The sequence below is a fragment of the Lissotriton helveticus genome, chromosome 12 (assembly GCF_964261635.1).
Source record: "Lissotriton helveticus chromosome 12, aLisHel1.1, whole genome shotgun sequence".
Classification (NCBI taxonomy): domain Eukaryota; kingdom Metazoa; phylum Chordata; class Amphibia; order Caudata; family Salamandridae; genus Lissotriton; species Lissotriton helveticus.
Window position 1 is genome coordinate 61,368,033 of NC_136073.1, and position 72,089 is coordinate 61,440,121.

Genomic DNA, 72,089 nt, shown 5'->3' on the forward strand with positions numbered 1-72,089 from the left:
TAACGGCCAGTTTCAAGAAATTTACTATCGATACATCTAGAAATTGCAGGGCAAGTAGTGCCGGGCGGCACCTGCGTAGGCCCATGATTTTTGAAATGGGTATAAGCCACTGCTTCCTCAAGTCCTGATAAAATCTACAAAACAGTATTGTGTGGATAGTGGATTCGGTTGAACTATCATCACGAGGGCAGGTTTGAGGGGCTTTTTCCCAGGTGTTCATCTTGGGGAAAATGACCAGATAGCGGAAGATGTTTAATCTTAGCCTGGTTAGCAAGAATCTTTCATAGCCCGAAAGTGCAAAGGTTAAGTATGGCTGGACCGTCATTGATGTTTGGATTTGTAGTGAGTGTTGCACGGTTACTTTGGAGACCTCACTAGACAGTCGTAAAGACTCGAGGTGGGACAAGCAAGCTTTTTTTAAACTGCTTCCTTGGTATTACTGCAATTGTTGAAGGAGAAATATAGTACTGCAGCATACCGAGGTCACAGAAAAATTGCCTGACGTACGCTTTCCCGGTGATTTTGTGTGCCTTGTCGAGTGAAATACAGTCCTCAATAAATTCCCTACAGAGAGATGTTTTGGTGGATGTCCATATGCGATGCCACAAAAGAAGGGGTTGGATCCTTATCAGATCTGTTATGTAAGTCAATCCCAATTCCAAGTGGCAAGCATAGGTCAAAGTATCCAGAGGGACAGCCAGAAGGAATCTTGTGAAAGTGTTTTCCACTCTTTGGGGTTTTACCAAGGTTGAGGAGGTACAAACGCCAGCCCCATATATTGCACTTGAAATACATTTTGCCCTGTAAATTTCAAGGAGTTCTACCGTGGGGCGCCTGCCTAGTTTATTTGCAAAGTTAACCAAGGCAGCTGTTGACCTCTTAAAAATAAGTTTCCGTGATTCAATTGCAATCTTCCAGGAGCATTTGTGATCGAATAGTACGCCCAAGTAAGGGTACGTGGTAGTACTCTCCAGTTTTTGATTTTCAATGTAGATGGACTTAATGTTCTTCGTCCTCGAACCTGCAGACATACCAAACGTCTTTTTGATGTTTATCTTTAGGTCAAGGTTGGCCATAAAGGCGTGATACTTTACGAGGGCACGCTGCAACTCCATTGGGGTTCGGGCTAAGATTAGTGTCGTCTGCGTAAAGTAAAATCGGTATTGGGCGCTTGTTTATAATGGGGAGGTCCTTGCATCCCGTGAGCATGGCTTTTTCTAGGCCATTGGTGTAGAGATTAAATAAAAACGGGGCTAGGACACAGCCTTGCCTTACCCACGTTCTACTCTAAATGCCTTTGTTAGCACCGAATCGAACTCTGGCTGTAGCATCGGAGTATAATTCTCGCAGAAATGTTAAAAGAGAAACCTCTATTCCCATATCTGGCAGAATGGTCCATAGCTTGTTATGAATGACGCAGTAAAATGCTGCTGATAGGTCAACATATGCCATATAGATGGGTCCTCCCTTTGCCTGGACATATTTACCAATTACCAGAGATAAATTAAGGGCTTTCTCTATTGTTCCCAAGCCCTCGCTGAACCCAAACTGCAAGTTGGCCGGCCACTTTACCCAGGGAGTCTAACAGGGAGATAGGCCGGTAGCGGGATGGTGATTGACGGTCCCCTTTTTTAAATATGGGGACAAGGATGGATTGGGACCATGAATCAATAAGGCCCTCGTCACAGGTTGCCTGGAGGACCCTAGTTAGAATTGGCAACCAGAGTTCCGTGTTAAAGTTCAAAAAGTCAATCGGAACCCCGTTGGGGCCCAGAGCTATACCGTTTTTACTCGCCATCAAGGCTAATTCCACCTCCCCATGAGTTATACAAATAGGCAATGGAAAAGAAATCGAATTTGACCCAGAAGGAAGTAGTTGAGTTGCGGATGAGGGTAAGCTGAGTATCCGCTCAAAATAATCAACCCACGACTGTTCATCAATCGCAACATCAAGACTGGGATTAGCCGTTGTGTTAGTTAAAAAAGGAGACTTCACAATCCTCCAGAAGGCGGCGCTGTCCCTTATAGAAAGAGGTATGTAATTGGGTCCAGAGCTCTTTTTTCAGCGTATTTTTCCTGCGTTTTAAGGTCTGTTTATAGTTATTTCTAAGGGCAGCTATTTCCTTGGGGGTTCTGACCTTTTTGTTTAATGCTACTTTTAATTTCTGGTAGGCTTTCGTACAAGCGCTATCGAACCATCCCTTCTTACTGGTTTTCCCAGATTTCATATTGACAAAAAGGGATTCCCTAATAGATGTTATTAATATTAAGAAATTAGTCATGATATCCTCACTGGTGGTGGCTAGATCGAGACATTTCTCGAGAACTGGTCTTAGATTTGTAACCAGATTGGTAGTAATGGCCAGGGGGTCCACCTTTTCAGTTTCAGACGTCTTTATTTCGAATATTCTTCATAAAAGGCAACAGATAAAATATATACAAAATGCAACATTAAAAATACAATTCATTCAAGATACAGTTCATTCATTTACAAGCTAAAATTCAATTAAATGGTATCGAAAAGACGTTCCAAAAGTCAAATAAAAATTTACAACACATTCATGATAACAAAATTAGATGGTAATTTCCTACATCAACCTCATTATTGACCCAGTATATAAGTGCCTAGGTGCCTAGCTCTGATGGTCCATGCCCATCCTAGAAATTAGGCCATGCCTATGGACACCCACTCTGCAGTATTAGATCTTAACACACTGAGAGCTTCCTCACACACCTGTAGATTTATCCTCCTGCAAATGGGCTTAAGCCACTTGCGACGGGGTGCGGAGTAAGCTGGACATGCAAAGAGGAGGTGGCCGATGGATTCCTTTTGCTCACTACACCAGGGACAGTACATGGTCGATTGGCTGCGCCATTTATTTGTAAACTCCCTTACTGGTAGCGTACCAACTCTAAATTGGTGATACAGTTTCCTATCAAGACTTTTAGTAATATTGTCCCAATAGGTCTCAGTATGGGGGTCCACCTTGTGGAGCAAAAAAAGACCAGTCAAATTCAGGGTCTGTGAGAGCAAGACAAGATCTTCTTTTACAGTGGCCCAATATAATAGTTTGAATTCTTTCTTCGACAGGAATACCTGGTTTCCCGGATCTGACCACTGTAGGTTGAGGCCCATTTTTTGAAGTATAGACTTCACTTCACTGAACCATGGTAGGTTTCCTGACCCTATTATCGGTCTCACATCCAGAATCTCATTAGCAAACATAGATAAGTCTGGAGTGGACCAGATACGTCTCCACTGGGCTACCATCCTATATCGAGCCTGATCTCTAATGGAATGACAGCCCATATCTAACATAAGGGGAAGTATCGGTGTTGATTGCGGGAGTCCTACCAAGCTACGGAGGAACTTATTTTGGATTTTAACTAGTGGAGCAAGATCTACATTACCCCATAAATCCGAGCCATAAAGAATGGCTGAGCTAATTTTTGCCTTATAGATCTTTATTGCTGGCAGGACTCGTTTAGTTTGCGAGCATCGCTGCTCTTTAACCAAGCAACCCGATAATCGGGCACATTTTAAACAAAGGGCCTCGATCTGCTCCTTCCAACGTAGCCTGTAGTCTATAACCACCCCTAAATAAGTCCATTCATTGTAACTTGACCCCGCAATGGTTTGTTCTTAGTTAGGACCATGAATTTGGTTTTGGATACATTGATTTCAAGGTCGTTAATTTTGCAGAACTCCACAAATTTATTTATTGCGGCCCTAAGTCCCACCTGTGTTTTTGACAAAATCAACGTATCATCGGCAAAAATTAGGAGTGGGAACCTTGTCCCGCCCAATACTGGCGCATAGGTCGGGGTATCTGTTAGGAACTGCACTACTTGGTTTATAAAGAGTAAAAACAAAGTTGGTGCCAAGACGCACCCTTGTCTTACACCACGAGTCACTGGGAAAGACTCCGTCACCTGCCCCTGACTACCCCATCTTACTCTGGCGAAGTTATTGTCATGCAGCCTAATAGTTAGCTCGAGAAGTTCAGGTGGCATTCCCATTCTTCTAAAGGCCGCCCACATCTTCTCTCTGGGGACCAAATCGAAGGCGGATTTGAGGTCCATGAACCCTGCATAGATAGTGCCCTGCCCTAGGTGCACTGTCTTCCAGTATATCAGAATAAATCTGAGCACTTGATCGACAGTGCTTGTACTTGGCCTGAAGCCAGCTTGCAACGGGGACAAGATGTTTTTCTCGTTCATCCAAGTCTGGATTCTACCCAAAAGCATCCTAGCTATAACTTTCTGCAGGGCATCTATAAGACTTATAGGACGATCGTTCCCAGGGAGGGACTTGTCGCCTTTTTTAAAGACTGGAAGGATTTCGGCCCCTTTCCAGGAGTCAGGTACCCTGGCTCCTCTGACGATGGCATTAGCCAATGTAGTAATATAAGGTGCCCAGTTATCCAAATCATGCTTAAAGAGATCCGCTGGGACACAGTCCATGCCAGGCGCTTTGCCTGCTTGGACCAACTTAATGCATTCACCGCCTCGATGTTATTAAAGACTAGTGGCCCACTAATAGCTTTCGATAAAGGTGGCCAGTCACTCTCCCCTACATCGTTACTTCCCGTCACCGTGCCGCAGAACGAATAGCCATTAAGTCTATCTAAGGTGAGGTTATTTTGGTTTAGGGTCGTCTTGATGTTAAGCCTCTCACCCGTCTTGGTGGTTTTTAAAGTAATGCTAATAGGGTAATGATCACTAATAATGATATCGTAGGTTTTACAATTTAACAAATCTTTTCCCGCCGTAGCAGAGATAAAGATAAAATCAATTGCACTTGGCCTGCCTCTGCCGTTAAAAGTAGGTATGACCGGTATGGGAGGGTTCACCAAATCATTAACAAGGACAAGTTCTATGCCGCAGAGAATTTCATTCAGACATTGCCCCACTGGGGTGTGTGGAAAGTGAGTTATCGGGTCACAGTGTTCATCCTCAACACCACATACTATGCTCGCACTCTGCTTGCAGAGTGTCTGATGAAAATCCCCGCCCCATATAATGGTTAACTCCTTCCGCACCTTAGCTGTTATTTCGTAGAGGAGACCATTTATTTCCTTTAAGGTTTTCATTAGATCAGCTATGGGAAGGTTATTATAGAAGTTCACAATGACCAGGGCTTTAGTGTTGCTATAGTGTAGAATGAGGATTTGAAAGTTTGTGTCCAGTTTAGAGGGGACTATACTTGTGAAATAGAGGGTGTTTGATACAAATATAGTTAGTCCACCCTTAGCTCTTCCAGAGGAGGAGGGTAGTGCTGGAGAGAAGAATGTTCTATATCCCTCAATATGTATCTCTGATTGGGCCCATGTTTTCTGTAGGCATAAAATGCTAAAGGTGAGAACTAAGTCTAACCAGACGCCGTTCGCCACCTTTGCACGGAGCCCTGCGATGTTCAAAAATAGTATCTTTATAGAAGGATCGTCTATGTTTATACATGACCAATAATCGGTCCTGTGCGTTCTTCATGATGAATAAGGTTACTGGTGATTGTGAAGGGTTGTTTATTTGTAGCATCGCTATGTTCCGCTTTATCATTTTTCCTACGGGGGGTGTATGGGGTGTCCGAAATATTTAAGGCTGGATCCCCAGGCTGAAGTCAGTACACCCTTTCCAGATTGGAGAGTTTATCATAGTAATTAAAAGTTGGAATGTTATATGTGGTTCCCCTAACCTCCTCCATGTCCGTGAGTGCAGATTCCATTTGGGTCCTAGCTATTTGTAATGAGGGAAGTTGGGGGTAGAAAAAGCTCAAATCCCTGGTAAGGATTTTACTCTCACCATACTGGGAGGGCCAGTTGCATATATGATGGACCACCCGTGTGTCCCTAAAGTTGATGACTATATAGTCCCCAGGGAGGTCCTTCCTCCTATGCCCCAACAAACTTAACCTTCTTGCAAATAGTATTTGCCCGGAAATATCGGACGGAAATGGCCTGTTCATATTCAGCCAATGGACGGCTTTATTTCTTAGTTCGAAAAAAGACTCCACTTTTCCTTGGGGCAGTTCCGGGACACCAAGAAGCACTACTGTGTATGGTAATGATTCTGGGGGTAAGTCAATACGTGTAAAAGACCTCTTTGGTCTAGACAGCGGGGTTGAAACTTTTGTTTCCCTGGTGTTATTCTGCTTAACCATATTTTCTGTAGTTGTTCCTCGGGTGCCCTCCCCCCTAGGGATCGTATGGGTTTCCTGCCTCCTCAAGACCCTCTCGGGTGGCCTACCCGTAGTCCCATTGGTCTTTGTTGTTTGAAAGTCTAGGGACCTGGAATCAGATGGGAAATACTTTTTGGGCTGGTTTGTTGGACTAAAGGGGATGGATGCTTTTCAGTGGGCATTGTAGTTACTCCAATCGCTGGGTGACCTAGGGTGGGCGTACTATTCTTCAACAATTGCTCCAAGATGTCTATTTTTTCACCTAGACGTTTTACCCGTTCCACAAGCGGTGCCATTAAAGATTTCATGAGGGTTTCAATTTTATCAAAAAGTCCATTACGGGAGGGGAAAGGTGAAAAAAGTGGGAAACTAGCAGGTTTTTCCGCGTTTACAATGAGGCCGTAGATCATTATTTGTATTGGATACCTCTACCGGGACACTGTTTTTAACATCATTCCCTTTTGTTACGTTATCTTTAGCTTTAGGAGGAGGTTTCTCTTGTTTGGAGCCCCCTGTAGACCCCTTAGATTTTTTAGATTGTTTGACCACTGGGCCTTGCATGTTAATATGTTTAGATTTATTTCTGGCCCTCTGCCCTCTTGTTGTTACCCGTGGGCTAAGGTTATTTACACGCTGAGATGAAGGAGAAGCCAGAATTGGGCTTAGTGGTGTGTCACACGAATCCCTAACTGTTAAATTCTCTAAGTGAGGAGGGGGGGGCAGGAGTAGTCTCATTTAAAAAAGAAATAGGGGTCATAGATAACCTGGGTGATGCAGGCAGGGACTTATCTGATAAATTGATCACGAGTGGGGTGACATTTTGAGTTGTTGGGAAATGGTGACCCCCCAGGTAGGGCAGCAAAAGAAGGTGCCATTATCGAATTTTGGGAATTAATCGTAAACGTTATGTTAGTGGGAGGCAAAGGGGGAAGTAAGCCGGGTGGAAGCGAAAGTCGGCGTTCAGTATGTTCTATGGCGTTAGCCACCACCACGATGGTTTTCTGGAGCATGCGGTCGATTGCTGTAAGGCTTGGTAGTTGGGGATTTTTTGGTACAGGAACTGGTGTAAGAGGATTATTCTTCCCCATATCTTACCCCTATCAATACAGGGTATGTGTGATTATAGTTTATATTAGGTCCAACAGTACACCAGATATAAAAGTAATGAGCCACCAACCGTTATGACATCAGAATGGCAAAGTAACAGGGTGACAAAAAACCAAGGGGGTTGTCCCGACCCGGCCTCTTCTGGCCGATAACTGCCAGAAACGGTCCTGCCCTTGTCCCGGGCTTCTCCCGGGCCGCACCCGCACGCTCCCGCGACGCGGGGGATGACGCGCAAATTTATGCTCCTCCAGACGTGTTGTCTTCTGTTTTGCGGCTTCCGGCCGCCAAGGCACCTGGGCAATGAAGTTCTCTATACCCGCGCTCTCCCCCCCCACGGAGGCCGCGCCTTGTTGGAATTGAGCTGCGGCGGCAGGGGGAGAACGGGTGCAGCGAGGTGACACAGCGGTCCCCTGTGAGTAAGCATTTAGGCCACAGCAATGCCCCCAGTCGGGTTCCCCCGAAGAAAAACTGTCCGGAAGCAGGAATCTCGGCACTGCACCGAAACTAAATTCTCTCATCTTTTCCAACATGACCTGTCTTTGATTGGTCTGCCCAATGACCAACTAAAAAAGCATAATCTTTTTTGGTATTAATAGCTGATCTGTGCTCACACAGTAGCTGTCTCAGTTCCCTGGCAGTTTCTCCTATATATCCCATGCTACACGGGCATAATGAGATGTATTATGTTTTTACTCCTACAGTTGTTGAAAGTTGAAATCACATATGACTCCATTGAGTTACTTCCTTGGTTGTCACACACAGCTCACATACACTGCAGCTACTGCACCTATTATTGCCTTTTGCTCTTTCTCCTGACAACGTACTCTGTGTTTCCATAGGCTCATGTCTGTAAGTGTAAACCAGAGAGTTCCGGAGATTTGTATTCTTTTTAAAGGCATATAGTGGTCTAGGGAGATTATTGCTTTCGCCATCATTTAAAATCTTCCAATTTTGATTAATTATGTTAAGTTTATTACTTACTGCAAAAAACTCACTCACCATAAGTATTTTCTCCTGGACTCCTTTTTTGTTGTTTTTGTTACTATCGAAGAGGCTCTCTATTATAAAATCTTGCAACACGACACAATGGTTCAGCACGCTCCACAAAAAACAATAATAAACAAATACATTTTTTTTAGAATCCGTTCAGTAGGGCTTTGAAAGTTTTTTTCTTTTTCTTCATACAAAACGTAGCCAACGCATTTCGTCCAGAAGGACTTCTTCAGGGCTACAAATAAGTATACAAAAATACATATTATACCTACTACTATTTACAAGTTAAAAAACACATACATAGATGCACAATAATTACAGATACAATCCTTGGTCTCTATGCAAGAATTAAAAAACATATTGTCTCCAAATACATTAACATAATTCACCTACTAACGGATTTTATTAACTAAAAAAGGAAGAAAAGACCATATCTTGGTGTGGATGAGGGGAAACAAGAGCATGACCTCAATATAAATAAGTAAGTTTCCTATACACAACACTTTTACATTCATGGTTGACCATTCTTTGTGGAAGAGCTACTCATATTTTAGATTTAGGCTTTCTGTTTGCTTACCAAGAAGTAGTGAGTCTGACTATGATGAATGTTCTTTCAATCTCTTCTTCCAACAATAAGGCGTTCATTGATGGCAGGACCTTATAATAAATATGGGTAAACATACAGTACGTCATTAATACACTGTGATCTATAAACTAATGATAGTTTGATAGCCAGTAATTTTTTGTATACCTTTAGGTTTGCATGTGGATTTTCTCCTATGTTAATAATGAATTTGTACAAAATGATAATTTTATTCTTGGAATGTATTATCCAACGATCCAGTAGATACCCGGGGATGGCCACCTAATGCAGAAAAAAAATATTCTCCTTTATTTATTTAGATCATTATAACCCATGCGGTCACTCCAATAGACTGGATTTAACACCCAACATACCTTGCTAATATTTATTGAATATCCTCCATATATTTGCTTCTATATTGACAAGAAAATGAGTTTTCACGATAAGGCCGAATTTTGCGTCCAGTCTCTGCGGCATATACGATCCCCCTTTATGTAAAATAAAACAATAAATGAACGTAAGCTAAACAGAGCTTCCCATGTTTATAAGAAAATATCTTCTGTATAATCTGTTGAGCTCCATAAAGGAGAAACTTGATAATGCTTTGAGTGGCAATAATGTAGAAAAATAGAATACCTATTATTGCAGAGCAAGGCTCTATTGATTATCATATCACATCTCCCCATACTTTTGTTAAGTCTTGGGGTTACATGCATGGTGGACAAATTGCTAAGCCACCCAACAACAATTCGATATGTCAAGGAGTCCTGTAATCAAATAGGGAAACCCCCAGATTTTACAGTCTCTTTGAGGCGGAGAAGAGAAGCAGATATCTTATATACATTCTTTTGAGTTCCAAATAAAGGAGAGGCTTAGTAATGCTTAAGGAACAGTAATGTTAGTGTGCGGCGGGTAGAATAGAGGTAAGAGGCGGCATCTCTTTAAGGATGTTTTTTCGGAAACTAATGGCCCGATACCATCCAGTGAGCAATCATGCAGTAAAAAAAAGAAGAGCCCTCTAAGGAACGTTCACTTTTTTGATATGATACAGAAAGAGAAGAGGTGGCACACGATTAAAAAAAATACAAAAACAGCTGATATCCTATGTAAAATCAAAATTACGAATCGAAACAGAATACATAACGGGCATAGTAATGTTCCACTAGTATCTTGAGAGGTTTAAGACAGTCAAAAGGGCCTCCTAAGAGGGAAGAGTTTTGTGAATGGATGGGGAGGGCTTGCTTGTCCTTGGGGTTCCTATTCAGGTTGATGTAAAAGCCCACTTTGGAGCTCCTTTCCCAGATGGCCAGGTCCACGCGCTGCCCGGGCCGCATAATGGCGGACGTGTCTACATGCAGGTCTGTCATAGCCAGTTTTGGGTCAGCCGCTCCCGTGAACTGGGCCTGGTATCGGTGCTGGAGCCGCAGGCGGTCCCAGTGCCGGCACCGCAGCAGGCCCTTCACCTCTTGGAAGAGGCAGAGTCTGAGGCCGGCCTCATTGGCCACGAAGGCCGCAATATTCTCCTCTCGCAGGTCCTTTGCACATCATCTGCTGGTAGTGCCTGGAGTCCAAGTACTCAAGCAGCCTCCGCGCCAGGGCCTCCAGCGCGCCAGGAGTCAGGCCGCAGCTGCAGGAATCCAAGAGCAGGCGGGCCACCTCCCAGGGCTTTCGGGGGGGCTGTCAGGCTGCTGACGCTCTCCAGCAGCTGGTCAGCACAGCGCTTCAGGGCCTCACGCTCTTGCTTGATGTCGCCCTTCGGGGCAGGTCGTCCTCCCGCAGGCGCCGGAGCAGCCGCTTGCCCGCCTTCTCCAGGAGGTTCCTGATGTAATCCTGTGCGCCCTGGTGGTGGGCATGCATCGGAGGGGGGGTTGCTGCAGGCATCCCGGGGTCCAGCAGGTTCAGTCTGAGAGCGCAACATGAAGCAACACGAAGCAGCACAACACTGAGCGTGAAGAAAGCAGGATCAGCTGTGCTTCTGCGGGCTCTTACACAGGCTGGGCCTCCCGGAGGCTGAACCATGGCTTCCCCTCTCCCTGGAATCATACCTTAATGGTTGACATCCATGCAGTGCCACAATCCCTGGCATGCCCCACGCAGTGCTCGGATATCCTCTGGAAGTTGTGACTCCACTAGTTATGTCTGCTGTCCAGAACGTTTAAGCCATTATCAGTATTCACCTGGGATGCCTGTAAACAGTTAGCAACAATTTCCTCACCTCATTCGATCTTCAAACCTTTGAGTTATAGCCTTGAATCACCCGGGGTGCCCGTAAATGCTTAACAACTCTTATTCCTTTTTTTTACGTGACTCAGCACTGATTTCCTTCCGTTTCCAGCTGACGTGCGAGTCATTATATCACAGCGCATTAGGAGTCAGTTATCCAATGCTGATTCCCAATCCTGCTTTTCATTAATAGTATATCGGAAAGTATCTTGCTTTCTGATACTCTGATCAAGGTCTTGAATTTACGAGTACTCAGCTACCGAACAACGTGTTTAGAACTGAATAAACTGTGACAAGAAGCCCCCACTCCACATTTTAACACATGGCTGTTACTGTTGGACCATATCTGGCCACCTTATGTATTGTACCTTATGCCCCCTGAAGAAGTAACTATTGGGTTAAAGTTCCTCTCCGAAACACGTGTTGGTGCTTGTCCTTCTGATATGACTTTTGAATTGTATATTTTGATATTTGTCGATATAAAAGTTGTTGTGTTGGTTGTGTTTTTGCCTAATAGTCTAGGTATGTTATGGTTGGTATGTATGTGATTTGTGGTCTCATTGTCAATTTTCTGTGTATGTTAAGTTTCAGTGGGGCTGTTTTACTTAATAGCTGTTTTATAAAGGTCTCATATAATGAATTGATGTATGACATTATTTATCCCTATAGATATATACAAAATATAGAAAGAGTTTTTTGAATAATAAAACATAAAAAAGAATTTGTGTGTGGGACAATGTTTTATTTAGGATGTACCACCATTAGCTAATTAACAAATAGGGAGAGGTTTAATGTCATTGTTTCTTATGCCCCCCCACCACGTCTGCCTATTACTTATTCTATTATAGGAATGGTACCAGTGGAGTGTGTCTGGAAGCCACACCCTGTAACGCCTGTGGTCTCAACTCCCCTTGCACCCTACTAGATGTGAGGGAATGCCGAATGGATCTCTGGCATGCTCTTTGACTTTATAATTAGACCCCTTGATGCATCTACCCATGCCCCCTCGCTTGTCCCTTGTTTCTCCCCCATAACGCGACTCAGATATTAATTCGCTTTTGCAAGAGCTTCTATTGCATGCCACCAGCACAATATCCTTTTGTGGTACTAAAATGAAATTAGGCAGCGTAGAGAACACAACAACGCCTCCTTAATAAGGAACTGCTCTTCCTGTTCCACCACCAGATGCCAAAGGATCCAGGCAGGCCCCTCCCCATGCTCCTTCTCTTACAATCCTCCTGGACAGCCACCCGTTCTCCCATTGCCTTGTAAATCGACCCTTACCCACCCCTTCCATAAGGTGCCACACGGGGGGGGGGACCACCTCCCTGCTGTCACACTTGCGTATTTCCTTTTTTTTTACAAGCCTAACTGGTCGGTAAATGAGCACTATATACGAGCATCAGTTCCGTCACACCAGGGCAAATTCATTTTTGTGGATCTCATTGGGAGATTAACTGCTTCCGTGCTCCTGTCGGCCAATGGGAGCACGCCCTCTCTGGTGCTGTGAACGATCATTGGCCGTCGCAGCCCCCCCACCCTTTAAAACGCCCGCAAATTATTAAACGCCTTAACTGCGGCGGAAATTCCACTGCGGTTAAGGCGTTCAATAATTTGCCCAGGATCATAGGATGTTGAGCCACGTCCAGAATCAAACCTGATTCCCCTAATCCAAAGTTTGCAGTACTGAGCATAAGGGCCACCTCTTTTCCCATAGTCTCCGCTATTGTCAGCTGTAATAACCTTGTGCTCACAGCCCCATTATCGTGGATGATCTAGCTCTAACCAGCGAACATCTCCCTGTATGTCGTCCCAGCAAGTTACTACTTCGCAACTCGTAAACTGAGCATCCAGCCGCCCCCCTCATGAGCGGTATCCCTGAACCAAACCTTTCTGTCCCCCCGATCTGAGACTGATTCCCAGTATTTTTAGGGGCCCCTCACCAGTGACTAAACCCGGCAAGCATCCAGTTGCCCCTGGCTTCACTCCCCCCCGCCCCCCACCCCCTGCCTCACCCGCAGGTCATTTGTTCTGGATCGGCAAAAGCTGAAACTGCTGTAGTTCAAAGGGCATCTGTCAGTGCCAAACCCTGGTCAAGTGACACATGGGAGGTTGCACTCGCACTCATTCCTGGGGGCCGGTATGGGACACGATTAATCGCAGCGGCCACAAGCTTCCACGCAGAGCTATGGGCACTGATCACATTATCCATACACTGCCCGCGTGTGGTGAATTCTCACTGTCCACATCTGTGGTACTCCTAGTACGGCCTGGCAAGCCTTCCTTGGTGGCCCCCGGACCTTGCAGGTATTGTTCTGGTGTAGTGTCAGCAAAACATGGCCGGTTGCAGCAGCGTGGACTCTGAGAGACTCTGCTCTATGGGGGCCGTGCTCCGCGTCCTGCATGGCTGAGTGGAAAGGTGGCTCAAACTGGGACTGGATTGAGCAGGTTGTGCGCTCTGCAGTGAACAGAGCCTTTGACCCGGGAGGTCAGCCGCAGCCTTTACACTGCTCCCAGTGAGGGTCTCACAGAGGGCACTTCTATATTTAAATTCTCCAGGCACTGCCAGCTCCACCCACCCCCGGCCCCACTGAATACAGTACAGTCACACCCTGCTGGTGCTGTGCCTTGCTCAGCGTGTAGGGCTGCAACCTTTCCTCGAGAAACTCTATTTGTTGCTGTTTTAATAGTCTGCAAAGGCCTGTTTGTGATACTAAACCGGACTGTTCACGAAACTTTATGTATTCCTCCGATATTTATAGGTTTCATTTTGCTTGACTTTGCTTGCGAGAAAGTGTCACTCATAGTTACAAGGTTACAAGGTTACAAACCACACCGTAATTTTGGCCCTCAAGAGAAAGTTTGTGAGTACCCAAGGTCTACATCATTCCACTTTCACCATCCAGGCCATTGATGACCGCACCCTTAACTGCCTAGGCGCTATCAGCGAACCGCGGGTTACATCATCACAGCTTCACTACTGAGCCTGCTGTGTGCTCGTCGCTCCCACAGATCAAGGAGCACACCCCACAACTGACCACCTAGTCACCCCCCCACTGCACGCAGATCAAGAAGCAAACCCCACAACTGACCCCCTTGTCACCCCCCCCCACTGCACGCAGATCAAGGAGCACACCACACAACTGACCACCTCTTCACACCCCCACCACCACTGCATAAGATGCTGTACGTGGCCCACCGAGGACATCATCACATGGACACCTTGTTCGCCTCTCTCTCTCCCCCACAACCCGACTCCAGCATTAATGCGCTTTCTTGACCACCCATTGTGTCACACCAGACCTACATATTCTCCCCTGTGGTACTCCGACAAGTTCACCCAATTTGCCCAGGCTCACACCATGTAGATCTGCGCTGAGCTCCAAACCCAATTCTCCTCCCGCTCCAAAGTGCTCCGAGCACATGGCCCTCTTCCAAACCACCGGACCTGTGCCCGCATGCCACCCCTAAGTGTCAATGATGAGTGGTGCCAACCACTAACTCAGGGTGCCTCTCCCCCTGAATTGCACGGTGTCGCAATCCCCCCCCTGCCTTCCGCCACCAGTTGCAAAGGGACGCCCAATGGATTCTGGGTAGCCCCCCAAGTCCTCCCTATCCCACAATCCTCCTCCTGGGCAGCTCCCCCTCTACTAATCCGCAACCCTCCACTGTGGCCCTTGGTTCGCAATATGGGAATATTTGCAAGACCGGGGACCTTAATGGAGGCCACCTCCCCCTCCAAGGAGCAGACCCCGGACAGTAATGGTTTGGGACAGAGAAATGGAGGCAGTGAAGGGACTGGACCAGGAGATCACAGGGCTGGGGCAGCTCAGTCAAGTTCAAGTTTCAAGTTTAGATTTATTGTTTGATTATTTAAAATCATTACAAAACCCCCCTAGAAAAATAGAATACAGCTCAGTCATAAATGTCATGTTTGGAATTCGGCAAGGAGGTAGGGGGTATTTAATCGGAGGCACCGGGCACAGGGCTCTCTTTCTTCTGAAATTTCTAGAAGAGAAGAGAGGTGTTGCTACAGAGGGGAGGGGGGGTTCGGGGAGCAGTGGGTTTGGGATGGCATGAAGTGTAGTGGAGCAGGGAGAAAGGGATGCCTGGTAGTGATGAGGGCACGGCACGCAGGGAGAGTAGCTGCGCGAATGGAAGTACCAGTGGATGGGTGGTGAGGGGGTTCGTTGCCTAGCATAGGCAGTGACAGGCAGGGCGGGTGGTGATGGTTGTCGGTCCTCTGCCCAAAAAAAAAATGCCCGGCACATCAACAAATATTCTCACATATGCTACTGATTGATGCAGCAAAAACCTTTCACCTACCCTTAAATCTTGTATATCGACTTAAGTTCTGCTTTTGACAACGTTGAGAGTGGCAGACTGTGTGGGATATTTGCACCATGGGGCATCCCACAGCCTATCTTAAACATTCTGTCACTTCCCCATACAGACACCTGGGTGCAGTTGAAACTAGGAGGCACCCACCTCTCATTTTGTTGTGGTGACTTTTGAGGACTGAAACAGGGTTGTGTGCTCACACCCACCCTGTTCAATCTATTGATGGCCGATCTCCCAAAGGCACTCAATGCCTGCAATTCTCACTCACTCAAGCAAGGTGGAAAAACATTGACCAATCTTATGTATGCAGACAACGTAGTTCTGCTTAGTCATACTTACGTTGGTCTACATCTATTAACGGAAATGCAGAATTGCGCCATAGAAAACAACTGAAAAATAAATCTGAGTAAGACTCCGTCAATAACAATAAACAACAAAAACAAACCTGCAGAGGAACTGGTTTTTGGGCGGCACTAAACTTGAACCAGCTCGCAAGTACCTAGGAGTTATAATCGACAAGGAAGGGTCATTTAAGCGCCAGACAGAGGAAATAAAGGGATGTTAGTATCTCTATCGATTGAAAACCTTGCAAATAAATTGATGGGGCCAACACTGAGCCCGCTTCTGAAGGTAGTCCAGGCTAAACTACTCCCCTCGATTACCTATGGCAGTGAGGCAATGAGGGGGAGAGAGGCCAAGGTTCTGGACAACACACTGGTCAAAGCATAGAGGACCATGTTCTGCCTCCCGCATTATACTTCACAGGCTCAAATAAGCCTGGATTGCGGTCTTTTACATCAAGTCTTTGACCAGGCACAGATCTTACATTATTTGCTAGCATAAGATCAGACGCACAACTACAAACACGTTAAATTTTCTGCAGTGGCACAACATCCAGCATAGGGAATCCTCCCAAGCGAAAAGCTACCTTCAGCTGGCCCTGGAAACCACCAGGCTCAAAGAACTCTGGGACACACAACTCTGCAATCTAACCTTTAAAAAACTGGTGTGGAAATTCATAAAACAAATTTCCTTGGTGGTGAACAAGGCAAGCTTCTCAAATAGATCTCATGCCTGGATGACCTTGAACTCCAAAAAATCACTTACCTCACAAGCATTCTTTAATCGGGGATACCACAAAGCCATAAAAATTAATTTTAGTCTCAGGATCATTGTGGGTGCTCAGCATCTTCCACCATGGATGAGGGCAACAGCACAAGACCTGTGTAGGCTGTGTAACACCAAGCAAGGAGATATTTTACCACTAATTTGTTAATGCAAGGATCTGTTATGTTATGTTATTTTATTTTATATAGCGCACAGATGCCACAGCCAAGTGGCGTCTCGGCGCTTTGGAGAGTGTGTAACACAACACAGTAGTGATGACCCAGAAAAAATGGGACTAAACTGTAGAAAATAGGAAGGTTTTTAGTGCCTTCCTAAAAGGGAGCAAGTCGGGGATGGAACGAAGAGGGGCAGGCAAAGAGTTCCAGAGAGCTGCCGCCAGCACTGAAAAAGACCGTCCACCCATTCTAGCTTTTTTGAAGCGTGGCACAATGGCAAGATTTAATCCAGCGGATCGAAGGGCTCTAAAGGGGACATAATGAAAGATAGTCTGCGAAAGAATAGGAGGGGAAGCTAATTTAAGAATTTTAAAAGTTAAGCAAAGAGCTTTAAACTTAATTCTTTGCCCCACAGGTAGCCAATGGAGATCTTGGATAGTTCGACGGGCAGAGACGAACTTCGGAAGGCCAACCAGCATCCTGGCCGCCGCATTTTGGACCCTCTGGAGGCGGGTTAACTCTGCCTGATTCAGGCCCAAAAACAGAGAGCTGGCATAGTCCAGTCTGGTAAGAACCAGAGCTTGGACTATAATCTGTCTGGTAACCGCATCAAAAAACTTGAAAATAGGTCGAAGACACTGCAGAGTACCAAAACATGTGCCAGCCACCCGTTTAGTGTGGGAAGTGAAAGAAAGTTTGTCATCAAGCCACACCCCGAGGTTTCTGACTTCAGCCACGGGAGTGGGAACAGGGCCTAGTTCCGATGGCCACCATTGATCTCCCCATAGCCCACTTTCCCTACCAAAAATAATAACCTCAGTCTTAGAGGCATTAAGTTGGAGTCGGTTGTTCGCCATCCAGCCTGCCACTGCTTTTAGAGCTGACTGAAAGGTGGAGCGTCCATGTTGGAATCACCATTGAGTGCCACCGCCAGCTGCGTGTCATCGGCGTATGACACCAAGGAAAGACCAAAACTATGGGCTACCTCCGCCAGCGGCTGAACATATAAATTAAATAAGGTCGGGCTAAGGGCCGATCCTTGGGGGACACCCTGAAGAATAGGGCGAGGAGCAGAGACAAAGGGTGGGGTAGATACTTTGAAGGTGCGATCCTTAAGAAAGGAACGGAACCACTCAAGTGCTACCTCTCCAACTCCTGCCTCCACCAGACGATGTAAAAGAATCTGGTGGGAAACCGTATCGAAGGCGGCACTGAGATCCAATAGGATCAGTGCCGCCGTCTGACCCTGGTCCAGCATCTTCCTAATGTGCTCCACCACAGCCAAGAGAGCAGTTTCAGTGCTGTGGCCCGCACGGAACCCATTCTGGGAATTATCCAATATCTTAGCTTCCTGCAGATGGGATGATAAAATGTAATTAGCATGAGCTTCTGCTAATTTAGCTGGCCAGGGGAGAAGGGAAATGGGTCGATAGTATTCTGGTTTAGTAGGGTCAAGGGCAGGTTTTTTAAGAATAGGAATAATAGTCGCCTGCTTCCAAGCAGTGGGAACACTGCCCGTGTTAAAGGACAGATCAATGAGACTATGCATGGCAGGATAGCAGCACTCAGCAAGTTCCCGGAATTGAGTGGGTCTCATTGGGTCATCTGGTGAACCGGATTTGACTTTTGTCGTCAGGGCTTTGAACTCATCCAGAGTAGGACTGGGAATGATCAAGAGTGGTTTAGAGATCCCTGATACAGGTGTATTCTCCCTGCTGGAAAACTGGGAGAATGACCTGTAGATGTCCTCCACCTTTTCGACAAAAAACGAGGCCAAATCCTCACAGTGTGCCACGGAGGCTTCAAGAGTAGTGGTGTCAGTCCTTTTGCTTGTAAGGTCCTTGCATACCCTAAAGATAACCTTGGTGGGGTTCGTGCTGTTCTTTATCTCCTGAGAGTAGAAGGCGGCCCTAGCTGAGCATATGGCCCGATGATACACTCTGATGCAGATCCTGTAGGCTGATTTGAGGTCAGCATCATAGGTTTTACGCCATGCACGTTCCGCTTTTTTACAGGAGGCTTTAAGTTTTTTAAGGGATTCATTGTACCAAGGACTAGAAGGACTAGATCTGGTCTTACTCCACCTGGCCGGTATAAGCATATCTAGTGAGTGATTTAGCCACTCACAGAAGCTATCATAGCCACGGGAGACTTCGGTGGGGGGTAGAGGATGATGTTTCATCAAAAGCTGATGAAAGTGCTCGAAGTTCAAGTTTCTCCAGGGGCGTCCAAAACTGGCAGGGGTGTTGTTTCTAGGGGAAAAAGTGATAGTGGGGATGAGAATTTCAATCAAATGATGATCAGTCCATGCCATAGGTCTAGGATGAAGCACTGAAATATTAGTAGCAAGATTCGTCACAAAGGGATCTAATAAGTGACCGCCTATGTGGGTCGGTAGTTGTATCATTTGAGTTAGTTGAAATGCTTCGAGATCAGCTAACAAGCTATGGACCGGATTAGAAAGTGGGGCATCCATGTGCAGGTTAAGATCACCAATGATCGTGAAATTAGCGGTTTTCAGGACTAGAGAAGAGACCACCTCCGGGAGGCTTTGACGAAAATAGCCATCAGGACCGGGGGGCCTGTAGATTAATAGTCCCGAAAAAGTAAAGTGGGGATTCACCGAGATGTTAAAATACGCACTCTCACATCCTGCTATGGTGATAGGTTTCCAGGCGCAGGGGTAGCAGGTTTTTACCGCAACTGCTATACCTCCGCCTCTAGCATTACGAGGAAGGGAGTGCATGGTGTATCCCACAGGGAGGGCTAAATTCATGACAGCCATGGATTGATCATACAGCCAGGTTTCGGTGAAAAAGAAAATATCCGGATTGTCATCAGTAATCAAGGAGAGAACTTCTTGAGAGTGACATGCCAGTGATCTGACATGCAAATGAAAAACTTTGAGGGCAGATTGAATAGCTGTGCCTACAACAGAGTTTGGTTTGTAGGCAGCTGGAGGCCTAGGTTGGAGACCCATAATAGGCAGAGGCTTAGGAAGTGTAAAAGAACACGTGGGACACTGAAAAGGCCCACTAAGAGGATCCAAGGTGCCATGATAGCAGTCTCTTACCTCGTGTCGCAATATACGCAAGTTCTCAGCAGATATCATCCTGTGGGGGCCAGATCTGCATCAGAAACAGCTACAGTTCCTAAAAAATACCCCTTAAGCAGAAAGGTGCCTGCACCAGGAGGCAAGCAGTGCTGGCCTGCCTAAACCCAGAAAACACACAACTGAATTGTAGACTGGTAAAATACCCCAAGCTAGCAGACCAAAAAACCCTAAATGCTGAAAATGTAAAATATCTAAAATAGGGACGAAGCTCTAGCGTTGCATGACAGCTTGCTGATGAGAAGTTTATATTTAGACCACACCAAGGACGGATCACTAACACTTTAGTGAATAAGCTTGTAAGAAGTACAAACAATTGAACAACATGCCCTTACGACACTGGTCTACGGGCAAGTCGAGCTGGAGTTAAAAATCAGTGACTGCACTGCACTTTACTCTGCGAACTAATGACATTGATCAATGCCATTACTATTAACAGATATTATTCTGTAACAGAGTACTCAAAAAGGTGGCAGTGGTTGATGAAATTACATTGAATATGTGTTTATATTTCTTTTTATTTATTTAAAGCTTGTATTGCATATTTACATAGATTAGAAGTCAGGCCTGACTTCTATAATTTAGGCCCCAACCTCCCTTGTGGGCAACCTCCATGCTTCATCATAAGCATTGATCACCTGCTTCCAGGTGCTGTTTCGTTAATTTGTATGAAAAAAGGAGAGGAGGCTCAACCGTCCTAGGGGGACTGAGAACTAAATTACAGTGGAAAGACTCCCCTAGAGCTTTATACACGTATACTACTATTCTTCCACCCATCAAATACACACCTCACATTCACTTTCTCATCATACTGGTAGAGCATTTGTTCTTCTTGAAAGGGGCCCCCTTAAGATTTAAAAAGTAGTCAACTAACCCCTCAGATTCAGATATAGCGTGTACAAATATACATTTTTATTTAAAATGAGAGAGATCAATATTTAAAAAACGAAATGAGCAGTTCTCCATCCAATGGAATTAGCCAATCAGCCCATTGTAATACACTAGTTAAAAACACAACACAGATATGCATCATATCCAAAGGCATACACATTGTATCATAAAAAAGACAACCTAAAAAATCAATTTGCATGAGGAAACCCTATAGACACAGATGTGAATTCTGTTGTCTGAATAGATCCAACAATGTTTCACTGAAGGGGGAAACCTGGTGAGAGCCCTGCTCTTATCCTTATTGTTCCTCCCTGTTTGATTCTTTAGAAAAAATAGCGTCCTCGAGTTTCAGTGGTTTTAAGAAAGAATAAATAACCACCTTCTTCAGGACTCAACTGCGGGAATTTACTCCTCCATCTAAAGACAATGTGTACACAAAATGTAATAATTTACCAAAAACATATATAAATATAAAACATTTGATAACAGTATTGCATATTATGACCGCCACCCAATAAGATAGCTCTTATATATTTGTCTTCTAGGTAATAGATAAGAGGGCAAAAGACAAGCTTTGTATTACTATTAATTACTGCATTATCCTAAATTTAGTATTCTCTGTATCCTTTTATTCACGTAATTTGTACAACAAATCCTATTCACTGTATCTCAATCCATAGGCATCTGAGAAATCTCCCCCAATGGCCCGGAAGGAAACCATACTCCTGTCCACTCTGGGGTGGTGTGGCTCACTGGTTAGAGGCGGCAGACCCGGAAGCAAAGAACGGCTCGGGACCAGGGTTCAATTCCTGATGCGGCAGGGTCGTGGACCAGGGTCAGCAGGCTCGACAATTCTCGCCTCGGTGCCTACTCTAACCAGGAATCACACTCGGCAACTCTGGGCATTAAGCTTGCCTCATCTCTACAACGGCCCCCCACAGACGCCGGGGATGCCTGGTTTCACCTTGGAGATACCCAGAAGGGACCATCTCACAGGGAAAGCCAGGACGGGTTCCCCAGCGGTCTCCAGCGCCGGGACGCTTACGGACAGCCGTGCGCTTTACAAGTCCAACACATTTACATTTACACTCTCATTCATACCACTGTCTCATCTAACTCCATATCTCTAAACTTCACTGACCATTTAATCTTTGATTAAATCTTTGATATCCTGTACTTCGGTCTCTGGGACGGAGCTGAGGCTGGTGTGAGAGCTGCAGGGAGCTTCATCCCCTCAACCTTACCTCCCACCCCCCTACAGGGGAAGAGCAGAGCTGAGGCTGGTGTGAGAGCTACAGGGAGCTTCAGACCCTCATCCTTCCCTCCCTCCCCCTTGCGCAGTGATAATGTGATAATGCACAAGCAGAGATGCTTTTAAATATTAAAACACTCCCTTTGGGGATAAGTCGCCTGGGAGGGGACAGTAACTCCTGTGACTGGAAAAAAACATTTCTTTCATGTAGATTTATTAATGTATACATGTCAGCCGACCCCATGTGCAGACCCCTCCTCCCCCACAACCCCCCTGCCTGACCTCAAGTTGACCGCCTCAATTGGTCTCTCCATGATGCTCTAGCACTCCTGGACAAAAGATCTGGTCATCGACCTGATCTTAACCACATTCCTCACCTGACCTGGATCCTGCTCTCCCTCCAGGACATGCTCGCTCTGAACTTTCACTCGACTGTGGAGACCCTGCTATTTTACCGATGCCCGGTGGAGCTACCTGTTAGCTGAAGAGGAGACAGGCTGTGGATCCTCCCTTGGCCGTCACCTACCAAGCCGGATATTGGGCAGACGTTCCTTCGTCTGTCGTACCCCCCTTCTACCTCTTCACCCTACCCTCTTCCCCCTCTATGGTCCCTTCTTTTTGCCTTCTATCCTTTTAATGTGTTTCTGTTGAGACCTAGCTATTTGACCGATGCCCGGTGGAGCTACCTGATAGCTGAAGAGGAGATGGGCTGCGGATTCCCCCTCGGCCGTCACCTACCCAGCCGGACCTTGGGAAGACTTTCCCCTCATCTCTCAGTCGTATTTATTCCCTACCCCTTTTTCCCTTCCCTTTCCTGTCAGGTAGATATACCCCCAAGCACTTTAGAAAAGACCACCTTCTTGTTCTGGTTCAAAATATAAAAAGAAAGAAAATCACAAGGGTGTCCAATGTGAACCCTGCACATGTTTTTATATATCATTTACAATCAAATCTCTTTAAATCACAGAAGATTGTGTGTTCGCCTTACCTCTCTTGTGGCTTTATGTAGACCTCTGGCGATTTCTTCAATGAGGTTTATGGAGAAGGGTAGAAATAGTGCACAACTTCCAGAAGACCCTCTTGTATACAATCTTCCTGTTAAAGCCTCATGGCGGTCAGATCAAAACACGCACTGGAAAAATAAATCTGTGGGTTGTTTTAGAGTATACAATGGTTTTAATTTAATAACGGATACTCAAATACGTAACTAGAGGGTCGGAGAGTATAGCGTCTCATAGTTAAATACACACTGGAAAAATAAACCTGTGCTTTGTTTTAAAGAATACACTGGTTTCATGGTTGCTCCCACTTTAATGTTATTTAGGATAATACAACCTGAACGGCTTATGAAAGAGTCCGAGGGAATATCTTTTTGTCGCTATTTTTAAAGAAAACCTCTCAATGTTAACCCGTAGGCTTGACTTCAAGTATCGCGGGGGATCCAATATCACTCGATTTGTTATGGGGTGTATCGGCTCATGTTACATATCCCATCCCCGTTTTTCTACAAATAACTGCCTCTCCATATAATCCGGGGGGGGGAGACTTTTCAAGTTCTTACCTTGGATACCATCAAACCACGAAGGAGTACGGATATATTTCTAAGGGCCTAAGTTATAGCCCGCTTTCATTTAAAGGCCTGTCGCCATCGGCATTTACCCAGCATGCCTTTCCTCCAATGCTCATGTTTGGCAGCCTTCTTGAGAGAGTACCCAGGTCTCTACTATCTCAAATAGTGTGCATCTTTGTAATTGAGTCTCTAAGGCATACTAATCTAATGTACATGCGCAATCTATGTATTAGTAATGTATGTTGAGTAATTTGTATATTAATAATCAATGTCATACTCTCCAATATTAGCGATTTAATAAACAATTATCTATTCCTTAGGAAATTTGACCTATGTTGGATTTGAAAACATTGTTTCCAAAACAATTAAAGCCCCATTGCGAGTAGGTCAAATGTGTTACACCGACCCTCTTGACGGTAGTCAATGATTCAGAATGGGACAGCTCGTCCCCAGTATCTTTAAAGGAGTCTAGTGTAAACTAAATCGAGATCATTTTATCCCACTCCTCACTACTGTTAATACCATTTTTACAGTATCGAATTTGATCATGTACCATTGTTCCTGAAGTTTTCTCCAGATAGCACTATTGCCTCCCCTTTTAAATTCTCTAGTCTTTTTCAACATGACCCATCTTGGATCGATCGCCTTATGCTTCATCTCTGCCCAATGACCAACTAAAGGAGCATTATCTTTTTTGGTATTAATAGCTGATCTGTGCTCACACAGCCGCTGTCTCAGTTCCCTGCCAGTTTCTCCTATATATCCCATGCCACACCAGCACTTAATGAGACATATTATGTTTTTACTCCTACAGTTGTTCAAAGTTGAAATCACATGTGTGACTCCATTGAGTTACTTCCTTGGTTGTCACATACAGCTCACATACACTGCAGCTACCGCACCTATTATTGCCTTTTGCTCTTTCTCCTGACAACGTACTCTGTTTCCATAGGCTCATCTCTGTAACTGTAAACCAGAGAGTTCCAGAGATTTTTATTCTTTTTAAAGGTTTATAGTGGTCTTGGGAGATTATTGCTTTGGCCATCATTTAAGATCTTCCAATTTTGATTAATTATGTTGAGTTTATTACTTACTGCAGAAAACAGACTCATCAGAACTATTTTCTCCTGTACTCCTTTTTTGTTGTTTTTGTTACTATCTAAGAGGCTCTCTCTATTATAAAACCTTGCCCTTTTGAAGGATCTATTTGATTTTCCTGGGGTAGCCTTTTTCCTTAAATTTGTTCTTTAAATTGACAGCAGGCTCATAAAAATCTTCTAAAGACGTACAATTCCTATGAAGGCATAGGAATTCGCCAAATGGTATATTGTCCTTTTGACTCTTCGGATGGTAGCTCTCATAGTGGAGTAGCGTGTTCCTATCACTGGGTTTGGTAAAAAGTTCTACAGCCAGGTGTCCATCTACATGTTTAATTCGGATGTCTAAAAAATTAATACTATTCTGGCTGTAGTTGGCGGTGAATTTCAAGTTCTTATCACTGAGATTTAACCATTCAAGAAATTGAACGATGTCATGTCTTTAGACCACTTGAAATGGGAGCCATGGATGGCCTATCTGAAGAAGTCTTTTGCAGAACTGGGTCGCCCGGAACTCTTCATATCCCCCTCGGGTATTAAGAAACAGGATATTGACATAGTTAAGAAGCAGTTCATGATTAGGGCAAGAGCGGGGCGCGAGGAAAGGGAACTGCAGAAGCCAGCTGTGAGAAAACATTATGTCAGTAAACTCCATTGCACTTGAACCCTACCTTAGTTTTGTCACTAGGCCATTCCATAGGTTCCTCCTGACAAAGTTCAGATTTAATCTGATTCATTTTTATCTGGGTAGCTTTAAAACATGGGATAAACCAGTGTTAGCCCCCCCCTGTACCTGCGATAACTTTTCGGTCCAAGATACCTTGCATTTTGTCATGTTTTGTGGGGGTTTTCAGAGCCTAGAAAAAAACATTTGTTACCTGTTTTAAAGGAGGCAGGTTTCTCCCAGGTGAGACCAGCCTTGCTTTACCTTCAATCATTGAGTAACATTCGTATCACATTTTGCATGGCAAATTTTTTAGTGGCGGCGGCCAGAACCAAATCACGTAAGACCGTATTGGGCCTTTCCTAATGAGTTTTATTTTTATAAATTTTTAAATATTGAAAACTTTTCTACATAGCCCAAACAAGAATCTTATCAAATGTATTTGATTTGTATGATACTGTACAATAGATTTGTATCTGTATATAAATGTTTTTATCTCTTTGTATGATTTTTTAACTAAATCGAATAAAGATTTCTTGACTGACTGACTGGCATTCAAGAAATTCTTTAAGCTGTTCAAGGGGGCCGCGCCATATAAAAAAGATAACTTCTATGAATCTGACCCACTTGTGGGCATTTTCATAAAACGGCGAGATTTTGTTGTATATATGTCTCTCCTTGAATGCCCCCATGTAGGTGAAGGCCAGACTGTGCACAGGTGGCCCCCATGCTGGTACCTTTCAATTGGATATGCAAGTCATCCTTGAATAGAAATATGATGTTTAGTAGGACCATAGAGATACAGTTGACAATACATTCCTTGTTGGCACCTACTATCGCAGCATTTTCTAAAGTCCTTTTCACTTCCTCTATGGTATCTCGTTGTGGTATATTGATATACAGTGCCTCAATGTAGAGGATCACCATATACTATTAACATTAAATTCAAGGCCTTCGATCCTAGTAATCATGTCCGAAGTGTCCTTTACATATGACTTTTGTTTTTGGACAAGAGGTTTTATAAAAACATCAGCATATTTGCTGAGGGGCTCCAGAAGGGAGTCTATGGATGCCACTATTGGCCTAAGAGCGGGATTTGTTAAAATGTTATGGACTTTGGGTAGTCCATAAATCGCAGGGATCTTGGGATTTCTATTATTAAGAAATTGGTATTCATCTAAATTGATCTATTCCTCATTTTTAGCATGTTCAATGAGCGATTCAACCTCTGTTTTAATCTCTCTAATCTGGACCAAGAAACTAGTTGATAGTGTTCTTTGTTACAGAGAAGTTCTAAAGCCCCATTCTCTGTATCAAATATAACTACCCCTCCCCTTTTATCCGCTGGCTTTGTTATCCTGTTGCCTTGGGACAACAAATCCATGGCCTGTTTCTGGGCTTTAGACATGTTATGGGTATAATGAGGCTGCTCTTTTCAAATGTCCTCTATTTCCATTCTGATAACTGCCTCAAATATTTTTTCCAACCATGCCGAGACTAGGGGTAAAGGTGGATTTAGGGCGTAGACCCGAGTCTATTGCCCTTTCTTGAAATGGTCTATCCTCAAAGAACATTCGTAATCTTTATTTTTCTAAAGAAGGCATGCAGATCTCTTTCCAAGATAAATGTATTAATCCCTATGGCAGGGACAAAACTAAAGCCTTTCCTAAGTACCTCCACTTCTATTCTACTCCGTTCTCTTTTGGACAGATTAATTATGGGGGTCTGTTCTATCGCATTATTTCTTGCTGCTTGTTCTGAGGTACTCTTGTGGTTGTTCCTCAAATACTCTTGGGGTTCCTGGTTTTGTCCATTCTAACCTCTCATTGGTGTCCCCCTGCTTCTGTTTGAGTATCCCCTTTGGGGCCTCTGTTGTCTTTGTCCTAAAAAAAAGCCCATCAATCTTTTTCTGATCCCTGTCTAGGTCCCTCTTTCCTATTTTGGTATTCTACTTCACCACTACTATCTGAGGTATCAGAGAAATTGACATGTTTTGGGTGCCTATAGTTAAACAATCTGTCCCTCTGGTCCCGGCCCGAGCCCCCTTCCTTGATGTAAAGCCCAATTTGGTGCTCCTTTCCCCAATGGCCAGGTCCACGCACTGCCCGGGCCACATGGTGGTGGATACGTTTACTTCCGGGTCTGTCATAGTCAGTTCTGGGTCAGCCGCTCCCGTGAACTGGGCCTGGTATCGGTACTGGAACCGCAGGCAGACCCAGTGACTTCACCTTTTGGAAGAGGCAGAGTCTGAGGCCGGCCTCGTCGGCCACGCAGGCCGCCATATTCTCCTCTTGCAGGACGGCGCTCTGCACATCATCTGCTGGTAGTGCCTGGAGTCCAAGAACTCAAGCAGCCTCTGCGCCAGGATCTCCAGCGCATCGGGGGGCAGACTGCAGTTGAGCAGGTGGGCCACCTCCCGGGGCTCTCGGGGGGCTGTCAGGCTGATGACGCCCTCCTACAGCTGCTCAGCGCAGCGCTTCAGGGCCTCACGCTCCGGCTTGATGTCGCCCTTCGTGGGCAGGTCGTCCTCCTGCAGGTGCCGGAGCAGCAACTCACAGGCTTCCTTCAGGAGGTTCCTTTGCGCCCTGGTGGTGGGCAGGCATCGGAGGGGGGCTTTGCTGCAGCCATTCCGGGGTCCAGCAGGCTCAGTCTGAGAGCACAACAAGAAGCAACATGAAACAGCACGACACAGAGCCTGAAGAACACAGAATCCGCTCTGGCATAGGCTGGGCCTTTATGTACCCGTAGAGCGAGATCACGTGTGCTTCCGCGGGCTCGGACAGAGGCTGCTGGGCCTTTATGTACCCGTAGAGCGAGATCACCTGTGCTTCCGCGGGCTCGGACAGAGGCTGTTGGACCTTTATGTACTTGTAGAGAGAGATCCCCTGCTACCAGGTGCTGTTTTGTTAATAATTTGTCCTTCTACGAGCTGGTAGCAGAGGCGGTTCTCCTCCGTGGTGAAGCCCCCCGGCCCGCTGATTGTCTCGGCGCCTAGGTTGGCCCTTAGCGTGTCCCTGGAGGGCTTGCTTGTCTTTGGCATTCCTCTTCAGGTTGATGTAAAAGCCCACTTTGGAGCTCCGTTACCCGATGGTCAGGTCCACGCGCTGCCCGGGCTGTGTGGCGGCAGATGCGTCTACTTCCAGGTCTGTCATAGCCAGTTCCGGGTCAGCCATAGCCAGTTACTGGTGAGCCGCTCCCGTGAACTGGGCCTGGTATCCACGCTGGAGCCGCAGGTGGTCCCATTGCCGGCACTGCAGCAGGCCCTTCACCTCTGGGAAGAAGCCGAGGCTGAGGCTGGCCTCATCGTCCAGAAAGGCCACCATGTTCCCCTCTCGCAGGACGGCCCTCTGCACCACACGCATCAGCTGCTGGTAGTGTCTGGAGTCCAAGGACTCAAGCAGCCTCCACACCAGGGCCTCCAGCGCGCCGGGGGACAGCAAGCTGCAGCTGCAGGAGTTAAAGACCAATTCCCGGAGCTCCCGGGGGGCTGTCAGGCTGCTGACGCCCTCCAGCAGCTACACAGTGCTTCCGGGCTTCATGATTCGGCTTGATGTCACCCTTCATGGGCAGGTCGTCCTCCGCAAGGCGCCAGAGCAGCCGCTCACTGACCTCCTCCAGGAGGTTCCTGATGTAAACCTGTGCGCCCTGGTGGTGGGTGGGCATTGGAGGGGGGCGTCGCTGCAGCCATCCCGTGGTCCAGCAGGCTCAGTCTGAGAGCGCAACACCTAGCTGCAAGACACGGAGCCTGAAGAAAGCAGGTTCAGCTGTGCTTCCGCGGACTCTGGCACAGGCTGGGTCTTTATCTACCTGTAGAGCGGGATCACCTGTGCTTCCACGGGCTCTGGCACAGGCTGGGCCTTTATCTACCTGTAGAGCGAGATCACCTGTTCCAGGTGCTGTTTTGGTAATAATTTGTCCATCTCGTCCCGACCAGAGCCCCCTTTCCGAGCTCGTCTGGGATGTAGAAGACGAGCTGGTAGCAGAGGTGGTTCTCCTCCATGGTGGGAAGCCCCCCCAGCGCGCTGATCCTCTCGGCGCAGAGGATGGCCCTCCGGGTGTCCCTGAAGGGCTTATTTGTCCTTGAGGTTCCTCTTCAGGTTGATGTAAAGCCCACTTTGGAGCTCCTTTCCCCAATGGCCAGGTCCACGCGCTGGCCGGGCCGTGTGGTGGTGGACACGTCTACTTCCGGGTCTGTCGTAGCCAGTTCCGGGTCAGCCGCTCCCATGAACTGGGCCTGGTATCCGCACTGGAGCCGCAGGTGGTCCCAGTGCTGTCACCGCAGCAGGCCCTTCACCTCTTGGAAGACAGCTTTCTGCACCACGCGCATCAGCTGCTGGTAGTGCCTGGAGTCCAAGGACTTAAGCAGCCTCGGCGCCAGGGTCTCCAGTGTGCCGGGGGGCAGCAGATTGCAGCCGCAGGAGTCAACAATTAGGCGGGCCACCTCTCGGGGGCTGTCAGGCTGCTGAAGCCCTCTAGCAGCTGATCAACACAACGCTTCAGGGCCTCACGCTGTTGCTTGATGTCTCCCGTCGCAGGCAGGTTGTCCTCCCGCAGGCGCCGGAGCAGCCGCTCGCCGGCTTTCTCCAGGAGGTTCCTGATGTAATCCTGTGCGCCCTGGTGGTGGGCAGGCATCGGGTGGGGGGGTTGCTGAAGGCATCCCGTGGTCCAGCAGGCTGTTTGAGAGCGCAACATGAAGCAACACGAAGCAGCACAACACTGAGCGTGAAGAAAGCAGGATCAACTGTGCTTCTGCGGGTTCTTACACAGGCTGGGCCTCCCGGAGGCTGAACCATGGCTTCCCATCTCCCTGGACGCATACCTTAATGGTTGACATCCATGCAGTTCCGCAATCCCTGGCAGGCCCCACACAGTGCTTGGATATCCTCTTGAAGTTGTGACTCCACTCGTTATCTCTAATGTCCAGAACGTTTAAGCCATTATCAGTATTCACCTGGGATGCCTGTAAACAGTTAGCAACAATTACCTCGCCTCGTTCGATCTTCAAACCTTTGAGCTATGGCCTTGACTCACCCGGGTTGCCCGTAAATGCGTAACTCTTATTCCTTTTTTAAGTGACCCAGCACTGATTTCCTCCCTTTTCCAGCCGACGTGTGAGCCATTATATCACCGGGGGTTTGGAGTCAGTTATCGATTGCTGATTCCCAGTCCTGTTTTTCATTATTAGTATATCGGACAGTATCTGTCTTTCTGATATTCTGATCAAGGTCTTGAATTTACGAGTCCTCAGCTACCGAAAAACATGTTTAAAACTGAATAAACTGTAACAAGAAGCCCCCCACTCCACATTCTAACATATGGCCGTTACTGTTGGACAATATCTGGCCACCATATGTATTGTACCTTCGGCGCCCTGAAGAAGGAACTATTGGGATAAAGTTCCACTCCAAAACTCGAGTTGGCGCTTGTTCTTCTGATATGACTTTTGAATTGTACATTTTGATATTTGTCTATATAAAAGTTGCTGTGTTGGTTGTGTTTTTGTCTAATAGTCTAGGTATGTTATGGTTGGTATGTGATTTGTGTTGTCTCCTTGTCAATTTTCCGTGTATGTTAAGTTTCAGTGGGGCTGTTTTACTTGATGGCTGTTTTATAAAGGTCTCATGTAATGAATTGATATATGAAATTATTTATCCGTATAGATATATAAAAAATATAGAAAACGTTTTTTGAATAATAAAACATAAAAAAGAATTTGTGTGGGACAATGTTTTATTTAGGATGTACCACCATTAGCTAATTAACAAATAGGAAGAGGTTTAATGTCATTGTTTCTAATGCCCCCCACCCCCGTCTGCCTATTACTTATGCTATTATAGGAATAGTACCAGCGGATTGTGTCTGGAAGCCACACCCTGTAATGCCTGTGGTCTGAACTCCCCTTGCACCCTACTAGATGTGAGGGAATGCCGAATGGATCTCTGGCATGCTCTTTGACTTTATAATTAGACCCCTTGCCGCATCTACCCATGCCCCCCCTCGCTTTTACCACTCGTGTCCCTTGTTTCTCCCCCATAACCCGACTCGAATATTAATGCGCTTTTGTATGAGCTTCTATTGCATGCCACCAGCACAATATCCTTTTGTGGTACTAAAATGAGATTAGGCAGTGTAGAGAAAACAACAACGCCACCTTAATAAGGAACTGCTCTTCCTCTTCCCCCGCTAGATGCAAAAGGATCCAGGCAGGCCCGTCCCCATTCTCCTTCTCTTACCATCCTCCTGGGCAGCCACCCGTTCTCCCATCGCCTTGTAAATCGACCCTTAACCACCCCTTCCATAAGGTGCCACACTAAGACGGGGGGAGGCTGGACGGCCTCTTCCCTGCTGTCACACTTAAGTATTTTTTAATTTTTTTTACAAGCCTAACTCAATGGTAAAGGAGCGCTATATATGAGCATCAGTTGCATCACACCCGGGCAAATTCATTTTTGTGGATCTCATTGGGAGATTAACCCCTGCCGTGCTGCCGACGGGAGCACTCCCTCCTTGGTGCTGCGAGCGACCGTTGGCCGTTGCAGCCCCGCCCACCCCTTAGAACGCCCGCACCACGGCGGAATTGCCACCGTGGTTAAGGTGTTCAATAATTTGCCCTGGATCATAGGATGTTGAGCCACGCCCAGAATCGAACCTGATTGCCCTAATCCAAAGTTTGCAGCACTGAGCATAAGGGCCACCCCTCTTTTCCCGTAGTCTCCGCTATCGTCTGCTGGAATAACCTTGTGCTCCCAGCCCCATTACCGTGGCTGATCTAGCTCTAACCAGCGATTATTTCCCTGTATGCCGTCTCAGCAAGTTACTACTTCGCAACTCATAAACTGAGCATCTAGCTGCCCCCCTCATGAGCGGTATCCCTGCACCAAACCCTTCTGTCCCCCTGATCGAAGACTGATTCCCAGTCTTTTTAAGGGCCCCTCACCGGTGTCTCACCCAGCAAGCAATCAGTTGCCCCTGGCTTCACTCCCCCCTGCCCAACGCCAGGTCATTTGTTCTGGATCGGCGAAAGCTGAAACTGCTATAGTTCAAAGGGCATCTATCAGTGCCAAACCCTGGTCATGTGACACATGGGAGGTTGCACCCGCACTCATTCCTGGGGGCCGCTATGGGATGCGATTAATTGCAGCGGCCACGAGCTTCAAAGCAGAGCTATGGGCACTGATCACATCATCCTTACACTGCGCGTGCGTGGTGCATTCGCACTGTCCATATCTGTGGTACTCCTAGTACGGTCTGGCAAGCCTTCCTTGGTGGCCTGCGGACCTCGCAGGGATTGTTCTGGTGTAGTGTCAGAAAACACGGCCGGTTACAGCAGCGTGGACTCTGAGAGACTCTGCTCTATGGGGGCAGTGCTCCGCGTGCTGCATTGCCGAGTGGAAAGGAGGCTCAAACTGGGACTGGAGTGTCCCTGCTCGTGCTGTGCCTTGCTCAGCATGTAAGGCTGCAACCTTAACACGAGAAACTCTATTTGTTCCTATTTTAATAGTCTGCAAAGGCCGGTTTTTGATACAAAACAGGACTGTTAATGAAATCTTATCTATTCCTCCGATATTTATAGATCTCATTTTGCTTGACTTTGCTTGCGAGAAAGTGTCACTCATAGTTACAAGGTTACAGTACCACTTTGATTTGTTTTAAAAAGATTTTGATTTTTTCTCTAGTCCCGCCCCCCCTGACCCTGCCCCAACTAACCCCACCCCCACTAACCCCACCCCCACTGGTGCGGCCCTCAGCCACAAACCACACCGTAATTTTGGCCCTCAAGAGAAAGTTTGTGAGTCCCCATGGTCTACATCTTCCACTTTCACCTCCCAGGCCATTGATGACCGCACCCTTACCTTGCCTAGGCGCTATAGGCAAACCGCGGTTGACCTCACAGCTTCACTCCTGAGTCTGCTGTGTGCTCGCCGCTGCCCGCAGATCAAGGAGCACACCCCACAACTGAGCACCTCGTCACCCCCCCATTGCATGCAATTCAAGGAGCATACTCCACAACTGAGCACCTCGTCACCCCCCTACTACACACAGATCAAGCACACCCCACAACAGAGTACCTAGTCACCCCCCCACTGCATACAGATCAAGGAGCACACCCCACAACTGAGCTCATCAACCCCGCACTGCACAAGATGCTGCCCGCAGATCAAGGAGCACACCCCTCAACTGAGCACCTCGTCACCCCCCCACTGCACGCAGATCAAGGAGCTCATCCCACAACTGATCACCTAGTCACCCCGCCCCACTGCATGCAGATCAAGGAGCACACCCCACAACTGAGCATCTAGTCACCCTCCCCACTGCACACCGATCAAGGAGCACACCCCACAACTGACCATCTAGTCAACCCCAGACCGCACGCAGATCAAGGAGCACACCCCACAACTGACCACCTCGACACCTCCCCCACTGCACGCAGATCAAAGAGCACACCCCACAACTGACCACCTCTTCACACCCCCATCACCACTGCACAAGACACTGTACGTGGCCCACTGAGGACATCATCACATGGACACCTTGTGCGCCTCTCTCTCCCCCACAACTCGACTCCGGCATTAATGCGCTTTCTTGACCACCCATTGGGTCACACCAGGACTGCATATTCTCCCCTGTGGTACTCCGACAAGTTCACCCAATCTGCCTAGGCTCACACCATGTAGATCTGCGCTGAGCTCCAAACCCAATTCTCCTCCCGCTCCAAAGTCTGCCGCTCCGAGCACATGGCCCTCTTCCAAACCGCCGGACTGGTGCCCGCATGCCACCCCAAGTGACGATGAGTGGTGCCAACCACTAACTCAGGGTGCCACGCCCCCTGCAGTGCAAGGTGTCTCAATCCCCCCCCTGCCTGCCCCCACCAGTTGCAAGGGGACGCCCAATGGATACTGGGCAGCCCCCCCTGTCCTCCCTATCCCTCAATCCTCCTCATGGGCAGCTCTCCCTCTACTAATTTGCAACCCTGCACTGTGCCCCTTGGTTCAAACCCACTCACCTCCCCTAAGGGAGGGGGAATACTGGCTGGACCGGAGACCTTAGTGGATGCCACCTCCCCCCCCCCCACCCAAGGAGCAGACCCTGGACAGTAACAGTTTGGTACAGAGAAATGGAGGCAGGGAAGGGACCGGACCAGGAGATCACAGGGCTGGGACAGCTCAGTCATAAAGGTTAGGTTTAGAATTCGGCAGGAAGATAGGGGGTATTTAATCGGAGGCACAGGGCACTCTTTCTTCTGGGATTTCTAGAAGAGAAGAGAGGCGTTGCTACAAAGGGAAGGGGGGGTTCGGGGAGCAGTGAGTCTGGGACGGCATGAAGTGCAGTGGAGCAGGGAGAAAGGGATAACCTGGTAGTGCTGAGGGCACGGCAGGCAGAAAGGGTAGCTGCGCGAATGGAAGTACCAGTGGATGGGTGGCAGGGGGGTTCATTGCCTTGCATAGGCAGTGACAGGCAGTGGGGGGTGGTGATGGTTGTTGGTCCTCTGCCCAAAAAAGTGGTTGCTGGTCTGGCTCCAAGAGGATTCGGGGGGACACTTACGCCCATGGTTTATGGTTTGAGGCCTGGTCTTTGTGCCTCAGCCTTCATCCTTCTAAGGTCGGTGGGATGGGTTAAGGTTCCTGTCAGCCACGCATCTGGCGGGGCCTCAGGAGGCAAGGGCGGGGGGTCCGGCGATGGCTAGGGAAGGGCGAAAGCGTGTGAGAGGGTGCAGGGAGGGCCTAGGGTTGTTTGCACAGACCCAGGAAGGTTGGGGGCAGGGGTAACAATTGTGAACAGAGAGGCTCTCAAATGGGTGGTGGCTCCCTTGAGAGGTTGCGGGTTGCGAATGGGGGCTCTGGAGCACAAGGTTATTAAAGCTGGCAATAGTAGGCAATATGGGAAGCAGGGGGAGGCGACGGGCCTGTATCTGCGGTGCGGTGATCATGTGAGGAGGTTTTGGGTGAATGGGAGAGAAGGTGTGGAGACTTTGTTGGCAGTGAGAGAGGGGGTTGCAGCGTGTGGCTGCGCTAGGTTCTGGGCAATGCATGGTCCAGACAGTGGAGTTCTGTACACGCGGGCTGTGGGAATGGGCAGGCTTCGAAACGGATGCTGCATGGAGGGAGGGCACAGGGTGTGCAACAAGGCAGGTATGGTGAGAGAGCCAGAATGACCCCTTATGTGTGGGGCTAGGTGGCCCACTTTGCACCATGATGTTTCAGAGTATGTCGCGGGAACACTGTTTTACGTTGTGGGGGTCTGTTTGTGGTGGGGTGAGGGGCAACGGTGTCGGCCCTCTGCTCAAGAAGTGATTGCCGTTTTGGCTCCAACCCATATGGTAGGGGGTTCGGGGAGCAGCTTGTCATTGGATGGCGGTTCGAGGCCCGGTCTTCAAGCCTATGGATTGCCACCTCTGTGACCAGGGAGAAGTCACTTTTACACCGATTATGTATTTGCCCGGCCTTACGAAATCTAAGGATGATCCTCCTGAGGCCAACCTTAAGAGAAACACAAGTCCGGACCTGCAGGGCAGCTGTGATGAAATGCCACAATGGGTCTTCGATACAACTTTCCTGCTAAAAGATAAAATTTCTGACATTTGCGGTTCAAGAGCTCGAAAAAAAGGCAGCAGTAAAACATGTACTGGGACATATGGACACTTTGCAGCCGGACCCAGATCCTCCTTGATGCGCTTCACAGCCTACTCCCCTCCCTTTCCTCTGTTATTCCAAGACACTGCAAGCACTTTATTTGAGACACGGGGACAGACACATTTAGTCAAATATAAGCCCTAACATGTGCTGCATCCCTTGTTATAATAGCCATTTGCTGGCCCCAGTGGAGTGTACATTACCAGGCTGACCAGTTTCACATTTGCACATCAGTTCGAACATTTTTTTTTTTTTTACAGACTTTTATATAGCGCGAACTAGACTCGAACCGAATCGGGTATCAGAGCGCTTTACATAGCACCAGTTACGTTACATGAGGGCACACATTCATTTTAGGCACGGGGAGACTAAGTAATTTGCCCAGAATGACAGGAGGTTTTGGCGTCGTTGCGGAGACTTGAACCCAGATCCCCAGGTCCGAGGTTGAGCGCCCTAGCCATTAGGCCACATCTTCTCGTCATTGCATTGCAGAGTTTATATGTGGGATATGCAATAGGCCGGTACATTTTGTGGGTCATTTGTGCATCCCTACCCACGAAGTCACAAAAGCTTTTTGGAATGAGATCACACATTTATGTCCATCCTTTGAGTGTCCTCTGTTCTCATCCTCTATTTCCAACATAATGGTAGAACTTAGCTGACAACGGATGATAATTTGTACAGCAGACGTCCTAACCTCATATATTATACACTCACTTATATCGGTGAATACAGTAGGAGAGGAGGCAAGCAGAATGCAACATTTGACTAGGATCCCACATTGTGGGTAAGTTGAGAAGCTTTAATGGTTGTCGCCTACACTGGAAAAGCATTGTGCTTTTCAGCCAAGAGATTTGAAACTTTCACTTCCTGAAGATTCACCTTAGCAGCCCATACATCTATCCACCACAAAAGGACACAACTATCATCAGTGCGAGCCTCATCCACACCAATTTGAAAGATTTTTTTCATTGATATTTTTCAAGAGCGTTTTGATATCATTGAATTACAATCCAGTTGTGTCTAGGACACTACACAAGACACTATAAACTATTTTATTTCCATTCTGCACTCACTTGGCATACATTTAGTCATCCTTTCACTAGCCACCATGGTGTGATCTGGTATGTGGTTAAATGCAATATGTAGGCATATTGTGATGCAGTGATGTAAAACACATACAGTGGAGATTCAAGGCACATTTAATGAGCTTGAGCATTCAGGTACATTATTATTGGGTTTACTTACCATGGCCCCGTACCTGCCCACTGTATAGTCCCTGACCAGATGTCACAGCCAACCTTGTAGCAAAAGTCAATGTGGGTCTTGTAATCTGGGAGGACATCATTGGACCTATATTAAGTGTGTTTCCAACTTTACTTTTCTGCTGCCACATGTGAGGCACTCCATTTCAGGCACAAAGGATGAGCACAAGCAGTGTGTGCACTACCGTTACAGAAGTTGTAGCACTAAATATCATTTATGATCCCACATTCAACTTATAATGGCCCCACTGCCTAGAAGCAGCATCTATTAAATTGACACAACAATAAATCCTGAAGGAAGGTCCACTATTGTATTTTGATAATTGTTAAAAAAAACATGCCATCCGATGATAACATATATAACCAGCTGGGTGGCCTGGATAATTTCATGTATAGAAAAAACATTCCAAGTTGGACAGGGGGTGCATTCTCAGTACTCCTGTGAATTGTCTCACTTCTTGTTCATCATTGTTTAGTTAACATTGGGTTTCTTGATTTAGTCTACAAAAACAATTACAATATGCTGGGGACTCCTTTTTGACTTGTTTTGGCACTCGTTTCCAGGATTGAGTTTACAGCTCTGGAACTGTTGTTGGAATACATGTAATGTTCTCAAATCACAATGGTATGATGAGCCAAGATATATTATATTTTGTTTTTTGCTATTCACAGATGGAATTTTTAAAGGACGTTTACCTTTAGCAAATTACAATAGTGGTAAAGCTAGTTTTTCCTCTCCGGTTACATTTGAGATTCGGGCCCTATATGTCCCTCTGTTTTCTGATTATTTTCTATGCATTTTGGCCATCTCCCGACCAGTTTGACTTACGAGTTAGTGAGGGTGATATGCCTTGCTCTGGATGTTTCCTCCCAGAAGATGCAGCGACCTCTGCTACTGTGGTTGTTTGTACTGTGGCTGAATGTGTCTATGGGTGAGAAGAGAGAAAAGTCAAGAAATCGAAAATGTCTTGTAAGACATTTCCTCATATCTTCTGCATGATAACAGTATTGTAAAGTACTGCCACAGGTGATGCAGGTAGGAGCATTGGGGCGTTGGGGATGTTATAGTGTATCAGCGTAGGAAATAGACACGGAATATGGGAATGAAATGTTTTAAAATGATGGTTCTCTCACCTCTGCAAGGTGTTACTTTTTGGATAATTTGTATTTATTTTCCCTAATCCGTTGTCTCTGGATTTTCCTCTGCACCACACTGCCCACCCCCTTACTTCCTTGACTGACCCTTCCATGTCTGGATAAGTAGAAAGGACACTTTGTCAATTGCTACTTAACCCCTTTGAGGCGGATGACGAGCTCAGCTCCTCATGAGTTACGCCTCTCGTACGCTCATGACGAGCTGAGCTCGTCATGCACCGCTGGTTTTTTACAAATGCAGCGCAGCGCGGAAATCTGCACCGCACGCATGCGGTTAACAGTGTTCTATATATACAGCAGCAGTACTGGGCCCATGTTTTAAATAGTGTGAAAAGAATTTGTAATTTCTAGGACAGTCGTTTTATATACTTTGTCATCCCATTTACCTGGCACCACGTTGTGGACAACACTCACAGGCAGCCCATGGAGCATGAGGGGGTGGATTGTAGAGAGGACATCTTCCCCAAGCGGGGTGAGACAGAGGCGAGTTCCAGATTGTGGGACAGGGAGAGTCCTGTTCAACTCACTCCTGGAGTACTTTTCCTTCAGCCTCGCCTTTTCATCCTGCCACTTCTTCTTGATGCCAATGACTGTGCATACATCTTCCCCAATGCTGAGACAGCAGTGGCTAAATGCTGCCATAGAGCTGCCTTCTGTGTGCCACTGGTGCACTAAGGTGGGAGACCATATAGGCTTTTGTGGTGCCTCGCAATTAACTCTACAATCATGGTGGTCTCCTCAGTTGTGAAGTTCTTATTCCTCCTCATTTTGTACATTTTCCAGTAGTGAAGAACAGCAAATGAAAACAGGAGCTCTCTGTGACCAAACCTGTTACTTGAATGTGTGCTGCGTTTGTGGTTTGTGGTGCTTGTTTTGCAGTTAGTGATAATTGATGGTTAAATTGTTAAGAATGTTGCCAGTTGTGTCCATGCCCTCCTTGTGTACAGCTCTGTGGACAGCCGTTAGTTGAAGTTGGCGCTATATATAAAAGCACATAAGTACTCATAAAAGCAGATTCTCTGACTATATTTTTATATAAATATTTAAAAGATCAGGGAGGTCTCCTTACAAATCCAATTAGGGACAAGTAGCAATGACCAGTATTAAGAAAAAGTCCCTATGTTTCCAAACCTGGAAAGGCATGTACAGTGCAAACTTACAAAACTCACAAACCCATTAATGCCATAAACATATTGCTAATAAACCACAATAATAAAAAAATATGATAAAAAAACAATTTAAAATGGTATTTGAAAAAGTGTACAATTTATTCAATATTAAAAACAGTACATTCGTACACAATTAAAGTGCCATAAGATACAATAAAATTGTGTCAATACACATAAAGAACAGTTAAAAATACAAAGTTGTCGACGCAGCGTTTCGGTTTGGTTATAACACCTTCATCAGGACAAAGTTCTTATAAAGAAATAGAATTCTTTCAGCCTCAATTAATCAATTTGAGGTTTTCTTTTTGTATTAATTCGCGTCACCTTCCGGAGGAAATCGTTAATTTCGTTCAAGCCGCTCAGTCAGCCTCCCTCTTTGGAGCCTCCTCATCTTGCCGCTCGCCCGGCCACTGCAGCAGCACCCTGACTCCCTGACCCACGATAACTGCACTCAGTGCCCCCCCCCGACATGGTGAAGATAGAGCAGGTTCTGGTGTTGGAGCTGCAGCACGAGCTGAAATTCTGAGGTCCGTTTACAGATGCTGTCACCACAACCGTGAAGCTCACAAACCCTCTTGACATCAATGTATGCAGCTCCTCACAGGTACTGTGTTCGGCCGAACAGTGGCATAATCGATAGAGGAGCCTCTGTCAATGTATTAGTGATGCTACAGCCTTTCAATTATGATCCAAGGAGAAAAGAAAAACACAAGTTCATGGTGCAGTCCTTGGTTGTACCGTCGGATACGTCAGATATGAAAGCAATTGGAAAGCGGCAAAACCAGACGATCTAATGGATTAAAAACTTCGATGTGTCTTTGAGCTTCCTCCAGAGAACAAGAAGCTTCATGGTGTTGAAGTAAATAAAATCACATCTACAGCTGCAGTGAAGACCGAATCTTTGGTCATGTCCAAATCAGTAAGCTCGGATTTGGATGACACTGAATATAAAAAAATCACAGATAATTAAAGAAGGCTGCAACTTGAAGTGCAGAGGTTACTAGAGGAAAATAGGCATTTTAAGGATGACGAAGGACTACGGATGAGAAGGGCACTTCAGACAAGTCACACTATCTACTCCACCAGTCATGTAATGTAATGTAATTGTGCTTTTCTATAGCGCAGCTATCACTCCAGGGAGCATCTTGGCGCTGTAGCCCATAGCCAGATGGAAACAGGCCGGAAAACTACTCAAGCATCGGGCCCTGCATACATATACCAAGGCTTTGCACGCGGTGTCCGTAAGATTAAAAATCCAGGTTTTCAAAGCTTTCCTAAATAGGTTCTCAGCGGGGATTTTCCGCAATTGCGGCGGGAGCTTGTTCCACGACCTGGAAACTCACTCCAAGAGATTTCCCTCCCTTCGTGACAAGCCTAAATTTGGGAATCAACAACAGATTCATATTTGAAGACCTAAGGTTACGGGATGGCACGTAACGTCTGAAGCGATTCAAAAAGTATTTTGGCCCTCGCTGATGGTATGCCCTGAATGTGATAACTAGTATTTTAAACAGGATGCGCTTATGAATTGGCAACCAGTGGAGGGCCTTAAGCGCCGCCGAGGCGGACGACTTCCTCGGCCAGCCCAGGACTAGGCGGGCGGCTGCATGTTGGACCTTCTGCAGCCTGGGCAGGACTGATTTATTTAATCCTGCATACAGGCTGTTGCAGTAGTCCAGTCGAGATGATATAAGTGCAACCGCCACCGTTTTCCTGGCTGCGAGTGGAAGAAAATAAAAAAAAATCCTTAGGCCTCTAATGATGTTAAAGCAGGTGCCGGCCACCGCCTGTTGTTTAAATGACAATGACTCATCGAACTTGATACCCAAGTTACGGGCCGTGTCAATGGTGTTAGGAGGGACTTCTGCATCTGGCGGCCACCATAGTTTGGGGGAGAACAGATTTTGCTGTCCAAAAGGCATGATTTCGGTTTTGCCCGAATTGCACTTGAGATGGTTATTCCTCATCCAGTTAAAGGTGGCTGCGAGGCAGTTTCTAAGATTTTCTTCTGCTCCCGACACCTCGCCATCCAGTACTAGGATGAGCTGAGTATCATCAGCGTACGATATAGTGCTGATCTGAAAGGATGAGATCAGTTCGATCAGGGGGACCATGTACAGATTGAAAAGTACGGGGCTCAAGCTGGAGCCCTGCCCCTGTCGTCGTCGCTTTCTCCTCCGAACAAAACTCTCCAAATACCGTGACTTGCCGCCTATGACTGAGGACGTTTTTCAGCCACTTAAGTACACCTCCTGCTATCCCTGATGTTACTAGGCGGCCAATCAATATGGAGTGTGAGACCATATCGAAGGCCGCCGATAGATCTAGTAAAATCAGTACAGCCTGCTTCCCCTGGTCCATGGCGGTACTCAGGGTCTCCACAGTAAACAACAAGGCGGACTCAGTAGAGTGCATAGCCCTAAACCCGGACTGGATAGGGTGCAGGATATCATTATCCTCGAGGAACCTTGTAAGTTGTTTATTTACAACTGCTTCCGTCAGTTTGAATAATACTGGAAGCAGCGAGATGGGGCGGAGATTGGAAAGTGTAGGATCTGCCATGATCAAGGTGAAGGACTGAACACACAACTGCTCGCTCTTGTGATGTTGTTCTTTATTATTGGTGTAAATATAGGAAAGGTAGACTTGTAGAGGCAACATGCAGTGGATTGTAAATTGGATTGATGGAAAAGAAATTGTACAGTGAGTGATTTACCAAAAATAATGTTCTTGATTAAATGACCCGGGAAATCATGATTAATACTGTAATGTCATATTGTTAATGTCATTTAAAACATTTTTAGACCTTGGAACATGTTGCTGGATTTTCCTCTTTTAATAAAAATTTAAAGAAATGATTCTTGTCTGCAGGAGCTGGTCCACTTCAGAACACTTGTAACCAGACAGTGCAGGCGTGGTTAATAACTTCTGGCAAAAAAATTGCACATTAATGATACCACCATGCCATCCATAAGTTTTAAAGTCTGTCAGTATCTTCGATAAGTTGAACAAGTAACCAATTTCTTGAACTTCAAACATAAGCCTTGTGTCTCGAAGAACTTGTGTGTGTGGCTGTCAAATGTGCTAGTCAGTCGTGGTAAGAGATTTTTTTTGACTGTGCACTCTGTTGTTGGGATTGAGGTCAGTGTTTCATCCTCTTAAAGGGACAGAGCTTCATTACCATTGGTTGCATTTAGTCAAATTGAAACTGTTATTTAGAGATGTTTAATGCAGGTTTATCTTATTTAATGTATTTAATCTCGTGTACCCCTTACTGTTCCAAGTTCTTGACTAATAGAATGGCATGATAAGTAACATGTTCCCGAAACTGGTAGATAATACAACATATATGCTGCTGAAGAGCTACTGGATGTTTCTACCCCTTTGGTTGTCTTGGGCACTACATAACTATTAATGCATCTTGGAGCATCTGTGAAAATAGCGATCAGGATTTCTTTTTTTATATAAATAAACAAACATTTTATCTGGGATTAGAAATTATTAGTAGAAGACTAGCTTGTTGCCGTAAAGACCAATCCTCTTTGACCATGTAACATCCTTGAAGCATACAAATACTAATCAAAGCTTCCCAAAAAAATAGTTCAAGCCATGAATGGCTGTCTCGTATCGCTCAATCATTTTTGCTTAAGTTCTGTAGAGTACAGACTCAACATTGCCCCCACATTAGTTAGTCTGTATTACAAACAACACAAATCAAACTGATATCTTCCTCTGAATGCTTACATTCTAAGTAATGTTGGACTAGAGGAGCTCCATGTTGTGGAATTCTTGACTTAGCCAATTGGGTGAACTGGCCAATTTAGAACAATTCACATGGGATTTGCACACAAAGTTTTTAATATTACAATTTGGAAAAATTACTTTGAACATGTCTTTTTACCTCTGTCAATGAATTTAGTGTCTTTTGTAATGTTCCATGACTGGCGGGAGTCCTAGCATTCCTCTCAAACCTTTTCTGGTTTCTTCTGAACATGCCACTTTCACCAGATGTTGACGTAAATTGTTTGCTCTATAGAATGAAAAACTGGGTTTCTGAATATTAAGAAGTAATAAGATATTCCAATTTCATAATATATTTTGTTTTTATTGGCTTTACGGTTGTATGTCAAAACACACGTCAGTGGGTCGGTGTCCGGGTGTATTTTAGGACTCAATAATGACTCTGGGGGTGAACCAAGGCCTTTTTATGGTATTTTTAACAAACTTTGGGGTATCCTTGATTCATTTCCTTTTTTTACCACAATCTCAGAATTTTCAAAGTAGTCTTCTCTATTAGTACAGTTTCTCCTGAATCTGAGAAACTGTCCATGTGATAGATTCTCTTTGAGGGACCTTGGGTGGTTACTAGAAAATGGAGCAGAGTGTTAAGGTCATTGGATTTTGTACAGACAGACTTTCAGGTGCTCTCCCTGTTTCTGTATGACTAAGTCTAAGAAGTTAGTTTTTGTGTGTCATAAGTAAAAGTAAAGTTTAAGTCTGATGTCCTGGAACTGAGCCACCCATGGATTTCATTGTCTTGCCAAGTCGCCTGCCAATATCAATATATCAATATACCGGAACCACTTCTGTATATATATCTGGCTTATATGGGTTGGTATTATATTGTGTGTTTTTCTTTGGCTTATAATGCAAATAAAGAAACTTCTTTAAAGCATACCTTTGGATTGATGGCGCTATTATTCTGAGAAGAGTGCACAGTCGCTTTGCTGTATTGGGAGGAATATTGACAACCGGACCGCCTCTGATCTAGAGGTGGACCGTGGCAGTAAGGGTCCCGGCTTTTTCTCAGAGGATGTGGAAAATGCGTGGTATTATAAACGCACTTATTCTTAAAGTAGTCCATTAACAAGTTAGTTATTTCTGGGGCAAAATAGCAGCCTATGGCAAAACCTTTAATTTGTAGCTGTAGATTCCAGTTAAGTGAGAAAGTTATACTTTAAATACAGGGTTGCCAAGGAACAAAATAATTGTGAGGACTGCATGGGGTTTGAGTCTAGAGTCTAATAATTCTCTTAATACCAACAGTGCTTTATCTTTGCGGACATTGGTATAGAGAGACTCTATGTCAAAAGTCACAAGGTATTGTCTCGTATTATCAAATCAAAGTTCTTCAATTTTACTAATCACGTCCATAGCGTCTAATATACCCTTTAGGCTTAGAAACAAATGGTTTAGGAAACACATTCATATATTTTGCCAGTGGTTCTAAAAGTGAACATCAGGCAGAAATAATCAAACGTCCAGGAGTCCAGAAGGGATTTTTATGAATCTTAGTTAGAACTTACATTTTCGAATTCTACATTCTTTGTTATTGAGATGTGAATTCCTTTTTACATACCCATCCCTCTTCCAGGGCTCTTGATGTAAAATCGTGAATTTTGGTTCTAATTTCATGGTATGTAATGTATTCAATTGTCGCAAAACCTCTTCGTCATACAGAGGGAGCTGTGTCATTAAACCAGCCAACAAGGGACGAGGTGAATTGTCACATAACGATTGAATCATTCATGGCCAAGTTGCAGATGGCAATAGATTCAGCTTTGGAGCAGTTCTGTTTGCAGAATAGTTTTCTCATTCAATTGGTCTACCTCCTGAAAAATAGTGCCTTCAAAGCTAATGATTTCTGGTGGCATACTGGACAAAATGCAGATTTGGTTTTTAGGGACTCACATTGGTTTCTTTATCCACAGCGGCATCGGAATCAAATAAGTCTTCCCCCCAATGCCCCCCCCCCCCAGTACCGGTGTTGCTCCTCCTGTGGCTGTGCCAGGGGACTTGAGTTGGATGGTCGAGGGTCAACCTGACATGTCCGCTCGCATCTTGCTACAGGTGTGTCTGGAGATACGCTCGATGCGAGCGGACCTAGTTCGATTTATGGACAACCTCGGCACCCACGTCCAGTCCCTGAACACAGCCATTTCATCTCTTATCTCCAAAATGACTTCCCATACCACCATCAATGTGTCCCCCTGTCTGTTGCCCCATACTGTTTCCCCCCCATACTCCTCGTGTGTCACATTCCCGTGTGGTGCCTGTTCCTGCATCAGCCAGCCGTGTGGATGTGTCCGACCCTGAGGATCTAGACATTGTGGTCCTGGAGGATGACCAGAAACACACGACTTTTGCACTGAAACATTGTTCTGGACGAAAATGTATTTTTCCCCTTGTGAATAGACTGGTTTCCATGATGCTCCCGGACGTATATTTGTTTTGCCCCACCCCAATCCAAGTTCCCTTCTCCTTCTGCATTAAGATCATAATTTGTTTTCCTTTCTCCCTTCCAAACAGACGGTTAGTTTTTGTTCCTACGTAAATCTTTGAGGAATTCTACTATGTTTAACTAGTTTGACTTCATTTTGAATGTCTGTGTCCAAATATAGACACATATTTAGTGAGTCATATGCTATGTAAATAACAACGTGTTGCTATGATGTGTTACACTTGTACCTGTTTCACACACAAACACATGCCTACATCGTTCGACAGGACATGATACACAACAGGATATTACTTTTGTAGATATTTATTGTCAAAATACTTCTAAGGAGCCCAAGTCAAATTGGCCATGTGAATGTCACTGGCGATCATGTTTGCGTTTCCGCAATAGTGGGGGTGATGAATGCGGTGAGGGGTGAGGTTGAGGTTGTCGCCTTAATGTCTGTGGGTGTTATCCAGGCTGATCAAGAGGTGCAGGTGCCGATGGTGTCTGCACATTTGGTGTCTGTGGCTGGACAAGGGCTGGTTGTTCAGGTGGTTGAAGTGACTGTGCAGAGGTTGGTGGTGTTTGTGCAGGTGGTGGGAGTGACAGTCCAGAGGTTGGTCGTGTTTTGGCAGGTGGTGGGAGAGACAGTCCAGAGGTTGGTTGTGTTTGGGCAGGTAGTGGGGGTGGTCCGAGTGACTGTCCATAGGTTGGTGATGTTGGTGCAGGTGGTGGGGGTGGGGGTGGTGGTCAGTGACTGTCCAGAGGTTGGTGGTGTTTGTGGAGGTGGTGGTTGTGCCTGTTCAGGCTGCGAGTGTGTTTGTGTACCTTGGCTGTGGAGCTGTGCAGTTGGTGGTTTTTTATTATTTATTTTTTTTGTAGAAAAAACAGGGGTCCCTGTAAAATTAGATAAAACCCTCACAGGGAAATAACTTACTTAGAAAAAGATTTTGCACCGGGTTCAGTGCACATATAGAACACGTAACGCACTCCTATATATGGACCATATTAAGAAACCGAATACTGCATGACATATATATATATTGAAAAATATTTTCTTTTTATTTTTTTACTTCATTAGTTATACGATCAAAAATATATTTTGTCAAGTCAAACAAGTACATACATACATAGATATCATAAAAATACATTCATTTGATAAGAATAATTCATAAATACATAAGTCAATGAAAACATATTTCAACCACCAGACAATGTATTGTGTCTCCCCACCCCAAAAGAGAAAAAAGGGTTGGGAGACAAGACCTGGAATAAAATAACCCTAAAGAATATAGTTGACCCGTCACAAACGTAAGTAAACATATGTGTCTAATCTTGAAAGCACTGGTTGCAGATGTAAAAAACCAACGCTTTTCGGCAAAAGCCTTCCTCAGGGCATATACTTCATACCAGTGGTTAACTAAAAATAAAAAATACAATACATATTAATTGTGGAACAAAATAATTGTGCTATATACAAAGATTCAAACACACCACCCAATGGGTAGTCATTTATCCTGATTAAAATTCATTGGGATCTGCAACCCGACAGGAAACAGAGTCTCAGGCACATTCCAAGCGTTCCATTACTCATACATTCACAAAATAGCAGTCATATATATTTCATCTTTGCTTATCTCCTGCTAGTCACATGCAGTTGATTTTTCCAGAAACCAGCTATTGTTTTTGATATGTTTTAACCCGAAACTAAAGGATTGTATATCTATAGGAACACCTAATATGTTTTATTAAATAATAGTGGGGTTCCTTAAGTACAATGTTCTTACCAGGTTAAATAAGTATCCAGAGATCACAAAAATATGCCTATTCCAGATGTATAACTGATTATGATTGAAGCTAGTCACCGTTACTATAGGAAAACAAATATCACTACGGTGATTAACCGAATTTCAGTTGTTACTTAGATGCACATCAATGTTCGATGTATTACCTAGGGCACCTCAACTTTGTCCCAATAACTTAATTTTTAATATTTAATAACACTAACCTTCTTACTATCTGTTATAATTACCATGCTTTAGTCATGTGGAGGTTGCAATAAGATTATGATATAACAGATAATTTCCCATATATTGATTCAATACGAAGGTCAGGTACACACTATCCTTTCTAGAGAGAAAGAGATGGAAAAAAAGATGAGGAGGGACACACACACAGGGAGAGAAGGATACAAGAATCAAAAATTAAAATGGTCCTATTTATACATTTATACAACTAAACTTAACTCTATTAGCCCCCACGACTTAAGACTAATGTTCTTCCCAAGGGTAGAGTCCCTCTATATATGAAAGGAACGGTTGATAGCCAAGAGGATCCAGGGAGGCCGCATTCACTAATCTCTTACAAATTTATCCAGGCCGTAGTCCGATACTGATCTAACAAATATTAAAAATCAGAACACAGAGAAAATAACCCTGATTGAGTATCCAATGGATGTAGTGACTCACACCTACAGCAAATCAACTGAAGTTGCATGAACAAATTCAAAATCCACGTCCTTACCTATATTAATCTGGCTTATTGAAAAAGACCCGAACGAGATTCTCAAATATAGTAGTCTTTCATCTTGTCAGGATCACCAACGGTTAGCGATCTAACAAATATAAAACACAAAACACAGGGAATTACCCTGGTTACGTATTGTAATGGCGGCCGAAATTTAAAACTCAATATTGCATCGAACGCAATAATGGGTGAGATATCCAGAGCCGTGTTCTTACCTATGATTGTCTGACTTCTCGAATAATTCAGCAGCGCGCCATCATGATGCGGTAGCTTCCTTAACAGAGGCGCAGTAACCAAACACTGTGTTTTAAATAGTTTGACCTGCCATACGATTGTGACAAGCTCCACCCATTTTAGTGTAATGTCGAGCTTTGCTCGATCTAGCCATCTAATAGCTCTATGGTGTTTTTGGTGGATTGTAACCTGATCAATGATTCGTCTGTTTCAAAAGGTCCCTGAAAGTACTGGATATAATAGGACACCACATTGATGACCTCACAAAGGGTACACCCACATCATTACGTACTCCAATCATACAGAAATCGACGAGCGTCCAAATTCAAAAGGCATAGTTATACGCCCGCCATATTAGAGTGGAGCAGTGTCAATGCTGTATCCCTTATAAGCGTCTGACACGGGCGTAATTAAAACCCGTGGATTATACAAGTTATAAGTACCGCAATCATATCGTGTGTCCCGTGTTGAACTTACGAAAATAAGGGAAAAGGAAAAAATGTTCTCTAGGAAAATCCGAATTAAGCATTTACTAATTTTAAACCTCAAAGTGCGACAAACAATATCAACCACAGAGGGTAGAAAAGATCCCAAAAATATATCTACTGTGACCGCCATCTTGGGACGGGATAAACGCAATCCATACCTATTACAATATTGCTATTTCTACCAAATCTCTCTACATTTCATTTCATATAAGGCAAATTAATGTCGAATAATCCAAGCGTGTACATGTAAAATAGAGGCTCTCATATAGATGTCACGACGATCAATATCAACCACAGTGTATGGTCCACATTAGCTAAGATCTCAGAAATAGATCTACTGTGGCTGCCATCTTGGGACGGAGTAAGCGTAATCCATATCTATTGCGAAATTGTATTGTCTCCCAAATCTCTCTAAGGTTAATTTCTTATGAGGTAAATAAATATATATTTACCAAGAAGTATGTATGTAAGATTGAAACTCTCCTATAGATGTCATAAATACACCAACAAAACTAATATTCCATCCCAGGGGATAGTATATTTTGTGCCTCGCATGCAGAATAGATCAAAAACATAAATCTGGCAAAAGGAATATAGAATCCCATGCAATGTGGCTAGGATATAGACCTATTTTCCAGAGGTTAACTCAGGCTTCATGTATGACTATCCTGGAACCGGAACCACAGAGTATATTCATATTAGGGTAGTTATTAAAGCTTGTCTGATACTCATCCCTATATAAATACAGGACAACCCAACTATGTTGTAACTTGATTGCCTGCTCCCATGGTATTTCTAAATTCAAACCTGTAACTGAGGTCCCTAGGATAAAAATCCAAAAGACCTCTCAATTTCCTAGTTGTTTCTAGTGACTTGCCTTCTTTTGGATTGATTCTCTCTAATATATACCACCGTATATCTTCAGGCAAGTGTCTTTTCTCCAGATAGTGTTTAACCATGGGGGCTGAGGTTTTATGTGTTCTGATAGCCGATCTATGTTCCGGTAATCTTACATTAAGGGATCTACCAGTTTCACCAACGTACCCCAGGCCACAAGTCAAATCAGAAGGTAGATCAGGTTTGATGTTTTACAGTTATTCAAATTAGTAGGTGTTATAGTAAGTCCATTGAATTCTAAGAGAGGACCTTCTATTGCCGAGGCACAAGATTTACAACTGGTGCATTTGTACGTACCTGTCACTCTATTTGTGCCCAAAATGCTCATTTGTTTGGGAGTCTCCACAGTTTTCATGCGTGAATGTACAACATGATCTTTTAGATTTTTATTACGCCTATAGGCGAACACCGGTTTGGGAATGGTTTCTGACTTGTCAGCATTAATATTCAAAATATGCCAACTCGAAAATACTGCCTATCTGATCCTTTCATTTAACTTGGAATGCCTTGTTATAAAAAATAATGGGGGATCTTCCTTAGGTTTTATTTTGTGTAGCAAATGCTGTCGATCAAAGAATCTTGCTCTTTTAAAAGAGTCTCTGACTAGTCTTCTTGGGATTATCTCTATCCCAAAATTTTTGTTTCATTATTTCTGCTTTCTTGTCGAAATCACTGATGTTAGTGCAATTTCGCCTAAGGCACAGAAATCCACCAAAGGGTAAACTGTTTCTTTTGTACACTTAGATGGTAGCTATCGTAATTCAGCAAGGTGTTACTGGCAGTCGGCTTAGAAAATAGGTCGACCACCAGAACACCCTCACTACATCGGACCACCACATCCAAGTATTCCACTTCCCTGGTGCTGATTTTGTGTGTGAAACGTATGTTATCGTCACAGAGGTTAATCCATTCCACAAATTCGAGCAGAGTTTCATAGCTGTCGTTCCATATGAAAAAGACGTCATCGATGAATCTCGACCATTCGGTCACTGACTCGTAGAACGGTGGATTTCATTAAAGACAAATTGTTTCTAAAAAATTGACATATAGATATTCGCCACCGTTGGTGCACATGATGCACCCATACTCACGCCCTGATTTTGTTTATAGAGTTTGTTATTGAACTCAAAGATGTTATCTGACAAGACGATTTTAAGGCACTCCAAAATAAACAGATGGGCATTTGATCTTGTATGCCTGGATGAACCAATGCACAGCTGATCATGCACCTTCTATGGGTATATTGCTATACAAAGCTTCTATATCCATTGTCACTAGAAACTGATTTTCCGGGCCAAATGTCACATTTTCCACCAAGTTAATAATGTGACGCATATCTTGTACAAAAGCTTGAGTTCTTGATACATGTGAACATAAAACGGCGTCAATATACTTGGACAAAGGCTCAGTAGCTGAGCCTATAGTGGTCACTATGGGCCTAAGAGGGGGGTCTTTTGCATCTTTATGGACCTTAGGGAGGCCTTAAATACTGGCCCTTCTCGGTTTTTCCACATTTAGATAGGTCCACTCTTTTTCACAGATGTCTCCTTCCCGAAGGGCTCGGGTACTTAACTTGCGTATCTTAGTTACGACCTGTTTGGTTGGATCTCTATTGACTTGTAAATAAAATTTAGTGTCACTAAGCATGTTTTGCATTTTAACCACATATGTGATCGTATCATATACCACAATGCCTCCACCCTCATCGCAGGCCTTAATCGTCTTGTCTGCTTTCACTTTAAGTTCCCCTAATGCCTTATATTCATCACTAGTTAGATTGAAGGGAGTCTTTTGTACATATTTCGTCATATGGACGAATTTATTGTATATGACTTTTTCAAATATATCTACTTCTGGTGGTAGCTGGTCTATAGTGGGAGTAAAGCTAGATTTAGGCATAAGTCCCGAAAGGTTGGTATTCTCTCCTGGGAGATCTTGACTGGCAAAGAAAACTTTAAGTCGTATTTTTCTCAAAAAGCATTGTAAATCCCTAAACAATTCAATCTTGTTAAGGCCAGAGTGAGGAGCAAATGTCAACCCTTTCGACAAAACTGAGATGATTGTAGGTGACAATGTATCCTTACTCATATTGAATATAGGTATATTTTTTATTCCCTCCAATACCTCTTGTTCCTGGTCTCCAAGTATTGGTTGTAACCAATCTGTGGATTTACCTGGAATTGGTTGAATCCCGTCTGTTGGTTGGACTGATATTGAGTGTAGTCCATTGGTGGATTCCCCGGAAATCTGGCTTGAAATGGAGGCCTCCAATTGTTTCGCCGATTCAGGCGCCTTCCTCAAAGAGATTGAAGGGCTATAAGTCCCCTATTTTGAAATCTTTATGCTTGATAGGCATTCGAGCTAGATTGACCATCCCCATCTGTGTCCGAAGAGTCAGAAAAGGTTGTTACCTTTTTCCATAGGTAAAGTACCCATTCGTCTGTTTTCCGTAAGGACCACTTTGATTTGTTGTTTGATTATCTGTGCAGTTGGTGTTACAGGTGTGGGGATGTTCTTTCTTACAGGCCGATATGATTGTTCCCCTCCCTGTGTTGGCCGTGAAGGTAGACTTTGGATCACTCTCACCATGCCCTCCATCATCTTCATGCCCAAGGCATGGTGTCTTGCACTCACTTCCCTTTGGATGGATGTCAGGTCTGTCATATTTCTAGACATTTCCTGCCAAGTGCTATCCATCCTATCCAAAGCTTGGCCCACCCTGTCCACCACCAGAGGGAATTGGGCCATGTCCTGCAGGGACCCAGACATGGCTGACAGGGTAGCCCCTATGGCCTGAATGTCCTGCCTCACATCTGCCTGCAGTTGGTAGAAGTCCTGCTCCCACTGGCCACCATCACCACGTGCAGGCCCCCTCTGCAGGTGTCTGCCAGGGATGAGATGAGCAGGTCCAACAACAGGGGGGGGTGGCAGGTTGAGTCTGTGGGCAGGAGAAGGGTGCCCAGGGGATACCTGGGCCACAACAAGGCTGGTACTTCCCACAGATAGTGGAGAGTATAGCAGGGATACACTGGGTAGGGAAGAGTGGGTAGGGGAACCACCATGTCGGTCCCGGATGTGAGGGCTGTGAGAGTGATGTCTGTGAGAGGATGTGTGGGAGCCATGGCTGGTTTGATTTATGGAGTGGTATTGATGGTTTGAGAGGAGGCAGAGGGGCGTTGCTTGTCAGAGGATGTGAGTCCGTGACGTACGTATCGTCATCCCCGGAGTCAATGGATATGTACTCATCATCCTCCTCAAAGTCAACGTCCTCTTGATCTTGATCCTCCTCTTGGGCATGAGTTGCTGCTGACATTGCTGCCTGGAGGATCAGGGGATTCTCCCCTCTGATTGCCTGTCGGCCAGCACTGGTTGTCAGTCTGTCAGCCTCTCCCTCAGCATCCTCTGAAACACAGAGGTTGCAACTGTATTGGTGATTGACCAGGTATTACATGTGCAGCAACACCAGGGTTGTATTAACTGCACTTTGCATCAGCAGATGAGGATCATGTGATCAGGTTAGGGTACCACCACAAATGGCCGCTCACACCATAGCACTGAGGTGTTACACGTAGATGTACATAATACTAGCAAACTCACCAGCTCCAGCCACAACTCTGTCCCTTCGCGTTCCCCCCTGGTGTATCCTGCTACACCGGTCTCCTCATAGTTGTTGTAGGCCTTGCTGTAGAGGGTAGAAACAACATTCTCAACGATCTGCCTCACCAAATGACAGACATGCATATGTGTCACTCCTGGTCTGTACTTCACTTTGTAATCAACAACTGTTGATTCCATGTAGAAGGGTAACTAATACAAATAGGGGCCCCCTGGGTAGAATGTAGGGCAGACCAACAGGGGAGAGAGACCAATTACAAGCAAAGAGATGTCTGCCCTATATACTTCAATTAATGGCTCACAAAAAGTCCAAAGATTTCAATTCCGCAACTTTGAGCTCACCACACTTCAAGGCCACACCACATAATTAACCAGACGAAAGGTAGAAAAATATGCCTTTTTATTCTCTTTTTCTAGATATACTTTTTTTATAAACAGATGCATTATTGAGTAGAATTTCTTATGACAAAAGTTCAATCATAAAAACAGCCCCACATCACCCATTCATCTTTCATTCAACACTACAAAATCGCTCTTCTAGCATATCCTCATACATACCACCCATCACATCCAACTTTTAACAATTCATACAACATCCTCAGTACAGATCCCAAAGTGATACAATGAAGACGTCCTGCAGTGTCTTCTCAGCGAAACGCCGAAGACCCAAGATGGTAATATCAGGACGAGAAGTGACAACACCAACGCGCGTTTCGGTGCCAGGCCCGATCTATGGCCGCACCTTCATCAGGGCAAACACACGATGGGAAATGAGGGGGCAAACAATGTCAAAACAGCGGCCAATCTGTGGTAAACAGAAAACATCACTTTATAATCATATATTCACAATATTTTGTCAGACTTTACACCTTTACTTAGTTTCAATACCTTTACACATTGTCATGGTCAAGCAGTACCAAAGAGTGGTTTGAAAAGTAGGGGACCCCTATATAGAAAAAAATTACTAGTTATACATAGGGAGAGATCTGGTTTGGAAAGGCCTATAACTAGTCATACGATACAATTCAGTCTAAAAACCCACTATGTACAAAACTGTCAACAACTACACAAATATATATATTTTTTTTAGGATTTATTTTTTTGAAAAATATAGTTTTTGGCTTATTTATAGATAGATAATTTTTCACCACATTTCAGTACATTACATGATGATTATTGGTGTTATTTTTGGAATTTTTCAAATATATACAAACATACACATAGTTAAACATTAAAAAAGAGAGAGAGAGACATGATGCAGGCAAAGCGGTAGATGCACTACGCGTGTTTCGGCTTGGAAGCCTTCATCAGGTGACCCGTCTTTGACATAGAAAACTCAATATGTAAATCGAAGGTAAAAAACGCATACAAATGAAGTCCTTCAGTCACTTGTTAACCAGACGTAGTTGTATGATGCAGACGAGTTCGATTTAAGATAGTTATGGAGACCTTCAAAATCATGGATGGTGAGTTGTATAATTTGCAAGAAAGATGGGAGCCGATATTTCTGGAAATAGTATCCTCCGGGGTATCATCGATGTGAAAGATGATCGTGAATTTCAGAGTAATCAAACGATAATAGTGGGCCAGACTGTAGGTCATGTAGATGGTAGCGATAGTTCTGGTAAAGCTCAGCCTCTTATATCGTCTGGCCCTCACAGCATCTGGTACTGCATGGAGACCGACATCCCGTGTCAAGCAGTACCAAAGATACAGAATTCCAAAGATACAGAATTCATGAGTTATATTATCATTTACATCTTTTAAATTACTAATTCGTAGTGTATGCAGTGAGCTCAACAATTGAGCAAACAAGATGAAAGTAACCTTAAACTGATATAACTAGACCAGCAAACGCTGGTAAGTACAGAAATCCCTTGGGACCACCCACCCAATTCATTCACACACGTGTTCAGCTTTCGCTTAGTTAAGATGCATGCAACAATCAGAAGGGAAGGTTTCGGTAGATATCCTATAGGTACACAGCTACTATCATCTTGAATACTGTGCCAGATTTTCAAACAGGATGGACATTCTTCACACTTTTACAGCGCCTGGAAGAAATAGATGTTTGTCTCAAAACCGGGCAGACTAGATATTTATCTCACACACGGGTAGCAGAATAGTTTATGTGAAGCAATTCCTCTGTCAATACTGGAAGGGTCACAGTTTGCCGGAGGAAAACGCCTATCCAGAATTTCAAGCCAAGGGCGCCTCCAAACACGTGCAGATTCTACAACAAAGATTAAATAGTGATTTGAGTGACCACCATCCCACGTTAATTAGGACAGAAGATCAAAAGGGCGTCAACTACTTACCGAAAAAGGCTTTCGTCCCAAAGGACGCATAGTCGACAAGTCTTCAAATCGTATTCCGATGTAAGACAACTTTCTCAGCGATCAGATTTAAAACACTGGCTGTAATCAGCCAAGACGCCTGAAAAGGATAACAACATTTCAGATACCGTCTCATGAGCAGAAGCTGCCAAAGACGAACACAGTCTCTAAAACATATAGCCCAATGGAGCAGTGTTCTCCGAGGGTGCTAGTCCTCACTTCTAAGTTTGTTCACCTTTAAGCTAATAGCTGCCCTTTTTATAAGATGGATAGCCATAACAACAAAGTCACACCTACCGTCCATGTAGAAGGGAATCTCGATCTCTGTCATGGCTTTGTAATTTAAGCTGTTGACACACCTCATGCCTGATTTACCAGAGGGACAGGTGCACGACGGTTTCAAAGCTGCAGCCAGGATGTCATGCATCCCCCGGGATGGTGTCCGCTGCAGTGGTCTCATCCTGTCTGCACCTATGATGAGAAATACATGTCCATATTTTAGTACAATAGATTGTAGCTATGAGATAAAATTACATTCTCATTAGCCATTTGCGGATAATAAAGGACGATGTGCAGCATGTGTAGCTCATTGACTTTACATGTGGGCACCTGCTCACAAGCAGCATTTGCTAGCTTACATCCATGCAGCACTGACATCAATAAGATGACACATCAACTGACGAACTTGTATGAGAAGGTTACTGATTTCACCTTTACCATTGTGACTGACTTTTTTCATGGGTGTAATGTTGTCTGTTTACAAGTCAGAAAGGAGTTCATGTGTGAGATGTGCAGTTGTCAGGGGCATGATGTTTCCAATTTGTGCTTCCCTACCCATGAGGTCACACAGCTCATTTTTGAATGACAGAACACAGATTACTAATGTCCATCCTTTGAGTGTTCTCTGTTCCCATGCTCCATTTCCAACATCATGGTACTTCTTACTTGACAACGGATGGTGTATTGTGCAGCAGACATCCAAACCTCATATTTCATACCCTCACCTATACATGTGAATATGGAAGAAGGGAGGCAACATTTGGTTAAGATCACACATTGCAGATGAGGTGAGAAGCTTTGAATCTTCCCACCTGCACTGGATTATCCTGTTGCTCTTCAGCCAAATCATTTTGCAGGTGTAACTGCATGAAGATTCACCTTAGCAGCCCCTACACCCATCTCACAGGTACACAACTGGCACCAGTGTGTGCCTCAGCCGTACCAATTTCATGTTAATTTTGCTAGGGATTTATCATATCATATTGAATTGCAAGCCTGTTGTGTTTTGGACGTTTCATATGACACATTGTTCTATTGTATGTCCATTGTGCACACACTTGGCATACATTTTGTGTCAGCATCTCATTTGCCACCAGGGTCTGATCGGCCATGTGTTCAAATGCCCTATGTGAGCATATTGTGATGCAGGAAAACAGTGTTGTACAACACATACGGTGGAGGTGAAAGGCACAATTAATGAGCATTCAGCCAGGTTGACTTACCGTGGCCCAGCACCGGAGCAGTATGTGGTCCCTGGACAGATGTCGAGTCCAACCTAGTAGCAGAAGTCAGTGGGTGTCTTGGGTTCTGGGAGGACCACATTGTACCTACAATGATGAGTGTGTTTTGCAACTTTACATTCCTGCTGCCACGTGATGCATTCAATTTCTGGCACAGGACGGGCACAAGCAGTCATGGGCACCACCTTTGCAGAAGTGTGTCATACATTATGTAATGAGTGATCCCACATATAACTTAGAATGGGCCCACTACCTTGATGCTACCTATATCACAATTTGTATAATAGAGAAGTACCTGAAATCCAAACTATTTTATGAAAAATGACCACACTATATGCTTTTAGTGGTGCAGGCTATTTATTTACCCATTTGTTTTTTCATTAATTCTTAATTTAAGTAGGAAACTCTCTTATTTCCAAAAGAAACATGAACAAGGTCTACAAAGAATCTCAAATTATAATCACATATAGACATTTACGATGGACAAAACCAATAATAATCCAATAACATACATTCATAAATTGCACAATACGTCATGTGCGTCGTGAACGAATCACGTTTGGTTATACAAGTTATAGAAAAAATTATGTACAACCAGAAGAACTGAACCATTAACAGATAAATTCAGTATAAGTGTCCTGATTTAGAAGTTTGGCTGTTTCATATCAAATAAAGAATATGCCGACGCGTTTCTGGCCACGGTTAATTTCTTTGCGGTCTTTCATCAGGGATTCTTAGTAAAAGCATATTGAAGCAATCTAAAACAACAAAAATATATGTACATTCATCACTACTTGTGCTCCTATTTACCCTTAACACACTTCATTTGGAAAATTTGGCTACAAATCGTACCTTCTGATAGCCTCTTAGCAGAAGACAACAGTGTAACTTCATTCAATCCTGAGGCGGCGAGGCCGGGGTTTTACTACAAAGAATAAACCAATTGTACGAAATAAACCGGTGGACTACACTTGTTTTAAATGAGAAAGAAATTCGAAAAGCTTGAGGCATGCCTTATTTTATATGGATGAATTATTCTCTCCTTTTTTTTGGGATATGCATGTTTTTTCTCAAAAGATATTCTGCAACAAGGAAGCATTCGCTTATTACACGATGCTTCACAAAAAAAGTTTCTTTAAAAATGTAATAACCATTGCGGCGCTAATCCTACCTGTATTATCAGTCCTGCCTTTTACAATAATTTCCTCTCTTATGGCATGCGTCTGTTTATGTGATCGTCCATTGTTATTCTGCGGGGGGATAAACAACCTAGTCAGTGGCGTTTTCAGCATTACTGCGGGCAGACGCGAGTGAGTCAAAGCGGCCCCGCGTGTTCCACCTGATATTTTGTAATTCTTTTCATGCAGGGCAAAGCAGTGTTCCTACTTTCCACCACCACAATGACATGCCCACGAATCCAGAGGTAAAGTCCACTATCGTGTTATGTTGATGCCAGGAAATTATCCATCCAATGTACGCATGATCAGCTGTGTGGACTATGCTAAATAAAGTATGCATGAAAGATTAGAAGTTGGACAGTGTATGCATTGTCAATACTACAGAGACTGGTATCTCACTGTTTGTTTTTCATTTCCATATCTGTGCAAATACGATTTCTTGATTAGGTCTACAAACACTATTACAATATAGTGGGTACACCCTTTTAACTTGTTGTGGCCCTCGATTACAGGATTGGTTTCCCCGTTCTGGGTCTGTTGGTGAAATACATGTTGTGTACCACATTTACAAAGGTATGATGAGCCAAGACATTTTCTAATTTGTCTTTCGCTGTTCACAAATGTCATATGTTAAAGGTGAATGTCCATTGACCACTCCAATTGTAATGAAGCAAATATAGCATCAATGGTTGACTTACATAGCTGGGCACTATTTGTCCCTCTGTCGTCTTCTGACAATGTATGCGTTTTGACCATCTCCTGTCCAGTTTGACTTACCAGTTAGTGTGGTTGTCATGCCTTCCTCGGTACGTTGCCGATTCCCCCCCCATGCGATGCGGTGACCTCTGCTACTGCAGTTGTCTGTGCTCTGGCTGGATGTGTCAACGGGTGAGAAGAGAGAAAAGTAGACAAATTGGAAATATGCTTGTGTAACGTTTCGGGGATTTGCCTATATCTTCTGTGAGATAACAGTATTGCGAAGTACTGCCGCAGACGGGGCAGGTAGGAGCAGTGGTGTGTTGGGGATGTAATGGCTTGGCAGAGTGGAAAATGGACAACAGGATATGTGTTGGACATATTTACATCAGAGGATACTCTCACCTTCTGCTTTGTGATTTAGGCTGGCACAGGGTGATGTACTTTTTGGAGAATTTGTGGCAGGTTTACAACCCCCTAAAAATAAATTTACACTGTTGCATCACTTCCGTGACACAACAGTGGTGTACAACAGACAACACATTTAGGATTATTCGCAACGTGCGCTACTATGGTGAATCGTCATGTTGTGAGGCCCTGAGCAACATTGGACCTGCGTCAGGTTTGAGGTAGGCAGGGTGTGCATTCCTTTGGGATATGCCGCGTTCAAGTGATTCAGTGTAATCTACGTGATTTCACAGTATCACTTTTCAGAGACCACTGCGACGCAACCTTATGCCTGCTTGAAGCAGGCGTAAGGAGTGGTGCAGCATGTTAGGTATGGGACGTGCATGGACATTGTTGGAGTTGCAACATTCTTGCGTCACAACTCCAGCAAAGCCCCCCCTACACACCATCAGATTCAACACAAATCTGTCTATCCATGCACCACAGTGCACCACCATCTAAACACGACACATCCGTGTTTGCGCAAGGGTTGAATTACATGTCACATTGGTACTGGCGCTTCCCTGCTAATGTTTGTCTTTAGCTAATTTATTTTTTTAACTTCATTTTACATTTCCATATATCATTGCACATTTTCAGTCAATATGAACAGTTATTGAATTAGCTGGGTTGTGTATGTATGGCAGTAGTACTGTGCCCATGTTTTTAATAGGGTGGGAGGTATTAGCCTTTTCTGACGCAAAGGATTCTGGGACTTGTGGTGCTACGAGTCTCTGACTAACCATATATTTATATACACTTTGTACAATTTCCATAATCACTATGACAGTGTAACACAGACAATCTCTTCATGCACTTTTTCTTTTCATTCCACTTACCTGGTACCACGTAGCGGACGTCACTGACAGGCAGCCCATGGACCAAGTGGGGATGTATAGTTGTGTAGGTATCCTCCTCCAGTGTGGTGAGCTGGAGGCGGGGTCCAGGGCATGCAGCAGGGAGGATTCTGCTCAGTTCAATCCTGGAGTATTTCTCCTTGACCTTCTGCCTTTCGTCCTGCCACTTATTTGTAATGTCCTGCACTGTGCGCCTGTCCTCCCCCAGGGCTAAGACAGCAGTGGCTATTTCTGCCTCACGTCTTGCTTCTGTGCCCCACTGGTGCAGTATGGTGGTAGCCCATATAGGCGCTCGTGGTGCCTGACTATGTAGTCCACAAGCATGGTGGTCTCCTCTGCTGTGAAATTTCTTTTTCTTCTCATCTCCATTTTCTGTGGCACTGGTAGCATGGTAGAAACAAACTCTGTGGACAAACCTGTTCCTTCACTGTGTGCTGCTTTTATATGTTTTGTGGTGCTGGTCAATTAGTGTTAATTGGCTTCAGCTGGAGCATGGTGGGGGATGGTAGGCACTGGCAACATATACCATGGCAAAATGGAGCTGTTGGCTGGGATTTGCTGCTGTGTCAGCTGATCCATGATGGGGGATGGGAGGACCTTGGACATGTGTTTACCCTTGGCTAACATGACCAACGACCCATAATCGTAAATTAAGGCCCGTAATCGTAAATTACGGAACGTAATCTGATTTTACGATCATACACCGTAAATTGCGGGCCGTAAATTCCGCCAGAGTGCCGTAAAATCCGGCCCGGTGGCAGAAATTACGGCCCGGCAGCGGACGTTAAGTTAGTAGTCGTAAGTCTGTTCTGTGAATACCGAAAGTAGTAAGTTCATTCTGTGAATCCCAAAAGTAGTAAGTTCATTCTGTGAATACCAGAAGTAGTAAGTGCATTCTGTGAATACGAAATGGTAGTAAATTTAGGATTTAGTCTTTAGTTCAGTCTGTGAATCGGGCCCACAGTGTTTTCAATCCATGTGACGAAGTCCCTATAGGATGTTGTTGGATTGGCATTGAGCGTGGGTCTGGTGTTCTCTTGTGCAAGAGTCCAGTCTTCTACGGAGACTTTTGACCAGGGGCATATTTTGGTGAGTATTGACAGTGTGGGGGAGGGCGGAGCCCATTTTCGGGGGGCACCAAAAAAAGGGGACTAGGAGATGGTCGGACCATGGGAGGGGAAGAGGATCGATCCCTTTTAGTGGCACAAGATTTGAAAAAAATGGGTCGAGGGTGCCCTTTAATGTGTGTAGCTTGTGGGACCTTCTGGGATAGTTGGTAGGACGCAAGAACTGAGGCTAGGTAAGTTGCGGATCGATCCAGCGGGTCATCAAAGTGGAGGTTAAGGTCTCCAAGGATGGTGAAGTTAGCTGCACTGCTGGTGATGGCTGATTCTATTATTGATTGAGTGAACTTATTCCGGGCCCCAGGGGGCCGGTATATGAGGATGCCTGAGAAGGTGAGAGTGGGGTAGAATTTGATTGAAGAGTAAACCTTCTCACAGTCTGATAGGGAGCTACCTAATAGCTGGCAAGTCAGCTGGTCCTTATGGATGATTGCGATCCTGCTCCCTGTGCCAGATGCTCTGTCTAGGCGTTTGATCTGAAACCCCGGTGGGAGAGCTTGTACTATGTCTGGGTCTGAGCTTGGGGTGAGCCAGGTCTCCGTGAGGAAAAGTACCTCCGGTGCTAGGTCATTCGAGAGCATCAACATCTTTGTAGTATGCTTTGGTAGGAATCTGCAATTGAGCAGGAATAGTTTGAGGGGTATTCCCAGGTCTGATGAAGGGGAGCCTGATGGGGTAAGTTCATATGAGCATAGTGTGCACTTATTGTGGTTCATGAGGGCCGTGGAATGAGTGCAGGGGAATTTATTCCATTGTTTCAACTCTTCACTGGTGTAATTAATACTGTTGGGGCAAAGCGGCCTGGGGTCATGGCCCCTGGGCTCAACCAGGCATGGACGGGCACCAATGGGCTTACTTTTGGCACGCCAGCGGTCTGCCCACTGTGCATCAGGGAGTGCATCTGTTTTTATATTAGTGGTGGAGCAGCTGGACTGCTAACCTGCGTGCAATGCCATGCCGGAAGGGGAGTCCTTCCGGTATGTCACATCTGTTTTTATACTTGTGATTAAGCAGCTGGACTGCTAACCTATGTGCAATGCCCTGCCGGAAGTGGAGTCCTTTCGGTATGTCAGGTCTTCCCTCCACACAAACGGAACAATCCGCGGTGGACCGGGTAAGACTGTGAAAGATGCAGGGGAGCAAAGTGCGCAGTAAGCTAATTTGAATTTCTTTTTACAACTGGTAGTGAAAGTGATTTTAAAAGTGGCTATCTAGAAACAATGCACAGTGCGCTGGGAACCCTTTGCCAGGCATTCCGTAGAGGACTGAATTAGAGAGAAGACAGATGGAAATGCGAGAGATAGAGAAGTACTAATGAAGCGTGGAACCCTTTACCAGGTGTTCCGCTAACAGCTTGCCTTGAGTTCTCTACACTCCTCTAGCGTGTCCGCTGCACATGGGGGAGTGCATCTATTTTTATACTCTTAGTTAAGCAGCTGGACTGCTAACATGCGTGCAATGCCCTGCCGGAAGTTGTGTCCTTCCAATATGTCGGGTCTTCCCTCCACACAAACGGAACAATCTGTGGTGGACCGGGGAAGACTGTGAAAGATGCAGGGGAGCAAAATGCGTAGTGCGCGGTAAGCTAATTTGAATTTCTTTTAAAAACTGGTAGTGAAAGTGATTTTAAAAGCAGCGATCTAGAAAGAATGCACAGTGGGCTGGGAGCCTTTTGCCAGGCGTTGACAGGTGGAAATGCGAGAGATAGAGAAGTACTAATAAAGCATGGAACCCTTTACCAGGCGTTCCGCTAAAAGCTTGCCTTGAGTTCTCTAAACTCCTTTAGCGCATCTGTAATGAAAATTAGACAGATTTGAACAGGATTATCGGTTTAAACAAGCCAAGATTGCACTAAAAGTGCTTTTTCACGAAAACAAAATGTAACTGTCACCCTGTATCCACAACGTTGAGATACTAGCAGACAAGACGTGGGTATCTTTACAGAGCAAATGCAGATCAAGCACAAGGGAGACACCATGGTGGTGAAAACTCAGACACACAAACACACCGCAGATTCAGCGAGTATCACACAATCAACATGGAGTGCAAACACCCCGAATTGACTGTATAAAGAGTTGCAGTGAGTGTGGCCCACAGACAAAGCAAATGGCTGTAGAATTTGGTTTTGTTTGGTACTTTCTCATATTTCCATATTGAGATGTACAGCACATAAGTGTAGAAACAGAATAGTCAAACTGATGGCCCAAGCCCTTCATTAAAAAAATGAACTTTCAAGGAGACAGAAAAACCAAGCTCCTTGGTCCATATCATTACTTAAGAAGATTTCAGAACTGCAAACAGAGGAGGAGAACAAGAGAAAAAGAGGACAGATCAGACAACACACAAAGTGACTTGTAAGGATGTCCTAAGGACATCCTACAAAAAAATGATAAAATTCATGATCAGCATTCAGTACCAGCTTTCATGTATATAAAGTACAAATCTACCTTGCTAACAATATTCTGAGGCATTCTCTATCCCCACCCCTTTTGTCTAGTGAGACTAAATCAATTCAATGAAATCTAAAGTTGGACCTGTTAGATTCTGACTTGCAATCATGCAATACCAGAGAGTATGTGGTATCTTGTTTGGCACATGCCCTGCGTTGTACCTGTATCACTGTTTTAAGTTGGTGTGCTGTGCTGCCAATATAAATCTTTTCACAAGCACAGATGATCACATATACCACATAATGAGATTCGCGATTGATGAAGTGATGGATGGTATGCTTCTTTTTTACATTATAACCGATGTCGTGCGGGCTCTCTATTTGAAAGTTCAAAGACAATGTAATCATGCTGTTTTTTTTAAACATTTTAAACTCAGGCTCTCGTTCGAAAAGCAAGAGAATCGAGGCTTGAATGAAGCTATCTTGTCCTACGTTGGTCATAACTGTGCAACACCTCATGGACCCCGGCAGGGGGCGGTACCTGTTGTCAAACCCTGGGGAGGAGGTAATTCAAAATTGTTACCAAAGTGAATGTGCACTGAAGGGACAGTGATCGGAGGGCACGTGCCCTACTTACTTCATCAAGGAGACCGCCTGAGTCTATAACCTATTTTAATCCCAGTGCGGGATCCCAGAGATGTCATGTCTTTGTGTTAATTGGATTCCTGTCAGTCTCGCTGCTTCCGCATACGTCAGCATGCGAGTGTGAAGATGTAATAGTGTCCTCTTCGTTTTTTTGTATGTTAAACCTTAGTCTCCCACTTGTCTGCTCGGCATATTAGGTGAATACTGAACCTACTGATTGTCTGTAAAACGACTATAACAGTGGATATAGTGGTAGTCTTACAGGCGAGTAGGGAAACATCACTATGTGGTGTGTTGATAAAACACTTCTCTATCTGGAATAAATGGTCAGCTTCCCAATTTGCGCAGGTTATCAAGTTAGTTAGACATATAATTCAAGTCTTCGGTTTTGTGAAAGGACTGGGCAACAAATTACCTGAACCTGTAGTTGCAGGTATTTGTTGTCATTGTTGGTAAAATCATTGTGGCGGCCAAACTTTGCCTAGTATCTATCTGAATCAAAATCAAATGTCTGGTATCAATGGGGTCCCTGGTCTTACTGTGGTGACAGGTCTAGATGTTGATCATCATTATATTACGTGTATCTCATTTCTGGTTGAGTGTGTTCCATGGGATATTGTCATTAAGCCTGTGTTTGAGTTGATATTCTGTACATGCATCTCTGTTCTTTGTCAAGCAGGAGTTTTTGTGTTCCCTGTTGTCTCCACTTTTTCTATGACTACCCATTTAAGGTCATTTGTTCTCTGTCCCTTTTGCAAAAAATTGTTGTGTTGCGGTTACACCTTATGTTACATGGATGTTTTCAGTTTAACTTTTCTGTTTGTCATCCCTATGTACCGTAGTTCGCATGGGCATGTTATAATATACTAGACTAAACAATGTGGACGGACCCTCTTAGTCAATATTTAACAATCACTGTTATGGCAAGTACATGAACCCATTAGGTTTGCTGAAAAGGCCCCTCACACACCAACCTAGTTGGTGTCATGTTTCATCATTGGGGACCCAACCGGGTGGCCGATTGCCCCCCGTGTGAGCTACGATGCCTGATTACAGCGGAGATGGTGGGTGAAGTGTTGTGAATATTTAAAATAACTCTGAGGCTCCTTGCCTGTGGAATTTATTAATGGCTGCCCAGTATCTGAATAGAAATGTGATGCAACTACTAGTTATTACCCTAAGCTGACAAGATAATGTGGTCTACATATGTCAGCCCGAAGGATAGATAAGGTGGGCTTTCTTCAGGACCAAGTGTGTGAAAAAGTGAGTGGCAAGAGTGAAATAGCCCTGTGAAATGGTGAACCTACACACGCAATAAGGTGCGTGTGTAGGTTCACCATGTAGTAGTAGTGGTAGTAGCGTTGGCGTACTCACACTCTGTCAATAAAAACCTATTAGTGAGAGAAAAGGACAAGACACATAGTAGCAACATAAAATGCAATCTTAAGAAGGTGCCGCAGTCATTGTCTCTGGTAAGTGGCTACCACAGTGCTCTAATACATAGCTGTGATTAGGTGGTGACGCATGCTGCTGATGGTTCATGTTATTTTTATTTGATATAGCGCACGTATCACCCGGGGGCATCTCAGCGCTGTTGCAGACCCTAAACTAGAAATATGAACTGTCGAGAATTAGTATAAGTAGGCTTTTAGTAATTTCCTAAATTTGCTGTAGGTGGGAGTTTCTTGTAAATATGCACGTAGTTTGTTCCAATACCCTTGGGCGAGATAAGAGAAGGAGTTTCCCCCAGTACGCGTTTGGTAGATTTGGGGTACGTAGAGAAGGGCTTGAGTGCCTTATCTGAGAGTACGTCCGGGAACGTAGGTCTTTAGCAGTGGCGGTTGGTGACATTTGAAAGTGGTGTGGCGTAAAAGTTCAGGATGAGTGCTCTGTGATGAGTGAACGTGGTGAGCGGGGCTGACCGCCATAAGCAGGGTTCCGGGGGAGGGGTTCTCCCTCAGGGAAAGTTTTGAAAAAAGAGTGGGCAAATGGTCATTTTCAAACATGTTTGAGGAAGGTTAATAAAGCAAGGGCCAGCCAATGTGAGAGGGGAAGGAGAAGGAGGGAGAGTGGGAGGGTGACGAGAGAGAAGCAACAGAGAGAGAGAGGAAGGGAGAGGAGACTCCCATATGTTTGAAAAACAGGCCTCTGCTGACACTGACCAGTGCAATACATCTGCCCATTGGTCAAACCTTGAGCACAAGCTCAACTTTTCTCTCTCCTTGTGTGATAACTACAACATTAGGTTAGTCTCAAGCCACACTAAAAATGCCTCTGAGCCAATAGCGTCATCAAATTAACGTTATTAGATTTGAATAAGCCAATCATAAATGTTCAATTACAGTAAAACACTGTCCATCTTAAGAGCTTCATATTGCTTCCCAAGTTTACTTCCAAGCACACTTTAACCAAAGGTTAGACCCTAAACACTCCCACTTCTGTATGAAGTGTGAATATAAACTCTGTTCCAGTGCAGCTGTGTCACCCAGGACTCCTTTACAATGCTGTGCGTGGTACTCTTAACACACACACAATCACTGCTCACTTGGCATTGGAAAAGTCTTGTTCTGGCACGTGCATCCCTTTCAACACTCTGTCCAGCAACTAGCACTTTCTAGCCTTACACCTTTCAATCCAAATACTTGCTCGCCATAATATGTACACGTGTGTGCCCTCAACCCAGCAGATGCACAATAACCATCCAACATTCTTTTGCCTGCCACATGCTCACTCACACACGCCTCCAGCCATCACTCTTTCTTGTACAAGGAATCTAGACCCGGAGCTATCTAGCATACCTACGGACACCTGCACGCACACACCTGTGAGCTCTTTCTTCTCCACACATTCAGTCCTGACTAGGCCTACACGTGCACTCTCTTCGCCCAACCTCTTGTGGTCAGCACACCACCAACAGGAAGGACTGCGAGACAGACAATTTGCCAAACAGTAGTCTCTTGCTTGCACACGTACCTCAGCATAACACAGCGTCTGTTCACACATCCCACACAACTGTCTGCTAGCTAGACATAGGCTTCTCACCCACTCATCCAGTCTGCCATGCCACTAGCATACAAACCACCCAGCTGCCTCTCCATCACACAAATGCACAGTTACCTCACTTGAAATTCCAATATTGTTAACTTACCCTGACGTACCGCGCTCAGCCCAGCAACACATATTGGACACCATGAAGAACGGAGGGAGACGCACTGGCGCACACATTCCAATTGACAATACAACAGTAACAAAATCCAAAATGTAAAAAAAGTGAAAACACGGCTGTTAAACTCGCAGTCCCTATTACTTGACTAAGCAGGCCTGGTAGAGATGGCAATAAAAGCGATGAGTCCGTGCCAGCGATTGCAGTGCCAAACAAATCACTTGCAAACACACAGCCTTCTTTATTTTCCTTGTCAATATCATTAACAAATACACTCTGGAAGCTTTCTTCACGCATTCCCGCTGTACCTGTCCTTGTCACTGAGGCTTCTCACACAATCAGTCACACATAACACGAGGTGTTTCGTTGTAGAAATGCTGACATTTCTTTCAGAGACCAAGGTGGCAGCAACACCACGTGATATCAAACTATGTTTAACAAAAATACTCCTACGTTATTTATATCTGACCTATTTGATAGATTAAACTGTTACTGCTTACCCTATCTGACATGTTTTTTTCACAAACCAGAACTACATGTTTTAGCAACTTAAATCAGAAGTGGAGCCTAACCAACAGCGACATTTAGTAATATTTCAGCTTCTTAGCTGGTGCAGTATTCCCACAGATACTCTGAAATGACACCTACGTTATCAGATGTTTTCACCGACGCACACTGTGCACTGAGTTGTGAAATTGCCAGCTGTCAATGGCAGTGGCAGATACATGCGTCTGAGCACAGATTGCAGTTGTGCACTGATGCATATGTGAACCGTGTGTGAACGATGCAATGGGTGGGCAGAAATTACAATGGCCATAACTACGAGTAAAACAAAATAAAAAAGACAAATGATTGTGCTCCAGTAAATGTTGTGTAATCACTGATCAGTCGTGGCTCGCGGTGGGGGGGTCGCGCGCTGGGGGAGAGCGGGGAATTAAACAGAAAACTTACCTCACAGTCGGTCCGCGCCACCTCTGCTCCCCTTGGCGCCTTTACGTCAGCACCGAAGTGGACTGGCAGCCCCTCTCAGTCAATTTGCTTGGGGCACAGGTTACTCTTCGCACGCCCATTAGGAGACCGAGGGCTCCTAATGGGCATGCGCAAACAAGTGAAAACACAAGTGCCCATGAGTGGGCACGGGCAAAAAATTCACCCTCCGTCCCCACTCATGTGCACATGTGCTGCCGCCTGTTATCCCTGGTCTGACAATGTCAGTCAATGTGACGTCAGATGACCTACCCCCTTCAGACTCTGAAGGGGGTGGGTGGTTCGACGTCATGCTGACTGACATGATTGTCAGTTCTCCCTCGGCGTCTTTGAACTTAAGTAAACTGATTCAGTTTACTTAAGTTCAGAGATGCCGAGGGAGCTGCGGGCGGGAGGGCTATGCCCGTTCGCCCCAAAGGACGCACCACACCTGGTCTTTAGTTTGTTTTGAAGATAGCATGGGCCATTGCCTCTTAAGGCATTATACGTGAGGCAGCAGATTTTAAAACTGGAGCGCTTTTTCACTGAGAGCCAATGTAGTTCTTTCAACAAAGGTGCCGAGGGTGTGCCTGCCGGTCTTTTCAGTACAAGTCTGGCTGCGGTGTTTTGGACCACCTGGAGCTTGTTTAGTAGAGTGTCATTGACTTCAGCCAGGAGGGCATTTCCATAGTCCAGTCTGCTAATCACCATAGTCTGAACCAAGGTTACGGACGTGTGGGGAGGAAGGGGAAGAGTCTGCGCAACAGGCGCATGTTGTAATAGCACGAGCTTGTAATTGCTGCAATCTGATCTTTCATTGTGAGGGCTTGATCAAGTTTTATTCCTAGGTATTTTACCGTTTGTTTGGGCATGGGAGTGGCACCCAATTGATGAGGCCACCAGTTGTTTGACCAGATGGCTGGGGTTTTTCCAAGAAACATAATCTGGTTTTTCTGGGTTAGGTTGGAGACAATTCTCCGTCATCCAGCTAGAGATTGACAATATTCCTGCTGAAAAACTTAGTTGCTACAACTCCAGGTCTTGGCCCATAGTGAACATCAGCTGAGTGTCAGCGTATGATATGATCTCAAAACCAAAATGTTCCGCTATTTTTGCTAATGGGGGCCATGTAAATATTGAATAGGGTGGGACTCGGGCACGAGCCTTGCGGTACACCCTTGTCAAGGCGTGTTGTGCCTGAGGAGTATGGCCCCAATATTACAGTCTGTTGTCTGTCTGACAGCATGCTGCAGCCATTTTAGTGCTGTCCCCTGGACTCAAATAGCCTGTATTCTGATACAACCTCCCACCCAAGGCTCATAAACAAAGGCTGCTGACAGATCTAATAATATCAGTGCCACTGGTCTTCCTGAACCCATCTCCAGTCTCAGTGAATCAGTCCCAGCCAGGAGTGCGGTCTCTGTACTGAACCCAGGTTGGAATCCAGATTGGAAGGGATCAAGGATGTGATTGAGTTCGAGGTAAGCTCCCAACTGCTCATTTATTAGGCCTTCCAGTTGCTTACCCAAAAGTAAAAGCAGGGATATTGGGCAGTTGTTACTGAGTGATTGTTGGTCCAATGTTGCTTTTTTTTGAATGGGCAGTCCCAGTCTTCCTTCCACTCAATGGGGATGGTTCCTGTTTCTATGGAGCAGTTGAAGATCTTGTGGATCACAGGAGCGCACTTGGTGGCTAAAAGAGATATTGTCGTTGGTGGACATAGAGCCTGAGGGGATCCGGATTCGGCTGTGGACAGGGAGTTATATACTTCCCCTAGGGTAATGGCCTGAAAACTGTAAAGTGTGCAGGGGGTTCTTTCCCTTGCTTTCCTTGCACGGTGTTGGTATCTATATCATGCAAAAGGGATGACCGGAAATCTTGAATAGATGTGGCCAATCTTTTCCTGAAAGTACTTGGCCAAGGAGTCAGAGTTCCTGAGATTCTGTGGGCCGCACCATTTCCACTATTCACTCGACAGGACTCTCAGTCCCGCACATATCTGACAGCACCTGCCGGCTTAAAAGCCTCAAGCACACTAGCGGTCTTCAACAGCAAGGACTATGGGATGCCACAGCAGGTTACTAGTGGGATACTCATATAAACCAGGTAAGGTTATGCATCCGTTATTCTAAACCGAGGCATTGGAGCACTCTGGGACATCAGTGCTCACTGTGTCTCCCTTTTCTTTTCTTTAGAGTGGGACTACAGATGCGACCCCTCCCGAGCCTCGAATCTCTGCCTAACACTTAAAACTTAGTGTAATTATGAGACCTAAGCTTTATTTTTGCATGTTGGCAATCTAGTTCTTTTTAATAACTTTATACGACGTATGTTATTTTACACGTCTGGTCACCCCTTGCCTAGCACCGCATGCTCCTTGCAACCAAGGGCCTCACAGGGTTAACCCATTGGCCTTGTGATTTCTATCCTCCAATGCACACTAGCATCCATGATGACCCGCTGGCAACGCTGCATAAACTTCAGCCTGGAGTGCCTCGCTGCATGTTATAATATAGCAGCTTCGCACACCGTGAACCATCCGCAGCATGCGCCGCCACCTAATCACAGCTATGCATTAAATCACTATGGTAGTCACTTACCTGAGACAATGACAGTGGCACCTTAAGATTTCATTTAATGTTGCTACTATGTGTCTTGTCCTTTTCTCTCCCAAACAGGTTTTTATTGACTGTGTCTGTGAGTACGCCGACACTACTACCACACACCTTGGCGCGTGTGTAGGTACTTCACCATTTCATGTGACTATTTCCCTCTTGCAGCTCATTTTTTCACACACCCAGTCCTGAAGAAAGCCCACCTTATCTACCCTTCAGGCTGAAACATGTAGACCATGTCATCTAGTCAACTAAGGGTAATAACTCTCTAGTAGTTACATCACATATTTTTATTCATATCCTGGGCCGCCATTAATAAATTCCGCAGGCAAGGATCCTCAGATATTTTTAATATTCACAACACTTCACACAATCACACCACACCAGCTCTGCTGTAATCAGGCATTGTATCACAACCTGAGTGCATTCGGCCACCCGGTTGGGACTCCAATTATGAGGCATGACACCAACTAGGTTGGTGTGTGATGGCTCTTTTAAGAGAACCTAGGGGGTTCATGTACTTACCTCAATAGTGATTGTTAAACATTTACTCAGTGGGTCTGTCCACATTGGTTAGTTCAGTATTGTTTTGGGGACAAGGAAGTACCCCCTATTTCCCTTCCTCTCTCTTTGTTTTCCACATGTTATCATATACACCA

At 45.0% G+C, this 72,089-nt stretch overlaps 1 pseudogene; it reads left to right on the top strand.

Annotated features, from left to right (window-relative positions):
- The first annotated feature begins 39,983 nt into the window (after positions 1–39,983).
- Positions 39,984–42,166, top strand: LOC144798707 (vesicle-associated membrane protein-associated protein B/C-like; annotated as a pseudogene).
- Positions 42,167–72,089: the final 29,923 nt, after the last annotated feature.